Source organism: Alligator mississippiensis, chromosome 4 (assembly GCF_030867095.1).
Source record: "Alligator mississippiensis isolate rAllMis1 chromosome 4, rAllMis1, whole genome shotgun sequence".
Taxonomy (NCBI): domain Eukaryota; kingdom Metazoa; phylum Chordata; order Crocodylia; family Alligatoridae; genus Alligator; species Alligator mississippiensis.
In genome coordinates, this window is record NC_081827.1 from 99,149,626 (window position 1) to 99,208,142 (window position 58,517).

At 47.0% G+C, this 58,517-nt stretch overlaps 1 protein-coding gene across 1 annotated transcript; it reads left to right on the top strand.

Annotated features, from left to right (window-relative positions):
* Window positions 1-16,604: 16,604 nt before the first annotated feature.
* PDGFB (platelet derived growth factor subunit B) lies at window positions 16,605-38,794 on the top strand. Its single transcript, XM_019489688.2, has 7 exons — window positions 16,605-17,602; window positions 27,077-27,173; window positions 30,023-30,115; window positions 31,035-31,240; window positions 33,197-33,338; window positions 33,723-33,890; window positions 35,665-38,794. Exons 1-6 carry the CDS (start codon window positions 17,447-17,449, stop codon window positions 33,857-33,859), a joined length of 831 nt encoding a protein of 276 aa, XP_019345233.1. The 5' UTR covers window positions 16,605-17,446; the 3' UTR covers window positions 33,860-33,890; window positions 35,665-38,794.
* Window positions 38,795-58,517: the final 19,723 nt, after the last annotated feature.

Consider the following 58,517-nt stretch of genomic DNA (forward strand, 5'->3'; position numbering starts at 1 on the left):
AAAGTCAGTTAAGTCATCACTGAGGCCCACCCTGATAGCAGAATCTGCCTCCTGTCATCTATAAGTAGGAGCAAGCTGGGGGCACCCTGAACCATCTACCATGCCTTCATCTATTCCATCACCTCAGCTGTCTTTGCCCTTTGCTCTTCTCTCCCACTTCCTTCCCATTGCTGAATTGTCTCAACAGTATAATCCATATTCACAGCTTCTGCATATCTAAGCCCAGTAGCGTGTCTGGCTTTGGTGACCTTTCCCCAGGACAATGGCTGCTATTGAAATCAATGAGGAATGCCAATTATGACTTGCAAAAGCAAAGGCGTTGGTCTCTTCCATACAGAGAGGGTTCCGCTTAGCACCAGCACAGCTGGGAGCGGGGGAGGTTGCCCTGGGAAAAGATGTAAACCATGAGCTTGTCTTTCATTCGCACCCAATTTCTCATGCTTTGCCCTATGGTGCCAACCCTTTGGGGGTCACACAGATGCCTCCCTGCTTAGCTATGCTTTTTAGCAAATTTAATACCAGTGCAAGGTGCCAGATGAATGGCTCTGAAGATTGAAGCCCTCTGTTTTCCCATAGCATGACCTGCTTACTGCACAGTTAAAAGCTTCCCACATCCACCACGCATCACCAGTGTACGTCAGCCCTGCTAGACAGGGACCACCTCTAGGGTTCAGAGGAGAGGTCAGTTTGCATGGCTCACTGAGTCCTTGGTCCTTTTACTGAGACTGTCAACAAGCGGCAAATTAATGCCTGGCAACTGTGACTAGTATGTTCTATCTTTCTATAGATAAATACCTGTGTGACTGGGAACAGGGGAGGGAGTACAGAGTAGCCTCCTAAACACGGGACTAAGAGATCATCTGAACTCTGACAATGAACTTTTGGTAACTTTGGATGTCTGCTCCTGTTTCCCTATGTATAAAATGCGGATAATAATACTTCCTTACCTTACAGGTCTGTGAAGTGGAAATAGCCTATGTATGTACAACACGTTGAGGATAGAAAGAGCTACATACATTATAATTACATTGTTATAGATTCTAAATATGCCTACAAATTTATTTCACCAGAGTACAGTCTACCTTAGTGACTTTCAGCCAGGTGCCATGGCACCCTAGGGTGCTGTGAGATCCTTTTAAAAGGTGATGCACAATATCAGCACAGCTAGGTGTGCAAACATCTACACAATTCACAAGATAAACCCAGAGATTTCAAACAGGAATCCAGTGTCAAAAACATTCTGAGCTGCTGCTGGCTTTCTGAGTCCTTTCCCCAAAAGAATGGCTCTGTTAGTTTTTGTAATAAAAAAACAAAGAGTGAAAACTAAGAACTGGCTTTTTCTGATGAGGTCCTTTGAGTCCAACAAGGTTGAGAACCACTGGTCTAAGCAAACTTCCCCAGATCTTGATCCCTCTGAATTTTAAATTTGCATCCAGTTCTGAAATTTCCATCCACCCTTCTCTCTCTGAGCCAGAAATTGCAGATTTGAATTGCCCCACACAAGGAAAAGATCCTTGCAAGGGAGACCCATCTTTGTATCCCATCTTCTAAACACCCACTTGATTGTAACTAAACTGAGATAGGATTTTAAAAAGCACAGTGAATGCCCAGAGGTGAACAGTTCCCATCTCCATTCCCAGGCCCATGAAATTCAGTGCCCATGGAAAATGTTGCCCTCACAGATTCAGATTTCAGGTGCTATGGCAGTGAAAGGAGGTGTAAATGTGTTGCTTATCAATGAAGATGAAACCTGCTCCTCTAGGACACTAGTTAGAAAACAACAGTCAGAAAGGAGAAGGTTCCCAGGCCTCTGGGAGCTACACTGAAAACAGTGAGCTCAAAAACTCAATCAGCAAAACAAATAAATGGTATTAACTAGTACATTCTTTAGCTCAGGCATTCCCATCAGCCCAGAAGGCAAAAGGGAGGTCATAGAACTGAAAAGTCTTTGGAAACTTGTAGGGTCAGGAATCTTAAGGCTGTCTATACTGAGAGAAAGCATTGTGTTAGAAAATGTGTTAATTAGCACATGTTAACTAAGACTATTAGTAAGTGAAACTATAATAGTTAAACTATTTCTGCCTTTAGTGTAGGCAAGGACATTTGTGTTTAACAAACATGTTCTCAGGTCATAGTCAACCCTGGGGACCATAATGTCGCTGGGATAATTTTTCCCCAGCATAGGTGAGTCCTCAGAAGATGGAGAAGCTTCTTTCCAGAATTCAGAAAGAGAGAGAAACTCCAAAGCAGACAGAGAGACCACCCTAGAGAACATTAGTGAACCATAGAGTATGGACAGTCTGAGGTTACAAAGCCAGGGATTCTGGAAATGTCTTTTTGATGTACAGAACTGTGCGAAACCCATCACCGATTTACCAGTCATTGCCCCATCTGTTACCTCTTTGCTCCCTGAGGGGTCCATTGCTTTATCCTGGGCAAGAAAATATGGGTTACACAATCCTACACTCCTTCCCAGTGTTCCAGGAATGTGTGTATGCATGCGTGCGTAGGTGGGCGGTCATACACCCCCTGCTATTAGGTCCAAAGGTTGTTTAACAACAGACATGTATGCCCCTCCCTCACAGAAAGGCACAGACACACAGAATTTAGTCTTCCTGCTGGGAAGGCCATCCAGAGAGAGTTTGATTCAGGGTCTGACAGCCGATTGCAACTGAAAACATGTGCATCTCCAACATGGTAATCACTTTGAGAGCTGGACCAAAGATGAGGAAAAGGCAGTGAGTTATGTATAAAGCTACTGCTGCTTCCAAAGCCCTGCAGTTCAATCAATGTACAGAATAGGAAAGGAATAACTTGTATGCGTTAGTTTTCTAGTTTTGGACTGGAAAGAAAAGGACAATGTAGACTCAGTGATTTGCGAGGCATCCACTCCTTGATGACCAAGATTAGTAGCAAAGGTGTCTTGTGGTACACAGGCATCCATGTATGTGCATACATAGAGAAACACGGGTGACTTCCCAGATGCACATACAAATACAGAGAGGCATTCATGCATACACACATTCATACATACAAGGTGTTCTGGACTCTCATTTGCATGGAGACATCTGCTTACATGATCATACTCATATGCACAGAGACTTTCTTGTCTTCCCACAGAGACCCATATAAAGACATGTTCCTGTATACCTGTCCACATATCTGTAATGATACACACTTGCTTCATAATGTGTATGTACAAAGAGTCAGAATATTTCAGTTGAGTCACAGACAGATGGACATAAGCACTCTCTTGGTTCACAAGCACAGACACACAACTTACCAGAACACATCTACCCACCCATTCACAAGTCATATAATCAGGTACGCAACAGACCTCACGCCAAACAGCCACCTGGGGGGTAAAGGAGGAATTTTGCTCAGGGCATTTTGGAACCAAATCTCACCGTTGCAGTCCCAGTGGCAGGTCTCAGGCTCAAGGGGAGCATTGTCACCGACTAGTTATTTGTCCTGCTGGCATTGCTCACATTCCAGTGGCTGTGACAGCATGGTGCTCCCACAGGGCAGAGTGACCTCAGAGAGAACTGAGTAGGGGAGAGTGAGAAAGGAAAGCTGGACAGGTTGACAACAGAGTCCAGGGACCAGGCTATGAGTGGAGCTGTGAGCTGTGTTTTCTTGAGATAAGTGTGACCTATTCACACACCCCAGAGCTGAGGTGGGAGCCATGTCTTTACGTCTAACTTGACCTTCTATTGTGACTCACAAACATTGTGGGAGATACACCTCCCACAACCTACTGGAACTGGTAATCGAACAGTTTCTGAACCCCTTGTGCCCACACCCTCACAAATGCACATGCATATTTTTAATTATTATTTAATTTGTATCCAAGGCCAAATTAGTCAAAACTGATTCCAAATCCAAGAGTCCAGAACCAGAAGTGGCCCTATATGGCAAGCATCCTCCACCTGCACCTGGGGCTTCAGATGTTTCCAAAACCTTTGGCGGGCATCCTACTTGCAGGCCCGAGCCTGAAGGCTTGGGGTTTGGATACCCCTGAGTTTTGCTTGCCCTTAGCCATAAGGCCCTCGGAGCAAGCAAGGGAGGAAACTCCCATTTCTGTAATCTGGGCTTAAAGCTGCTGCACCTCAGTGGGTACTGAACCATGCCAGAAGAGCAGCTCTCCTACAATGTGGTTCAAGAAAACTCACTTCTTGGACACAGATACATGGTATTTCCCCTGCCAAGTTAAAAAGACACTACGCTTGTCCTGAGCTTTCAAGAGGCCGGAGTGGGATTGGGGCCACTCAGGGAAGCCTTGACCTTGGAGTCGGTTTCAAGGTCCAAAGGTAAACGCATCTCCAAGACATGTCCAGTGAGCCATTTTGTTTTGGTAGAAACCAAGTGCAGTGTAGGGGCATTCAGAATTTGGGAGGGAGGAGAAAGGAAGAAAGTTTTTGTCCTTTTGAAGGTTTTGAATGCCCTTTTTCCTCTTTCTACCCTGTCTCACAGGCTCAGCCAGTCTGCAGAAAGCCCCTCTGCATATGTGGAGAGAGGAAGATAGGAAGAAGGGGATCAAGCATGGCACTTGTGTGTTACCAGCTCCAGTCCAGCTTGTGGTACATAATGTGGCCAGTCTCTCTCCCCTGACATTTGGCCTGTGCCTGCCCCACTTTTGTGCTGTCTGTGAGGACCGCTGTCAAATGTTTCAGCCACCTGTGTCCCATGTCCCAGCAGTGAGGCAGAGTAGCCCCATGGATCAGTGCCAATTGCATATCAGTAGGCATGCTGGAGACAGCGAGCTTGAAGGTAGTGCTGGACATGTCCTCAGGGATGCTTCAAGGTGCCTCATTGTGGGAAGCTGCTGTATATGGAATGGGAGTGAGTGGGCAGAGCATGTGCCATGGTAGCACTCTTGGGCATGGCACAGATAGTGTAGACATGGAGCCTCAGTGCATTTCCTAGTGGGACAGCACTAAAATCCACCCCCAGCATTAGCCTGTGTTGGCTCTCTCAGCAGAAGGTCACTGGGTGGTCATGTCTTAGAGGAGAAAACATCAGTCTTTCTAGCCCAGAGCAGAGGGGTTGGACCCGATGATCTCACAAGGTCCCCTACAGGTCTAAACCTCCGTGAATCTGTAAACCCCTTTCTCAAGCCTTCAAATAGTGCTACCTTGTTTTCACTGCTTTGCCTAAGTAATTAAAGAAACACATGCTCTTGGAAGATGAGAGGGCTCATGCTACTGCATCACATTGAAACTCCCACCTGGAGTGCCCAGGACTCATCAGTCCAGCACTTTTCACCAGCATCTAATTTATATAGCACTAACAATATTGGTTTAGAAAAAGAAAGAAATACTTTCTTTCAATATTGGTTTAGAAAAAGAAAGAAATGAGGGGAATTATTACGAGGTAAACAGAGGAGAAGAACAAAAGGTGCTGCATTTATAGCTTGTAAACCTTCTATTTACTGATTTTCATGGTGCAATGAAGAATCGAGCAGGCTAGCTCAGATATAGCAGCATGTTCCCCAGCCTTGTTCACCCTCAGTGATGTCAACAGGGGAGTGGTTCTCAACCTTTTTAAAGTCAGGGCACTCCTCAGAAAACACCGGCTCCAAACTTTTATTAATTTCTTAACTACAGAAAAAGAATACAGCAAATCTTCTGTTGTAAATAATTCGGAAAGACCATAACCCAGCAAGATGGTCTTGATACCCATCTTGCTGGGACCATCTGATCCCAACACTCTTTGCTGCTCAAGTGCAGGGGGGCTGGACCCGATGATCTGTAGGGTCCCTTCCAGCCCCTAACAACTATGAAACTATGAAACAGCTCAGAATGTTTTTGATACTGTGGACTCCTATTGGAAATCTCTGGATTTATCTTGTGAATCATGTATAGATGTTTTCACACCCAACAATGTTAGCATTGCATGGTACCCCAGAGCATCCTTGAAAGAATCTCAAGGAATCCCAGGGTGCTGCAGCACCCTGGTTGAGAATCACTGAACTATGAACTAGAGTGTATTGGATCTAGTACTAATCTCTGGAAAACAGTGAAAAGTGTTCAAAGAAGGGAACTGGGTCAGACCCTAGTCCTGGTGAAGACTTGAGGTACTTGAAAATTTTTGACTTTACAATGACAAAATGTTGGACATTCTGGGCTATTCTTTTGTGAATATTTGTTGCTATAGTTTAAGAGCATATAGAGTGGTTGTTTAAAAAAAAAAAGCTGTTTTACATGGTGATTGTTTATGTGTTTTTCTCTTTTGATCAACTCCAATGAAAGCACATGAGCTTTGCCATTGACTTTAATAGTACTGGCACTCAGCCTTTTGTCTTTCCATTTTGCCTGTAAATCCCCAGATCTTCTGGGACCCTATGCCTAGTAAATATAACATCTTAAATTGTTACCACTAATGAGAAGAAGAGAAAACCACAGAATTGAACCACTAATGAGAAGAAGAGAAAGCAAGGTGGAAAAAGGGAAAATTACATTTCTGAAATTAGGAATAAACATAAATGACCCCTTGGTAGGGATTGTCAGGGGTCATCTTGGTACCTGCCTTTAATGTTGAATGATGGGAAAGGAAATATAGCTCAAATGAGCTAATTAAATGTATATTATTTCCACTGGTTTACAAAAAACCCCCAACAGTCTTGGAGCAGCTGCTGGGTCATTGTTTGTGAATTTAAAAATAAAGATTCCTTGGCACTGATTGCAGAGACCATGGCAGCCTCCTTGTCCCTCTGCCTCATATTTATTCTAGGGTTGTGGTTTCCAGCCTTTTTAAGTAGGAGATCACCTTTGGCATTTAAAAGCAACCCAAGATCTACCGTGTGCTGCCACCACCCCGCCCCTTCTCCCCCAACCAGCAGGTAGATCTGTAGGGAAGGAAGGTGGGGGGCAGATCGAGGCACAGGGAGAAAAAATTATTTGGGGGTGCACCCCCCAGCAAGTAAGTCCCACCCGGCCAGGGCCCCACTCAATTTACTCCTGCTCCTGCCTCTGCAGCACTGTCCCTCACCACGGGGGCCTTGATCTAGCCTCCTCCCCTTCCCTTCCCTTCCCCACAGACTAACCTGCTGGGCTGGGCTGCATGCGTGAATGCACGCAGGCACTCAGCCCCCCACCCCAGCCTTGGATCAACTCCAAGAGGCTCTGAGATCTACTGGTGGATTGAGATCCACTGGTTGGTGACCACTGTTTTAGGGAGAGAGATGCAGAGGAGGTTGAGAAAGGTTGGCTGAAGCAACGTATTGCTCAGGTGTGTCTTGGCTTTCACACCTCTTTCCCCTCTGGCTGCTCCAGGAGCCAAGATCTGCTCCAGTTGGTGGTGAGGTGTAGATGGGCCCCACACCTTAGAGAGGTGAGGATATCCTGCCACAGAGACGGCTAATGGTGGCAGTCCAGATCATCTGAGGAGGTTTGATTTCCGGTGGCCCTGACACCTGTTTTTCCCTTTCCTCCCTACGCTCATTAGCATGATGCTTTCTGGCAGCTACACCCAAACCTGGAGACTTTGAGATGAACATTTCTGTTCCCAGTCTCTTATTCCCTGAGCCTCCAGTCCTCCCAGCCAGGAACAGGAGCTGAATTCATAACCTAGAAGTAAAAGGCTCCATATTCCTTCCCCCATCTCCTGAATTTTTCATCACCCATGTCTAATTTATAAGTTGGACAGGAGCAGCAGTGCCATTCCCTTAGCCCCCTGTGTTCTTGTCCTTTTCTTCCCTCCCCTGCTCCTTGTGGGGCTACAGTGCTTTCCCCCCACACTTCTACCACGTTTGGCATGCCGTCGTTGGCACATGAAAGTGACATTCCAAAGAGCCGGCCCCCAGATTCTTGGTAAAAAGAAAAAATAAGACCACCCCTTGCCAAATTATGCAGCCAAAGAGTGCAAGGCGTGGGAGGGTCTGCCTGCATTTGAAGTCATGCTCCACCTGCTCACCGCCTTAGAAATAAAATCAAGGATGGAGACAAAACCAAGGATAGGCTGGAGGGAGCTCCTGCTATGGTTTTCCAAAGTAAAGGAAGGGCTGAGGTGATTTCTCTGCCTGTAATCAAGCTTGCCCCCTACCTGGGTACTGCTGCAGCAGTTGGCTTTACCCCCCAGGAGCTCACACAAATGCTGGGGCAGAGCTAATGTGCTGGTATGCATCTGGTGGCTTCAAGCACCAGAGGTTTTTGAAAACATTTCCTGGAGAGGATATTGCTGATTCCCCCTGCTCCCATTTCAAATGGCACCAAGCAATCCTGTCAATGCACTTGCGCTGGGGGGTTTTTTTTTTGTTTTTTTTTTCAGGAACAAGATATAAACTCTTCCCATGTGTGCATTTAAGACACGTATTTGTTAGGAGGTGTTGGCTCCCTCCTTGGTTGTGGTTCTGGGAAAGCATTTGTATTTAAAGAGGAAAACAAATGACTAGATTCCCCAGATACTTGCATACACCCTTGCTACGCCTATGCTTATCACCAGCTAAAGGGGAAAAGCTCAGTGGGAGTCCCTTGTTAAAACAGTCAGCAAATCATTTGGTGCCCACCTTCCCACCCCCACCAGCTTTTTCTACCACTGCTTGTTCTGAGATATGTTCTTCTTTTCTGACCCACTTTGCTTTCAAGAGACAAGAGGGAGTGGGAGAATGAAAACTGATGTGTGTGAGCAGTACTATATATAGGGACCCTGAACTGCAATAGCAAGAGGTGCTGCAGGTAAGAAGGCAGCCAGGAAGGCAGAGTGGTGTAGGAGCCTGGGACTGGAACAGTAGGGAGTGCTAGAGCCAGGCTGAGGTGTGCTGGTGGTGCTGTGTGGGTGGCCCAGGGCCAGAATGGTAGTGGGTGCAGGAAGAAATTGTGATATTGAAAAGAAAGACTCTCTCTCTCTAAAAGAGCTCTCAAGCTGGTGCACAAAAATGTTATTTTCTGACATTTACCTCTTTCCCTGCCCTGTCACTGGGAGAGGATAGAGTCAACTTGGAAATCCCCTCTGTCTCATCATTGGGGAGACAGGGTCTTAGAGTGATCTCACCCAATCTGAAACGTCCATGTGGTGTGTGAGATTAGCATGAGTGAGTGAGAAGCAGTGACTAGGGAGGCAGAGGGAGGAGGGGACGGGAGGGTAGTCATGGGCAGGAAACCAAGAACACATCAGACACTCTATATTTAGATCTTTTCATTCAGCTCAGGACAATATTCCTTGATTTCTTATTGTTCAGGAGAGGGCAGAGGGCAGGAGATCTATTGAAATGCTTTGTCCTGAGAGATGCCACTTTGTCTGGGCACACTAGGGGTGGAGGAGGAGTGTATTAGACCAGTCAAGTGTGTGCGTATGGGTGGTGGGTGTCTTGTTAGTCAGAGTCCTGGGTCGGTTAGGTTGCAGTCTTTGTAGGTAACCCTGTCCCTGAGCAACCATGACAGGGGGAGCCCATTTTATGGAATTGGGAGGCTCCTCCCTAGCTTGCTCCCGTGGCCATATGGCTGAGGGCAGTCGAAACTTGGGGGCATCCGAACCCCAAGCCTCCAGGCTTGGGCCTGCATATAGGATGCCTGCCAAAAGACTTTGAAAATATCTGAAGCCCCTCATGGGGGTGGAGGACGTTTGCCAGTTGTAGGGCCACTTATGGATGTAGACTGATTCACAGATTTGGACTTGATTTATCTTGGAACACGAAAAATTTCTTAAAATAAAAGAAAAAGGTTCTGGACCTGGCACACTTCTCTGTTTCATCTCTCTGGGCATGGTGTGTTCTAGGTGGGTGACTGTGAATTGTTACCTGCTGTGAGAAATGGGTAAGGGGAGTGGGGATTAATTTCAGGGATTCACGGGAGCTAACAGATTGGAGGTGGCAGGGAATGGAGGAAACCTGTGGGTGCCTATTTATTTTGGCAGAAATGTTAAGGAAAATATCAATTCAGAAAAGGATTTCAGGGATAGCCCCAAGAGGAGGGGAAGAACCTGATCTGGATCCCTGTGCCCCTGGTGTGGACTCTGGATACAGTCCTGATATGCTGCAGTGTAAAGCTTCCTACTTCATTGGCATTCTTCCCTCTTATCATGTTCTGGAGGTAAAAGGTCTGATTGTATCTTGCTGGTGAGCTCCCTGCTTACTGCAGACCAGGCGCTCCACTGCCTTCCGCTTCGCCTTATGTGAGTGAGTGGAGAAATCTGATCCAATAGCACTCTACACCCACTTTGCATAGGTACAAATAAATGACACCAGTGGTGGATCCAAACATGCGTTTGTAGGACAAATATCCTGGTCCCTCAGTACAGTGCTCTTTTTCCTGCACTTCAGCTCAAAGCCTAGTTTTACTCCTTATTCCATATGCCACAAGTGAGCACCCCCACCCCTTCTCTTGCATCCTGCCATCCATACTCCTACTAGCCCTTGGGGGTGTCCATCCAGTTGGGGTTTGTCCAGCAGTCAGGGTGAAATGGGCTGTGGAAAGAGAGGGCAAGTGTTTGCCTTGCAACTAATAGCACAACAGGTGCTTACCTGGTCTCTTGTTGGCAGCCTCAACTGAGTAGCTGAGGACTAAACAGGCTGTAGAAGGTAACCCACTGCCCTCTCAGTGCTGGAGAGCTTTCCTCTAGAGTAGTTTTGAGGCACACGGGCAGGGCACGGGATTTGGGGAGAGCTTGTGTTGCCAATGCCTATGCTCTGCTTCTCCTGCTGGTAAAGGTGGAAAGAGAACTTTTGGGCCCTTGATTTGATCTCAGCAACCCCCTGTAAATCCAAAGGCAGATCCCAAGGAATTTAGTGTCAAGGTTTTACCATAGCTCTTTTGCAGTTAGGGGAGTGCCTGCAGATTTAAATTAATGTAAATGAGATTAGGCCTGGAGGAGGACTGATTTCTCCTTACCTCACACAGGTGTAAATGAGAATCAAAATCAACAGAGTGACTAATCAGACCCTTGGGACAGAATTTCTATCTCTGCTGTAGCGCCAGTGGCTTCACTGGCATTATGCCAGAGAGGAGCCTGGCATTCAACCTTCAGGGCTATTAGCCATTTCCTTTGGCCCTATATGTATATCCATTGTATCCATAGTGCTCTATTTAGCTCTGTGAAACCAGGATGGGTTAGAGGGGAGAAGGTGAGAAGGGTGCTTGTTTTTAATTTAATTTTCAACCCTCATCTTTATTTCTCATCATGAATCATGTTATGTTCTCAGGAGCTGAGTAACTGCCAGGGCTATTTTTACTCTTACTCAGCAGGCTTCCTTGTCCCTGCTGCTGCTAGATGGGAGAAGGACAGGAGTCTGGTGAGTTGGGGGAAGGGGAACCAGGGCTGGGGTTGGGATCATTGGAAGAAGCAAAGGTAAATGCTCTCTCCCTCCCCCTCCTCCATCCCCTCCCCCCTCCTCCACATCACCCAATTTGGAAATAAAAATAATATGCTTCTCTCCAACAACAACAGGATGAGTTGGGATGTATGTCGTGTATATAGGTAATTATTAGTATTTATTGTATTTTTTGGGGGGGGGGGAGGAGAAATTCCTTTCCAGTGCTATTCATCAGTCTGGAAAAATAAAGAAGGAAAGCAGAACAGTTTTTCCTTCCATCAAAACAGGAAAGAGATGGGGAATGGACTGGGGAGGGGACACAGACACACAGCAAGCTATTGCCAGGGTGAGGAGAGGGCCCCCTTCTACCCTAATCCTGGGGCTGAGGGGTGCTGGCATGTGCAGGGAGGACTACACTCTCCCTGTCTCCTGCGCAAATATACATGCACACAGAGGAAGCAGGTATACATTGGCCCTCACACTTCCCCTTACTCTGAGTTTCTCTTTCATTCATGCACTCAGGGGTAGGCCCCCATCTTCTTGCTCCAGAATGTGTGGAGTGGGGGCGAAGGGTGGATGTGAAAGCGCCTTTGTTATCCCCTCTGTATCAAGATGTGTACATTGCCCCCTGGTTCTGTTGTATGCTTTCCCTTTTTTCACCCTCTCTCCTTCGTTTAGTCTCTATCAGAGATACCTTAAGGCAAGGGAGAAGGAGGTTAATCAGCCCACAAGGGGCAGAGGAAATCCTGGCTTAAGTGGGTGATAGGCAAAGTGGGGATTCCCTGAGGAAGCCTGGCAGTTCATCACAGGCACAGACTCCGTAAGCGGCATCCCTCTCTCTCTCTGCATGCTGTTGTTCTGTGAGGGTTTTATTTAATACCTGAGACCCCAGACACCCCTTCGTTCTCTTAGTTCCTGGAGTTCAGCACAGAGATAGAAGATGCAAATCCTGAACACCTTTTGTTCTGTCCTTCAGTAATGTATTTATAAATGACAATGCTCCCCACCCTGTCTCTGTCTCCTTCCTTCATTTTCTCTTCCCCTTTCCTCGTTTCTTTCTCCTTTAGACTAAATTCAGCCTTCAGGAAGTGGGTGCAACTCCCATGGAAGTCTCTGGGCCAAATTACATAAATAGCAGCGTAAATCACATATTTGGGACCTGATTCTAGGCTCACTTGTATTACGGTAAACCCGAAGCCAGCAGAGTTTAATGGGTATAACACTGATGTGAACTTGGACTTGGCCTCTGGCCTAAACTAATCATAAAACATTATTTGAGACCAAATTCATTCTTAGCTGTGGTTTGACTGAAGTCAGGGGAGTTACACCAGAGGCGAATCTGCCCATGTGCAATAGTAGTATATGACTACCTGCTGTTTCCGTCCTAGTGACTCTTAACAAACCAAACTTTGCTAAGGTATCTTGAACCTGAATTAGGCTGTTTGTGCCCTTTGTTCCCCACCCACCATGTTCCAGTTTTGCCAGTGTCCTCACCTGCACCATTGCTAATGAGTACTGCTCCCCTGCAACAGCCTCTGCTTTCCCAGGCTGTGCTCCTCAGACAACTCTACCAACGCACCAAAGGCCTGGTCCTGCAGTCTTTGCAGTCCCGCTCAGCTCTACTGGGGCACCCCCCATCCTGACTTTCAGGCTCTGCTAATACTGTTGTTATTCAGTGATTGATTCTACCATTCAGACTCAGTATTGCTCTTCTTTCTCAGCTGAATTTTGCTTTCATTCCTAAAAACTGCTTGAAAAAGTTATTAGTACTCCTACTTTGCACATGTGGGCTAGGTACAGACATTAAAAAAGCCCAAGGCAGAATCAATCTAAGGCATGCAGTTTTCTGCAAGCAGTGTAGTTTAGATCAGTAGTGACCAGGACACACATCTGCCCTTTGTGGTGGGGATGCAAATCTTAGATCAGGTTCTGCTATTTTTAAACCAGTCTACACATGGGCGACTGGTGCCTCCTGAGTCTGGGGGGGCAGCAGATCACTGACGGGGGCCCCCCCAGCAGCCAATCGCCAAGCCAGCAGCAAAACCAGAAGTGCACTTCTGGTTTTGCGGCTGGCACTTCCAGGGGGTGCACAGCCCATCTCAGGGGGTGCACATGCACCCATGTGCACCCCCTATGCACCGCCAATGAGTCTACGTGTGCTGAACTTCTGTTACCGGTTTCCGATCACTTATACCGGTAAACGTGTAATGTCTGCATCTGGCCTCGGTCTCTGGCTAGCGGAGGGGTTTTTTTTGGACAGTGTTTAAGTTGAAGGGTGAAAAGCCAAGTGATAGGGAATATAGATTGTCTGCAGACATTTATTCACCTGTTAACCCAGCTCCCAATAATAAGACAATGAATGCCATGAGGATAATATAATTATTCACTGGTTAAAGGCAGGGAAAAACTTTTCTAATCAATCCTTCATTATTAAGATTCCAAGCTAGGAAACCCCAAGGGGCTCCTATCCCTTCAGGTTTGTGGTCTGTGTAATGGGATCCCTTGAGCCATTCTGAGGCTATGACATTGCCTCATCAAGCCATGATGCTGTATGATGATGTTTTGGCTCGCTATCATTATAGCACAACCAAACCTCGTCCCTGCTGCCATACAATAAGCAATGACAGTGCAGCAGCAAAACACTGTGAGGTGATGATACAGCAAAATGACATTACTACAGACCTGAAGACCCCATTTCAGAGAGGCACTGAAAGAAAGGACACAGAACCAGCCATATGCATAGCTAGCTTAAGCTTAAGCATAAGCAGCTCTGTGGAGCTGAATAATATTGAGTTCAGTGGAGTGGTACCCATTTGCGTTGAATCTGAATTTGCTCTAATACTTTTAAAAGATTTTTTTCATAAGAGAGAAAAATCTCTTCCTGTTTCAAAAACAGAAAGAGTAAAGGAAAAGTGTCTGAAATCCTACTCACTCTAAATCCTGCTTTGCTCTTTCCAGCTGGGGTCATAGGTAGATGAGTAGTCAAGTTACAAACATCCTCTTCCTTGTCCACAGGCTTCAATGGGGACTAGCTATGTTTTTTTCTGAAGCTGAGCTTCTAAAAATTGCCCAGCATCATCCACATCAAAATAAATAACTGTATTTCCATCCAAGCACATACATAATTGAGCCGGAAATAGAAAAGCAGACTCTAACCTCATCCGGCATTTTCCACTGTCACCCAGCAAAACTGCAGGACCCTCTGCTACAATAGTTCTGATCCCCACTCACCTTGACTGATGCATCTCATTTCTGACCAGCTAAAATAACCCTCCCGTACATGTACTGCTCCAGTCCTAAGCAAATAAAGACTGCCAGCAGGGTTTATGGGCTAGGTCCCCAGCTGGGGTAATTCAGCCTAACTTGGTTGATGTCAGTGGAGCTAGTTTAGCATAGTTGCAGATCTGACTCTATATGGACATGTTGTGATGATGGTTGATGTGGTGTGGCCCAGGCTAAGATGGATCGTGCCCAAAGAATGAAGGAATCAGAAATGCCAAGTGTCTCTGTGTATGTGAGGATGTGTAACTAAAGCAATTGGAGGGATTAAGGGGAAGGTTCTTCAAGATCTGTGACAGTTTGGGGAGGTGGAAATACATGGGAGACTAACATCAAATAACTGCTTCCCAACGCTTCTGTTCAGCAGTTAGAACAGAATCTGCCATCTCAGTTTTGGGGGTGGAGGAGGTGGTTCTTAAACCAATGTCAAGCCTTTTCCCTCCTCCTCCATGCCTGGGGATGGTTCCCCAGTGGTTGTAACTGCATAGCTCTGCTGACTTTAAACCAGAGAGAGACTGGCTTCTTGATTCAGAATTAAAGCAGCAAAAGCACCTCCCTTCGTCTAGCCTGCCTATGTGACTGTCAGATTTTCTGTGAGTTGCATTTTTATCTGCTGCAGGGAGCAGAGGAGGTGGTTGGGTGATTATTAGAGAGGTGAGCACTGTAGAAATGAGCCTGGTTCTGTTTTTATGTACCCCAGTGTAGCATGAAGGGGATCCAAATCAGGCCCATTGGGTACAAAAAAGCTAAGCTGGGAGGTGTTGTGATGACCACTGAGTCATACTGCATAAGGGTCATACTGGGCTGGCTGCTGCTTGGAGAGAAGATCCCAGGACACATCAGGAATTGCATTCTAATTCAGTGAATTGAGTTTTAACAATTACAGTTATGTGCATACCATCACTGAAGAAAGCAGGGGCGGTGCCTGTGAGCTTTCACTGCACCACCAGGGTCCTGCTCTCTGCTATGTGAAGTGCCTGCACATCCCTTGGGTATTAAAACTGAAATAATGTTTCTGCTGGAGAAATTCCAGCAGAAACAGGCACTTGGCTCAAAACAGGTGCATCTCTGATTTTGTGTCAGAGAGAAAAGAGCATGGGGTAGTGTGGGCAGGTCTGTGGGTGATGGACTGTGTATAGCATATGGAAACATATGAGGGTTGTATGAGAAGAGGTGACCGTGTATGTCAGTGACAAAACATAGGTGTCTGTGGTTATATGAGTGCAATGAGTTTGCTTATCATTGTGGAGGTGTGTGATCTTTGCATCAGATTAGGTTAATTGAAGGAAAGAGCAAACTTGTGTATATGAAGGCAAGTCAGTATCTATGGTTATATGCACAGGAGAGTGCATGGGGGTGTGTGTGTGTGAAGTGCAAAAAACACCCTATGACTGTGCATGATGTGTCTGTTGTCAACAGCATGTTGTTATGTGCATGAAGAGAACACCTCTGTGGACATGAGAAGGCATGTGCAGGTACATTCTCTGGTAAGAGATGACTCTGTCTTGAGCTCACCTGTTAGCTAGTCCTCCTACTTGACCCCCTTTTTCTCAGCAAATATCTGCTTGCTTCATTTCCCCTTGGATGTTTATGACATTGGGGAGATAACTGTGTGGCAAAATACATTTTAGTGCCTGGAGCAACACAAATTCTGTTCTAACAACTCCTGAATGTTTCTTTTTGTGCATGTAAAGAGATCAAAGGTATTACAACCATATCTCCCTCCAGAGAAAGCAGGGTGGGGAAAATCACAAGTTAAGCTTAAAAAAGTGCTCAGGCAGCAGTGAAAGTCTTAGTCATGGGCCAAACATGACTTTGCTGGAATACCTCTCTCCTTATTTCTCACCCCACCAATCCTGAAGGATTTTCTCTCTCCATTTCTTATTTGATATTAATTCTGTCTCTACATTCACATTCCCTGTGTTTCTTACTGAGGGTCTTTTTCATTTCGGTGAGTTCTGAATTGACTCACTAGAATATTTTTTTTTCTTGCTCTTTGATACACAGCCAAGAGAGGAGTTGCTAACAGTCTCCACCCCTTCTCTTTCTTCTCCTTTAAAAGAAGGAACAGCTGAAAGGGTGGCACCTTATTCTCTCTCTCTCTCTTGCAGACTAAAATAAAGACCCACCAGCTCTTTCCCGGCAGCTCACTCTCCTCCCATTTGATTTTACCTTTTTTTTCTTGTTGCAACAGGGAGCAAGAGACAGCAGCAGCAGTCACTCAGAGCTTGAGACTTATCGAGACTCAACACACACCCAGAGTCCAGCAAAAACATTTGCTCACCTGTTTGCAAAACCAAACCAGAGCTCACATTCAACCAAACTGCCAACAATATTTTGAAAGAAAAGGCACCAAAGACCAGAAGTTCAAACTTAGACAGAAAAAACAATCAACAACAGCATTTCTTTAAAAATAAATATACCAGAAGAAGAAAAAGATTATAGGGAAAAAAGTACAAATTTAGGAAGAAGACTTTGTTACCTGATTTTGTATAAAACTTTGGAAAAGTTTTCTGTTGGGAGAGGAACTAGTGAATTTGTTTTTGATATTTGGAAAATATGGCAAATAATTTTTACCTTCTTGTTTAAGACTTTTTTTTTTTTTTTAAAGAAAAAGGAAATTGAGAAGGAAAAAGCAAGCTGGTGGACCACCTGAGAAAAAGAAATGCAGAAAGATTTCTTTCACTAAGAGGGGATACAGACTGGATGCATACATTTTTGGGGGTCTGCATTCATTTTTTATTTATGCTCTGCTCCTATACTCCTTCTGGTTTATGAGACAGAAAAAAGGACAGACAACTCATACAGAATTATTTTTTTTAGAGGAAAAAGGGGGGTTTCTTTTTAACCCTTTCCTCCCCACTTCAAGATTGTGGAAAATAACTCGGAGTGTAGAAATGAGAGTGTGCAGAGCCTTCTATGCATGAGGCAAGGCTGGAACTAGATTGTCAGCGGAGACTGATTTCTTGTCAAGTCTCCCCTTCAATGTGTCTGGAACTCTTGGGGATAGGAGTAGGTATGAATTTCGGGGTGCTCTTCGTGTGTCTCTGGTACCTGCCTCTCATCAGCACTGAGGTGAGTAAAGACCCGTTTTCTTTTACGAGGGAGACAAATCCATATCTTGTAAACTTTAGACCCAGCATTAAGACTACAGAGAGGAGAGAGAAGGAGAACTCCTTTTAGCTTGTTTCTCTGACAGGTTTCAGTGTGTCTCTGAACACTTGTGCGTTTATGGTTATTTTAATTAACTTCTCTTAGCTTTTAGGAGGCAAGCAAACAAATAAGGGGGAATTCATATTTTGAATAAGCAACACCCTGACAGGTAAAGGGCAATGGGAGGGGGTGGAAGAACTGTGTTGACTCCAGGGTATATTCCCCATCCCCACCCATTGTGGACAAGTGGGGCAGTTGCGGCTTTTCAATCTCTCTGGCATTTATGAGTTTTGCTCTTTAAACTAAATGAACCTGAGTCAGATTGTTTTTCTCTGCAGTGCTTCACCACTGCCCCTTGCCCTTGTAGCTAATGAATTGCCACCTTGAGGCTTAGGGCTACCTGCTTGTACCTTCCCACAGTATCTCCTCCCACCACACCCCAACCAAAAAAATGCAATCCAAGGGAATCTCAGGGTGTATCTGTGCATGCAAGTAGCAGGGAGAAGAATCGCAGAGCCTGGGTTTTGCCAGAATTAAAGCAAGGCTGAACCTATCTGGTAGTTTAAGAGGGGACCTCAACAACCTGTTGCGTGGAGGGAGGGGTACTGAAGGCTGAATGAAAGGAGCCTGCAGTATGTCTTGGGAGCTGCTGGAGATGGAGTGAATGGAAGAGCTCTGGTAGCTCAAGATTGATGGTTTTCCCCATGATGGGAGGTCAGGCTGAATGGAAGCTGGGAGCTCCAGGAGTCCTTGCAGTGCAATGCCAGCCCTGGCTGCAGCAGTGTGCTCTCCAGCTGGTCTGGGCCATGAGCTGCAGCAACCTCCTCATATCAGTTCTGAACAAATGCCCAAGAGGGAAGCAGAAGGGAAGATTGCAGGGATTTGCAGAGACTGGAGAGAGATTTTTTTTTTTTTTGAAGGTGGGGTTCTTAAAGGGCCAAAGTCCTTTCTTTTGCTTTCCTAGTTCTATTTTTTTCCAAGAGGTTTGTGTATATAACCTTGCCCTGCATACCTGTGGGAGCTGGACTCTGATCTCACTTGTACCAGTTTTACCCCAGTCTAACTCAGTTGGGACAGACCCTTAACTCTATCTCATAGGAGCAGGGGAAGGGGGCCATCTTCATTCATTTTAACAGCACTAAGTTGACTTACATGAGCTGAGGGTCTGGCTTATTGCCTGTGGTGGAGTTAGTTCTGTCCAGTGTCAGTATAAGAGGGAAATCAGACCATGTGCATGTCACTGTGTGGGTGGCTCGTGTGTGTTTGTGCTGTGCGAGAAAGACAGCACCTCCGAAGGGGCAGGACGAAGGGAGAAAGGTGGGAGAAAGGCAGCAGGGTGGCTGGAAATGTATAGCTGCAGGGGAGGATCATTAGAAAGGGTCTGTAGGAATCAAGCCGGATCTGTGGTGCCCTTTCCTTCATTCGGGTGAGCTGGCAGCAGCAAAGCATTTCAGTCTGGGAGAGGCAGGGAAAGGAGGAGGAGCAGGGCTGGAGGAGGACTGCCATTCTGTTCCCAGCATTTATTTCCCAGACAACTCAGAACAAGATCCATCTGAGTACAGACACACGCAGCATGCTAAAGTACAACCCTCCTAGTATATCAAAGAGGGTAGAGGCAGAGTGGCAAAGGGTGAGAGCTAGGAGGGAGTTAATCTAGAGGTGAGCCTGGCAGAGAGGGAAAGCTGGGAGCTGGGCTGCAGCCAACACAGGTTGTTTTGACCAGGAACCTGTGGAAAGAATTCTTCTTTTGTTCTCCCTGCTCTTATGAGTTATCCTGCAGATTTCACTGCCCTGCCAGTGGAGGGACACCCCCTGTTCCCTCCACTCCAGTGCCTCACCTACCTAGGAGGAAGGGCTGGCACACTTCGGGCCCCACCCTTTCAACAGCTGCAATCTCTCTCCTTGCAGCCAAGCCAAAATAAAACCAAGGGAGAGGAAGGGCTTCCCCAGGGGATGATCATCCTGGGAAAAAAATATCAGCAATCCATCCAAGATCTCTGCCAGAAGCTTCCTATCCACCTTCTCTCCCTCCCTGAACCGCTGCAGGATTTCCCACCACAGCACTTTCTTTCCCTTTAATGATGGGAATTCAGCCTTACATGCCTGGTACCTCCCGCACAGAACTGATACAGCTGGAATGGGGGAGAGGTGACACCCATCAGGCTGGGCATTTACATAGCACTTCACATTTTTTAGGAGAATTGCACAAGGCTCAACCAGATAATCCTCATTGCTCCTGGATGAGGTATGGCAAGTGCTGACCTCAATCTAGCAAAGGAACCAAAGTGCCCAAAGATAAAGGACAAAACCCTGGGTGTTACAAATTCCTACCTGGGCACCTCAGTCAAAGCGGCCAGATGTTTAGAGTCAGGGACACCAGAGACCTTCATGGGAGCCGTGGCACAGTCTGCTGTTGGAAACAAGTCCGCTTGTTAAAGTAACTGTGTAAAGCTTTAGGCGCAATTCAGTTTGAAAAAATTGGCACGTGATTTGCCCAAAAGCTACAGGGAGTCCAAATTAGGAACAGGTGTTTCCTGCATAGACCTCTCAGCACCAACTTTCTCTAGCAGCACTCAGGAGAAATCCCTTATTCCTTCAAGAAACATTAAGAATTTGCATCTTTGGGCTATGAGAAGCAAACTTTGCAGCTCCTCTTCCTCTAACCTCACCAAAAAGAAAAATCCATGACGGAGAATCAGTGGGGGGTTTCAGAGGAAGTGGAGACCTAGCTAAAGCTGTCTTGGTTAACACTTGGAAAGGGAGGAGTTTGCCTCTGTCACTGTACTAGAGCATCCTGAGAAGGAACAAGATCTTTAGACCATGTCCCTGTCCTGCTGACAGCCGCCATGCAAGCACCCACATTCATGCAGGAATTACAAGCACCCACTAAGCAAGCTTCTCTCTATGTAACCATGCAGGCACCAGGCAGATACTCACCTGTATAAATCAACATATAAATAACACATGCATGCACCACATGTGTAATTACTACTATATTTGATTTCAGAGAGAATGCCAGGTGAGCCACTTTGCAGAAACGAATCAAGGCAGCCAGTCTTGCCCTGAAAAACATATAAACCAGATTCAGATGTGACACAACCAGGAGGGGCCTTCAATACAATAGAAAATAGAAACAGAAGGGGCAGGGGAATGGAAAGGAAGAACCAGTGTAACAGCACTGAAATTGTGCAGTTACGCAGCAAGGCCCATGCACATCTGGATGGATCTACTGAGTCAGGCTAGACTCCCCATGCTCCGTTTAGATACATTCAGGCAAACACGTCACCTGGCTCCTGGAGCATGTGCACCCCCACAGAGACACACATAAAGCAAACCCCTCCTAACCCTGAAACCACCCACACAGACAGCTTTGGAGGGAACCGCTCTCAGAAACAGGGTTAGGTGACCAGTTTGGCCACTGTGTGCATATGGTGAGTGCATCTGTGGAGACCAAACCCTCCTTCCCATTCCAAACCTGGAGCTGTTTTTCCTGCCACCTTCCCCTGCACATATAAGATATGGTCCCTGTGTGGGCCTAAGGGGTGTGGTGAGGAAGCGAAAGGCCCCTCACATCTTCCACAGGAGCTGCACCCTGGCCCTCCTTGCACCTATGTGCACCCAGTGGGAGGCTCAGAAGGGTGAATCCTTGGTAGGAAGCAGGGAAATGTGCCTCCCCTAAACATTCCCTCCCTTCTGCATCATCTTTCTCCCTTCTTCATTTCAGGCTCTCTCTGCCTGGGTGCAAGGAAGGGGATGGAGGCAAAGCAGCACAGGTCTTCTATCTTGTGGCTGTTTTTTCTTGCACAGGCCACAAAAGGAAGCAGTCGATGCTGTGGGCTGCTCAGCGGCTGTGTTTGTTTGGGCGGGGGAGAGTATTTCCTTTGTGGGTGTCAAATGCCTTTTTCACCCCCTGAACATGAAGCATTGTCTCTGCTAGGGGAGGGAGAGAACAGGAGTCAAGTGCCCACTTCCAACAGTCAGTGCCACACACTGCAAGAGTGGTGTTCACACATACACATACATGTATGTACACGTGTGCCTGTGTGCATGTGCACACACAAACACACATGCTTGGGTGCTGCTTGGCCAACTGTGCAGTTACAACTTATGTATTCCAGCCCCTTTGGGACTGCCTCAGGACACCCTCCCCACCCCTGCTCCAGCCAGCCCCCCTGACAGAACTGGCCTACGCAAACTCATATTCAGGGCAGTCTCCTTGCTCCTTGCTCTTCTCATTGGCTACAGAGATCCCTGGTACTACCCCGACTGACTGGTTGACAGTAGGCATCGTCAGAGCAGGATGCGGGACTCCTCATTGCCTTTAGACACAAGATCTATTTGATCCACATACCTCCTTCTCTATGCTGTTTGGGGAAGGACCCCACAAACACAGGGCTGCACCTAAGCTCTAAGAGATCTGAGCTGTAAAGCAGGATCTTGTGGGGCCCTCTGCCTTTCTAATAAGCATGCTTATTGACAAAACCTGGAGCCCTTTCAGCAGCAGTGAGCACACCATTTAAGCAGGAAGGTAGTTGCCAGTTGGGACAGAAAGATGCTAAACAATTTCCATTTGTGCTGTGGGTCATTATAGTTGCCTTGCAACATAAAGAGGGGTGGGCTAAAGCAGGCATGGCTTTGCTTTTAAAAGATTCTGCTGCCAGGACATTTTGGATTCAAAGAGCTTAGGAATGGGGTGGGGCAAATTGGTAGTTCTCCTGCTGGCCTTTCTCTAGTTCCTATCTCCAAGACCAGAAGGCCCAAGCCTCTCTGACGGACCCATGCCAGTGCTTCACAGGCTGCATGACTGTTTGGGACAAACTCGTGGAAAGGGCAAGGCGATGCATGCGTATGTCTATCTTTTGCCATCAGCTGATGCATGGGCGCAGGAGAGAATGACTGTGGCTCTTACGCTGTTTCCAACACTATTGATTCTCATTGGGCTGATGGGAAAGTCATTTTTTGACTTTGTCCAGAGGCTGGTAATCGTTGGGAGGGGTGGGGACTGTCTGGTTCCTCTTCATTTTGGGGGATGGGTGGGTGTGGCTGGCACTGGTGGTTAGAACTGCACAAAGATCTGATGGGAGGTTGTAGGGAACAGGACCTATATTTCTGCCCCCACGTGGTACGGACTCTGAGGAAGAAGGGAAAGGTTTCCCCTGACACCTGAGGAGGCAGGAATGGTTGCTGGGAGCTGAGCAGCAGGATTCTTAATATGTCTGCCATAACTGGGTCTGGCAGTGGAGGAGCTGAATGCACTTACTCAGACAGGGGAGCAACGGGCTCTGGGGTTAATTCAGCACACAAGGCTCCTGACAGGCACTGCTGGGGCTCCAGCCTTACTCAGAGTGTCTCCCCTCCATGTCCCACTGGGAACTTGAGAGGGAAGGAGGAAACTCATGTTGTACCTTGCTTGCTCCACCCTTCACAGGCTCACAGCAGCCCAGTGGCTAATACCCCGCCCCTGATCCTCTCAGCAATGAGATGCCCAGGAGTGATCCTGTTCAACAGTGAGATGCCCAGGAGTGTCACAACCTGCCCACCTTCCCAGGAAGAAGCACGTGAACTTGGTGCCTTCCTGTACATTCCTATCCCAAACCACCTTTTCCCCCTGTTCCTGGCACTGGCATGGTACTAGCAGGATACAAAGAACCACAAGCCAAAGAGGAGTGGAGCAACCCTTATCCTGGGAGTGTCCTTGGCTCCCTTCTCTGAGCCCCCAGGGCCCTTCTCTTTCCCTCCCAGTTTCACAATCTCCACTCCCTTGTGCCATGTGTTTTGCTACCAGCTTGGAAGGAATGAGCCAGACTCTGTGCTGAGATTCAGCAACACTTGTCTGCACAGTGCTCATGGTTACAGGGGATCACTGCACAGTGGTGCAGCATGCTCCTTTCTCTGCCCTTCCAGAGAGGGAGCACAGTGGTTTTTGGCACTCCCAGCTCCTGATGGCCCAGGGAAAAACCCTGGGAAAGGAGCCTGAGTTTTCTACACGGTAACGCGTATATCTAACCCTAGGGCAGTGAACTGGCTTCTGTAGCATTCCCTTTTCCCTCCACACCCCTATATGAGCTGGCTGTATGCTAGATTACCCAATTTCTATGGACAGGCTTACACATACAGTGGAAAGAGAGAGTCACAGCAACTTGATGCATTCAGCTTTTACAGAGGTATTTTGATGTTTTAGTCTTAAGGACAGAAATAGAGAGGGGGCTGCAGGTCAGGATGAAAGGGACTGTGTGGGGATCTGATGCTGCAATAACAGGGTGGGAAAGTAGGGCAACACTGATCTGATCTGTATATAGGACATTGAGAGAGCTGCTTGTGGATTAGTTTGCACAGCCAAGGCTGCTGATATTTGAAAGCAGGGAGGCAAAACTGACACACACGCATACACACACACACACAGACGTGCTCAGAATCTACCAGCACGTAATGATCATGCTGTAGCTGACTCAAAATAGGGCCAGCAAAGCCTCTGTGGCGGACTGCCTTGAGCACGCACTTCCTGAAGACTGAGATCATGGGAAGGTGTTAAGCCACCAAAAGAATTTGCGCACATTGTGTGTGTATGGGTGAATGTGTGCAATACCTGTGTGTGCCCGCCTGCATGTATCTAGGGCAGGTGGCTATGCAAGCAATGCAGAATGTGGGGAAGGCAGGACCTTGGCGTGAGGGCAGAGGGAGGGACAAACTTGCTGTGCTAGGAATCATGCCTCGTGATGGCATGAGGCCAGGCCTCAGGCACTTGTCAGGCAACCAGGACTCCATCAAGGCAAGAGTCTCCTTTGATCTACCGCACAGTTAACCTGCTCTAGACGAATAACCTGACCCCAACAGGAACGGCATATCAGGAAAGGCCCCTGCTGCTCTGGTTGGCTGGCAGGGAGGTCCCACCCCTGCAGTGGCACTCCACCCTTCTCCCAGCTATATCATGGGATCAGGTGGATGTGTTTACTGCTAGCTCTTGCACTGCACACCTTTCCAGGTGAGCCTCCAAGCATGTCCCTCTGTAACTCGTGTGTGTGATTCCCCATGTTCTGCATTGCTTGCATAGCCACCTGCTTTAGATACATACAGATGGGCTCACACAGGCATTGCACACATTTGCCCATGTACACTGATGACCCTGAACTTCCCCAGACCTGGCCCTGGGGACCAAGGAACCCTTGCACAGCTGCTGAGGTGAGATTCTTCATCTCACAAGACCAGTTTAGCTCTCTGGCAAAGCTAACGAGCTCCCCAGTCCAGGTGTACAGTCTTTCAGAGCCCAGAGTCTGTGAATGTCACAGTCCAGGCATGTTGTCCTCACTGATTTAATGGCCTCAGAGACACAGGGAGAGAATAATGAGCTTTGCAGCCTCAGCACACTGACATGTTTCAGTCAAACTGATAGCATCTGCAACAGGAAAAGCTTGGCACCTAAAATTCCTTCTGTGAGCAGGGAGTGGAGCTAATTCCTATTATATGAGGCTGCTTTTGCAACCTTGCTGCAGAGCACTGATTCATAAATGATCCTACAGCTTTCTCTCTTCCTCCTTCCCAGCTATCTAGGTCATATCTCTCCTCTCTCCATTAGTTCCACCAAAGTCGCCTAGTCTGGTAACACCTGCCTGCTCACCCCAGCAACTGCCAGAGTTTAAAATAAAGCTCCGTTTCCTACATGTATTAAGTGTCAGGAAGGACCAGGGTCTTCTGTACTGTGCAGCGTTCATACAGAAGTGCATTTCTTGACAGGTGCAAACATTAAAAAAGGTCTTGTTCCATTTATCAGGTCTGATCTCAGTGCAGAGCTACGTGGACTTGTAAACATTTTCCAGTATAAACTCCCCTGCATGTGATAAAAGGGATGCAGGGATGCTGGAGGAGGGTGACAGAGCCTGCCATCTCCGGGTCACTGCTTCTGATCCAGCCCCAGCTTGGTAGTTGTCAGAAGTCATCCTCCTTCAGTGGTCCTTGAGTCACAGGAGTTTAGGGCCATTCAGTTATGCTTCGAGTGAGTTAGAGAGTCAGATCTGAGGCCCATGGATAATAGAAAAGTGGATGCCAGAGGAGAGGAATATTGCATTGCCATCGCCTAGGCTGTTTCTGCTTGGTGGATAAACAGAGGACTCAGTGTCTAAGGCTATCATTCCCAGCACTAAATTGAAGTGAAACATTACACCCTGAAAGCAGCTGTGAAAAGCATAACCTTACTAAGTGAGTGTTCACCACAGACCAGTCACATGCATCTTACTGATGACCCATAAAACACTGCATTAAAAAACCCTATGTTTCAGAAATGCATGAGCCTAATGCCCCTCTCAGTTACAGCAATTCAGCCTCTGGGATGTCTCCCAGGGCTGGGGCTGGGGCTGAGATGCCACCCACTGCATAGCAGCCTGATTAACCCAGCTGAAAGAGCAACTTTTCCACACATGAGTAAACTTGAAAAAAGACAGATTGGAGCTAAGCAAACAGGTGGCTAGTACTTTTCTCTGTTTCTTTTCCTATTACTTCCAGATTGTCTTTTACTAAGGGCTTGCTCTCCTGCACCTCTCCTTTGTGCAGTCACAGGATAACGCCAGACCTGGTGTGAGTAGATGAGATTTCATTGAGATCAATGGAGCTGTATTCATCCACAGCCAGTCTGAATTTGATCTGTAATGTAGGGTTTGTAACATCAGTATTCAAAGTCTCTGGTATTGGTATTCAATACTTATGATACAGTCTTGTGTATTCATCAGAATAATTTGTTTATGACATCACAACTCCATGCCTATGCCATGATATGGAATTTGCAACTTCATTGAAGGTTCAAGTAGAAATAGGAAGTTGGGACGAAAAGGAAGAAACAATTTTTCTTTCCTCTGTGGGTTTTTTTTTAACAATACACAAATTGCATATGTAATTGGCCAATATGATTAAAAAATAACACACCCGCAGACCATCTGATAGCTCCTGTGAGTGAGTTTCATAACAGAGAGGAATACTGGGAAAGTTTCCTCTGACAGCAGAAGGAGATCTTTTAAAATGCTGGTACTGCATGTACCAGGGCTGCCAGCCACCTGGGGAAGCCATATAATCTCTGTCTTTATAGTGAAACTTTTCTGACTTGTTTGCAAAGTATATAGGGTTCCCTGGGGTGTAATCCTACAGCTCAGCAGTTCTCATACTTTTTCATTCTGTAGGTCAGTCTGCATGCATGTATGTCTGCTTGTGTGAGGGAGAAACATGGAGAGTTTGTTTCAGACTATCCCACCTCTTGGATTTCAAGTCCCACACTTTCACAGTAGCATTTCTCTCTCTCACACAGGCTCCCTCCCACCTTCCCCTTCACCCTTATAACTAGAGTTGTTTGTACAACACTAGCAGGTTGGACCTGTATAACCCTTGTTTCCTGTTTTATATGTTGTCTGATAGGGGGACCCCATTCCTGAAGAACTTTACAAGATGCTGAGTGACAGGTCGGTGCGTACCATCAGTGACCTCCAACATGCCCTGCAGATAGACTCCGTAGGTAAATCTCCTCTACACCAAACACTCCTTTTGTGACACCCACAATGTGGGGGTATGCCTTCTTTTTCTGGCACAAACAATAGAAAGGCTCCCAGTGTGGGAAACTTTTAATCTCCAGGTGCTTGATCTATTGAAGTGCGCTGCAAAATTCATTCATAATAAGTCTGGGGAAGTTTAAATAGATCTGGGCAAGGAACGTGGTGCTGGAGAACAACCCAGATAAGCTCCCAAGCTAAGAGATACACAGAGAGGTGGTTCAACAGCAACAGGCTTAGATTAGGAAACAGAGAAGCAGTTGAGCAAATGAGTAGTACATGGATGGATGCAAAGAGGAGCAGGTGAATGAATGAAGTGGCTCATGGTGAGATGTGCAAGCAGATGGACAGGCTAGTCCACAGGTAGAAAGATGCTCAAGGGAATGGATGGGAGGTTACCAGGTGAGTGGCTAGGATTTGTCTATGATGTAATGGGGTTATGGGTTGGGCATAAGCGACCTGGTCCGTAGGTACAGTATGTAAGGTGGGAACAGGCAGGTGCTTGCACCAGTTCAGAGAGAGCCTCTTTTCAGGGTCCACAGAGAGGGGACAAAGAATGCTAGGTTGTCAGGGGCACTGGGGTGCCAGTGGTTGATGGCACTTCTTTATAGCATGCCCTGGGCCACAGCCTGGACGTGGTGGTGCCTGTGGGACACTCAGCCAGGGCCGGAGTCACCCTGCAGTAGCAGAAGAGAGTAGAGAGACCGGCACGTGTGGGAATGGGAGCACGTGCCACCGCCGCCGGGCTAGGTCAGGAATTTATTTATAAACGGTCTCTTCAGAGTGAATTCCATTCTATTCTAACCTCTGCTCCCGCCCGTCCTCCCCCCGCCCCCCTCGCCTTCTTTCTGGTGTTTTGTCTGTTTGTAGCTTTGTAATCCTTGCCGAGACACTATCTATGAGGGAACAGAATTTCCTGCTTTTGTTTCCTATGCCAGTCGCACCACTGGCGTGTTCTCAAAAGCATTCCCGCTCCCTTTCAAAATGGGCTGGGAGGGGAGGGGGGGACGCTAGAGGGAGGGCACCAGCTGTGTTCTGCTATTGTTTCCCTTAGAAAGAGGCGACGAGGTCCCCCCCCCCAGTTCTCCTCTGAGTCCACGAGCCACACAATGGTGAGGCTTCCAAAATTAGCAGTGCTGGCTTTTCCAAGGCTGGGTCCCCTACCCCCGTCAGCAAAAGTTGAATTGGCCTATCAAGGAGAAGGACACCCTGGAGGGAGAAGCAGGGGGAGGAGGGGGACAAGGAGGGGGGAACTCACTTTTCAATAGAAGATTTGTTTCAAGTCAACAGTGTTGCTATTTCTTTTTTTCTCATCAACTTAACCTTTACGCAAAAGGCAGCCCCCACCCAGGCCCGATAACATTCCAGAGTGTGCGGCATGGTGGGGTGGGGGCAGAGGGACAGAAAAGACACGTGCAGTCTGTCATGCCACGAAGCGTAAGGAAGAGGCACAGCTCTATCCCAGTGGCTGCAGGCTCTCCTGGCAAAGTGACACAGGATTCTCTCCAGGGACCGGGCTGGCTTGGGAGCAGGCTGTGGAGCCTGCCAAAGCCAGGTCACTGGTTTGATCCCAGTTAGGAAAAAGTGGATGATACAGGGAATCCTGTAAGGCTACAAGCTGATCCCCAGTAAGTAGTGACCCACTGTTGTCAGCATTCATGGGCCTGGTGACATCAGCTTGATTGAGGTGCCATTAGAGCAGTGGCAAGATGGTCACCACTGGTGCCCTCCTTCTTGACTGTCCCCACAGAGCGGCTATGAGCTGAATAGGAACCAAATCTCCCCTCTTGCCCTTCTACAATGACTTTTTCAGGGGCCACAGAAAGGATCCTGGAGGAGGTGTGATGGGCCTGTCTTGCTTTGCTGTTGCATCTGTCACTTCAGTCAATCTTGCACTTTCACTGGCCCTAAACTCCCTTTAATAAAATAGCTCCCTTGATGCTGACGTCCGTTCTGCTTCCTACTACAGCTAAACCGGGTCACAGAAGGAAAGGGCTGCAGCTGGGCGGGAGTTGTCTCTGAGCACAACCATTGTCCAGGGCTCAGGAGAGGCTGCGGACCCACGTGCTCCACGGGATTATGGGAATGTCTCTGTTCAGGCACTTCCTGTGGGAAAAGCAGCAGGGTGGGGGTGCAAGGAGCTGGGCTAAATGCTATCAGCCCTCCTCTCCCATCGTCTGCCAAACTGTCCCCAATGCCCTGTGGTTTAACTTACAGTAGCAAAAGGGAAGAGTTATTTTTAACTCTGCTTCTTTTTCTCTTCTCCTGCCAAAAAGTTGACTGTGGCTCAGATTGAGGCTAGTGGGGTGGGAGTGAGAAAGCAAACCACCACCTGCAGCTCACTCCAAGCACCAGGGCCCTGCGGCCCCGGACAAACATCTACCCCTGTCCATGGGCCTCGGTCCAGACCTGCAATCCTTCCTGCGGGTCCATGACATCAGCCAATTCACCCAGAGCCTTCCTCACAACATCCCTCCACTCCTGCAGCCCTATTCCAAACAGCTCTCTGCTAAAGCCCATCTCTTAACCCAGGTTAGCTTCTGCTTCTCCAGGCCTCATCTCTCTTTAACAAGATGGGCCTGTTGTTTTGAATGGCTTGGAATTAAGTTATGAATAAAGTTAGAGCCTCCTGCCCTTTGTTGCACTTGTGACTGGAGGTGGGGGTTGACCCTTAACTTCCAGGTGTGATGTGCTAGTAGACTGAATGGACCAATGAATTGTCTGACTCCTCTGCCCCTGTGCTGGTGGGTCCCTGAGCCACTGCTTCCCCTTTTATCTCTACCTTGCATTACTTGGCTTTGTCTTTCTCTTGCAGAACAGGAGAATGGTCCTAGCTTGGACCTGAACTCAACCCAAACCCACCTTGGTCATGACCCTGTTCCCCTGTCCCGAGGGAGACGAAGTGTGGGTGAGTGTAACTTCTGTGCAGGAGTTTCCAGCATGAGTCAGAGATAATCTGCACGATGCATGTTGTAGGGGCGGATGTTTGTGGGCTTATTTTTGCTTGACCATGACAGAATGCCTGTGAGGCTAGATGCATGTACACTGAGTTTAGCAAATGTAGGGTCCTTTGGTGCAGCTAGACTGTTGCAAGTGAGAGGGCAGACAACAGGGGGCAGGCATTTGCAGCCTGCTTCCTAATGCCCTCCTTTGTTTCAGGCCTCATGACCCAGTGCTGGAAATGCCCAAGCCCTTTTTTCATGACTGCAAGAAAGCAGACACTGGATTTGCCAGGGTAGATGTAGCCTTATGTCTAACTCTGTGTCTCTGATGGGTGTGACATTGTCCTAAGCACAATGAGAGGTGGTTCTGCCTTGTCAAATCTTCAGATTGGCTGAAATCCTTCAACAGAATAGAAGGAAAATGGACCTGGGCTGGTGTCCTCACAATTGGCCTTTTGCACTTTGGGATTCCCAGAGCTGTCCTCTGACTCCATCTGGGTCCAGCGGGGAGTGCTGTGGAGGCAGGGTCTTCAGTCTTAGGAGTGGAGGAGGAGGTAGTCAGAAGCATCACACATCATTCTGTAGGTCTGGCTCACAAAGCAGTGACATCAGCTATCTCCAGAGAAGTGCCTGGTCCCATCCTTGCTAAGCCAAGATGTTAGCTGAAGAAAGCATTACTTGTTGTGTACTCTCAGCATGCTTGACTCTATATTATCCACAGGGGGAAATAGTGCAGGGCACTGAATGGGTGGATGGTGGGAAAAGAAGAAACATCTCTGTAGCTGTGGGACAGTGAGAGCCTTTCTCTTACCACCTAGAGGGGCTGCACTGGGTCTCTGGTTGCTACAAAACCTATTTCATTGTTTTTCACTTGGGTTGCTCTAGATGCCCTAGCCGCTGCTGAGCCAGCTGTCCTTGCTGAGTGCAAGACGCGAACAGCGGTCTTTGAGATCTCCCGGAGCATGGTGGATTCCACCAATGCCAACTTTGTGGTGTGGCCACCCTGTGTGGAGGTGCAGCGGTGCTCGGGGTGCTGCAACAACCGCAATGTGCAGTGCCGCCCCACGCGGGTCCGTGTGCGACACATCCAGGTACGTCCCCAGCCCTCTGCCTGCTCCCTTATCTTGGCTTGCTCTTCTACTAAATACACCGCACATCTAAGGGGACTGCCTGTTACCATGAAAATGCATTGTCCATGGTGCTGGCCTCACCATCCCTCACTCAGCTTGTGCCTCAATCCTGACACATGCACTGAAACAGCCCCTCCTCTTGTAGCCCCTCTGTGATCCTCCTCTCCGGTCCTGCTACAGTCACCTACTGGCTGACCTCTTGCTATAATCCTGCTAGCTTTTCAGTTCATAGCAAGCTCCTCCACGCTTCCTCCCCAGACAGCTAGTTTAAAAATATAATCACTCCCATGCAAATCCTCTGCCTGGTGTGTGAGAACCTCCCCCAGGCCCCAGGCAGGCAGCAGGTGGGGGGGGCAGAAGAGGGGGGGGCATTCATACAGTCAGCTGTAGCAGGAAATGCCTCTCTCAGGAAAGCCTCACTGAATAAGAGACATGAGAGAGTGGAGGCAAAAGTGGGACTTGTTTTTGTGGAAAAAACAAATGGGAGGTCAGTTGTCAGCCAGAAAAAGTGACCTGGAAATAGTTCCTTTGAGGACAGAGGTCTTTGTATTGTTTGGCTGGAAATGTTTGTCTAGTGAGCAGCGTGTGGTCTGAAGCGTGTGGAGTGGGCTTTCAAAGAAAGATAAACAGTCAAGAGATTTGATCGCTGGTTGAGTGATGTTGCTGGGGGCAGTGGGTTTAAAGGAATTCAGTCTCAGACTTGAAGCAGCGATAGCATTTATAACCAGTGGACAGCCCTCCACAGGCAATGTGATCTTGTAAGATAAGCTAAGCAGCAACAGGACTGGTCAGTACTTGAATAAAAGACCACCAAGGAAAACATAGGGACTGTACTAGGACATGATGGCAGTGATGCAAGAAGAGGCTCTCCCCTCTGAGTCAGGACTGAAAGTTGCCTCTCAGGAGTGTTGTGCTGCCAAAATGCTGTCTTTCACATGAGAGGTAATTCTGAGGTCCCTACCATGGTTAATCATCAAAGATCCTGAGTCAAATTCAGCCATGGTGCTATCAAAGTCACTAGAGTTGCATCTGGTTGTACCAGGTCTGAAGTCCTCCTTTCTTTGTGTGAGGGAATTATCCTCCCAGAATCACATTTTAGTTCATGGCATTCTGCTACCCCTACAACTTACTTTGTCAAAGCTAACAGACACAGGCTTAGTCTGAATTTCTTATCCAAGTTGTATGGTGGCTCTGTGCACTACTAACAAGTGGTCATGTCCAACACTAGAAGCCGCTGTAGGTTAGGTAAAATGTATGCAGTGATTTTCTATGCATGAGGCCAAATTCAGACCTCCCTGATTTAAGTTCACAGCACACTGCTGGTATCAATGGAAGCTGCATCAAACTGTATCGAGTCTGAATTCAGTACATTGCCAGTAAAGCATTTGTGAACCCTGTAGGAAGAGATCTAAAGACAGGTTAGACAAACATTGGTTTGGGATGATTTAGATGAGCCCTTGAGCAGGGGGCTGAACTTGATTTGTGGAGCTCAGCCCTTTAGAGCAGGAGGCCAGGTGCTTGCAACCCAGCTACACTTCTGGCTACCACTCTTCTGGAAAGAGAGTGAGGTAGGAGGTGGCTGCCAATGTCAGGGGAAGGGGAGGGAGAATGGGGGCTGGGGAGGAAGAAAGGAAAAGAACAGAGCAGGGAGGGTTGTGAAGGGGATCAACAGCATGGTGAAGTTCAGGGAAGGGGACACATTGGGCTTTCCACTGATCCCCTGTGTCACAGACCAGATTCAGTCACTGTAAGGATGGATCTGGCCCGTGAGCCCTAGGTTGAGCACCACTGGACTAGATCATCTCCTGCGGTCCCTTCCAGCCCTGTTTTCCTGTGATGCTAAGAATGTCAATAGAAATGCAAGATATTATTCATATGTACAGCGTGCATGAGTGTCTTTGTATTCTCTCCCAATAGGTAAACAAGATTGAATTTGTCCAGAAGAAGCCAAACTTTAAAAAAGTCATTGTGCCTTTGGAGGACCATGTGGACTGTCGCTGTGAGGCACTGTCATCCCGGCCCTCCAGTCACAGTTGGCCCAATCTACCCAAATACAAACGTAAGGGGGGAATGAAGAGAGGCTAGGAAGAGGGGGCCCCTCAGCTCCAATGAACTGACTCAGATCAACTGAAAGCCTTGGCCAGAGCATGTGCCTGGGTGTTATGGGCAAAAATGGAGGGAAGTGGAAGAGTGGCCAGGGGAGAGAAACATACAGAGAGGGGAGGGAAAAGAAAACACTGGGGAAGAAGGAAAGAACAGAGGGATGGGGCTGCGGAGGAGTGAGAAAATCTGGTGAAGAGAAGGAAGAACAGAGAGAGAGGAAAAAAAGGGTCTTCAATTCTCCCATGGTAAAGTTAGCTATTGATGATGGCTGGGGGAAAAGTATTTCCAACAGACACAGCTGCCACTCATGGCCTGTCCACTCTGACCTCTGATTTGGCAGATGGATTATTGACAATCACTACAGCTCCTGTGTCAGCAAGGCAACGAGCGCGCCGGCTGCAAGCACAAAAGAGGAAACATCGGAAGTTCAAGCATGTCCCTGATAAGAAAGTGCTGAAAGAAATCCTTACAGCATAGAGGTGCTGGCAGAGGAGAGAGTGCAAAGCAGGTGAGAGCAACAGCTATTGCCAGTGAAAGCTTGCAAGGTGATCCCAGACAGTGGCGACACGCAGGGGGCGCACGGGGGTGCACGTGCATCCCTAAGAGCGCTGGTGCACCCCCTGACCAGCTTCACTCGCTGCTTAGATGATGGGCAAGGAGGGGGAGGTGGGAGCGCCGGTGCCCCCCCTGCGAGCACCAGCCGATTGTTGAAGCCGCTTCCCGGAGTGGCTGCGGCCACTTCTGGGAGTGGCTGCAGCGATCGGCTGGCGCTTGCTTCCAGAAGTGGATGCAGCCACTCCCGGAAGTGGCTGCAGCGATCGCAGTGATCAGCCGTTGTGGGATTGCCCACAGGGGACCTCCGGCCCCCTCCCCACCCGGTCGGCAGTTTAGTGGTTCTCAACCTTTTTAGATGTAAGGTACCCCTCACTAGACTGAAGGCACCCCACCATCACTCTTGTGAACTGAGTGGCAACCCATTTCAAAAGCTAATTGCTTTATTACAGTGGTTTCCTCCTTGCAGAGGGACCAGGTAGTGGGGCAGGAGGAGCAGTTAGGCAGGGAGAGCCTGAGCCTACTCTTATCTACTTACCTACTCACACCTCATTTATCCCCTCACACTTTTTGAGGCCCCCCCCCTTCAAAGGATCTTAAGGCACCCCAGGGTGCCCTGGCACCTTGGTTGAGAATCACTTGTGTAGTCTGACAAAATAACAGGGCTAGGCTAAAACAAAGCAAATTTATCCTATGGCCTGTTTACCATGCTTGAACTCTAGCAGGCAGGGGTGAAAAGCCGCACTTTGCCCTGGAGTCCCTGCTTCACACCATCACCTTGCTTCCAGCCTGACAACCAGACTGTGTCACCTGTATGATCCCCCTCCTTGGAGATCACATTACTTGTTTCTCTTGTGGAGCTAGCTCTGATTACCTTTGCATACTGAGCCTGCACTGATGGTGAAGAACTAGCATCCATTTTGTGCCCTGTACTGAGGGCTTCCTTTTTTTTCCTAGATTTATTTTTTATTTTTTGGTTAAAATGGCAGAAGGACATGCGCACAGCAGTGTTCTGGCCTGCATCACCATCTTAGTGGGAAGTCTGAGAGCGTAACAAAGGTCAAAGAACATGGAAAGGAGAACTGGCATCTCTGTAAATTTGATTGACATCCTCTCAGTTTTAGGGGCCTCATTCTTCTTCTGCTGGCCTCAGGTCCTCACCAGAGAGCCTGGGCCCTCTCACAGGTCTCTCACAGAATTGGGGTGTAGGACTGAGCACAGGACTGGGGCCAGGAGCTTTCTAATCTAAAAGGAAGTTGTGTTTCCTAGTGGATAGAGCCCCGAGTCTGGGACTCAGGAGACTTGTTTTCTATTTCCAGCTTTGATATGAGCCTGCTGAGCAACCTTGATTAAGTCAGTTCTCGCAATGCCTCAATGTCCTTATGTATAAAATGGGTTGGATAATGATCCTGCCTTCTTCTGTAAATTGCTTTGAGATCTTTTGGTGAAAAATGATGGCAAATACCTAGGTAGCATTATTATTTCTGCTTTCAGCACTAAGACTGCCCTGGTCTATGCCAGAAACCCCTCTGGACTCTAGGCAGACACAAATCCAAAAGCAAAAGTGGTGTAAAGCTATTTTTGCTCTAGTGCCAACCTTGCTGTGGCTGTGTTTGTGCTGGAGAAAAGCAGAGGATGTCAGTGGATTAGTCTCTAGGGCTTTTAGGGGACTAGGAGATGGAGATGGATGCTTTAGTCTTATACAATGTCTGGTTTTGTTTCATTTCCAGGTTTATTTAATATATTTGCTGTATTGCCCCCATGGGGTCCTCAGAGCGATAACTTTTCCTCTTCGTCCATCTGCCTCGGTGCCTGACTTGGACAACAAATGGTGCTTGCCTTTTCTTCTTGGACCTTCTCCCACCAAAGTCTCCCCTCAGTTTTCCTTTTTTCATATATTAACAATGTTTTAAAATTTTCCAAGAAAGAAAACAAAACATTAAAAAAAACCCACAAGAAGCCACAAGCAACTGGGATAAGACAAGGCCTTCCCTGCTGCAGAAGACAGGATGGGAAATAGGAAAGAGAAAAATGGGTCCAATTTCCTTTTTTGGGGGGGAAGGGATCAGTTGGGGGGTGAGAAAGTGAGGAGAATTGTCCTCCTTTTCCTTCTCAATTCTGTTACGGGCAAAGGGCTTGGACTGAGGTCAGTCATTGCAATGGATGTGTTTCAGAGCAGATGGATCTCAGATGAAGAGCAATCACCAATGATGGAAAATGCACTAAGAACTTTTACTGGCACATCTGGACAGATTTCTTTCTTTTTTGTTTGTTTGTTTGTTTGTTTTTTTACATATGTGTGTGTATATATTTTATTTTAAAAAACCACTAAAACATACAACATCTCGGGGAACAGAACAAATGAATGCAGAGCGCAGTTACCACACTCACCCCAGCCACTGCAGACTGGAGGGTGTTTGGATCAGTGAAAAGATGAGGACAGCAGGCCAGAACCATTCTCCAATGCTCCCCCCTAGCCCTGACAAAGACTGTCATTTTGGCACACAGCTATTGGCTATTGAGGGTTGACCTTCCAGTCTTGGACTTGGGTTATTGTTTTTTAATTAATTTGGTATGTGTGTGTATATATGTGCGTATAGATACCTATATATTCATATATACATTCATACATATCTATACGTGTGGGTTTTTAAATGGGTTTGTTCCACAGTGGGAGGAGCCTGCAGGCAAGCTTGTACATGTGTTGGTATGTCTGTGTTGGTCTGTCTCTGTGTGTATGTCTGTGTGTGTGTGTGAGCAGTGATCTAATTCCTCTGCTATCCCCAGTTCAGTCTTTTTTCCCCTTTGCTTTTCCCTCTGGTTAACAACTGCCCTCCAGGATGCAGAGTGACAACATCATTGACCAATGCACATGTGAGCTTGCAAGCATTACTTCATCTGGATAAACTATGGTTGGCTGATCCAGGATCCTGAGGGCAGCATTATAATACCGAAGATGGTTCTGGGAGCAGTTTAACCCTTTTGTGGATGCACTGTCCTTCAGTTGCTTTCTCCCATTTCACCCATTCCCCGCCCACACATCTATTGCAAACACATGCAACAGAGGGGTTTTTTTCACATGTATTCAAGCCCTGCCCAGTTTTTAAATAACTGTAGAACCAAGGAACTTCTTGGGAAACTAGAAGTCATGGGGGAGAGGAGGGCAAATGGGAGAGAGTAAACCTCTAAATTTGCAAAAGTGATTAAAAACATAATTCCCTTATTGGAAGACTGAAAGAGAATGGCTGTTTGGTATCCCTAGTTCCTGGCCATCATAGAAATGCTTAGGATTTGAGGGTGTAGAGGGCAGAATGATTCTCCTATGAGAATGCACATGCAGTCACGTAGAAGTGTGTCCAGCTCTAGGCTTCCCACTACAGAAAGGATGTGGAAAAATTGTCCAGCAGAGAGTAATGAAAATGGTTAGAGGGCTGGGGCACATGACGTATGAAGAGAGGCTGAGGGAATTGGGTTTATCTAGTCTGGAGAAGAGAAGACTTGGGGGGGGGGGGGGAGGATTTAATAGCAGCCTTCATCTACCTGAAGGGGGGATCCAAAGAGGATGGAGCTGGGCTGTTCTCAGTGGTGGCAGATGACAGAACAAGGAAGGGTCTCAAGTTGCAGCAAAGGAAGTTTAGGTTAGTAGGAAGAACTCTATCATGAGGAGGGAAGTAAAGCACTGGAACAGGTTACCCAGGGAGATGGTTGAATCTCTATCCTTGGAGGTTTTTAAGACCTGGCTAGACAAAGCCTTGGCTGGGATGATCTAGTTGGGGCTGGTCCTGCTTTGAGCAAGGGGTTGGACTAGATGACTTCCTGAGGTCCCTTCCAACCTTCATTTTCTATGATTCTATGAATTGTTCAGGATGTTAATAACATTATTGATATCATTATTTATGTATATTGCAATAACCCTTACAAGCTCCAATCACTGACCCATGGTGCCACCTAGTGCCATAGCAAGAGGGGTGGGGGTGAGTGGGGCAACCACCCTGGGCACTGAAGCGAAGGGCACCAACAGGTGTTGCCCAGCCAGGGCATGACGTGGGACAGAGCTGTGAGCAGCTTGTTTGGGGGGATATGGGGACAGGGGGAGGTTGGCTTCTGCTGCTGTGTGCACTCCTGGGCAAGCATGGGGGGCGTGTAGCCCCCAGATCTATGCACGGGGCAAAGGCAGGCTGCCACTATAGGCTTTGCCTCAGGCACCAAACTTGCTTGCTGTGGCACTGGTGCGACCCTGCTCTGTCTTCTGTCTGACTTCAGGCTAATATGACTAACTACCTGTCTACACAGAGGAGAGGGGAAGTGAGGCAGAAGAATGGGAGTAGGGAGCACTTCCTTTCCAAGGAACAGCCTCTGGGTCACTCAACATAGCTTATACATTGGTGCAGAGGAACCAAGGAGGAGCATGGTGTTAACTCTACTAACTGCTCTCAAGACTGTTGCAAACTGATGGCCCCATTCACCACCCCTGCTCCTTACTTCAAACTGTAGTTGCCTGGGGAGATGAGCTGGAGGAAGGTGATGAAGCAGCAAGATGGGAATTAGCAGAGAGATATAGATTTCCCATCATCTCAGATTCAGAGCTCCCTTCCTGATGCCAACTATCACCACCTTTTTCTGCCTTCTCTTCCTTCTCCCTTCAACCTGTAACCTCGCAAGTCTTAAGACACTTTGTTCTCCTGCTCCAAAATCGGCTTCCTTCAGTTTGTAAAGTTGGTGAGGTTTTATTTTATTTTATTTTATTTTTTGGCTTTTTTAATGTAAGGTTAATTTATACTCAGTACTGTATTTAAAGTTGTAAAAAAAAAAACAAAACCAAAAAAACCCCAACAAAACAAAACAAAAACTCTCAACAAAGTTTGATATTTGTGTGTATGTTCTACAGTGGGCAATATTAAAAAGGGGGTGGGAAATCCAAGGCCAGCCAGGGAATCTCTTTCATTTCTAGGACATTGTAACTGAGATTACAGAATTAGAGCAGCCAGCATTGGAAAAGTCCTTGTTTTTCACATGCACACACATACACACATGCATACCTTTGTCAGTAGCCAGGGCAAGGTTGTTCCCTACAGCATTATTCCCCACTGGACTGGGCTATCTGGTTTTAAGTGACTCAGGTGTTGGGGTTTTCCCGTTCTTTAAAGTTCCACTGTTGGCAGACACATTCCAGCACCCAGCCAGAACACTCCTTTGTTCACTTCCATCTTGTTAATTCACGTTTTATTCCTTTGAACAATTCACAACAATTCATTTCCCTCCATGGAGTTTACTCTCTTCAAAGACTTGCAAACAGCATATCCCTCCTGTTAGTCAATGTCTAGACAGCTTCAGCTCTTTTTCTCTTTCCTCTCAAGGGTTCAGAAGGCCAATGTGTTTCCCCTTCCTCTGAGTAAGGGAGGTGTTGCGCATTCTGGCACCCATATGTAAGACAGCTGTCCCATGCCTCTGTGCAGTTAGCATATAGGTGGGTATAAACAGCCTCCTCCCTCTGGGCCAGTCCACAAGCAGCTACTGGAATCTCCTGTAAAATGAGCAAACTCCTAGGCTACAAAAATACTTTGCATTTGTCCCAGGATAAACCATTTTATCCAGGAACAAAGTGCAGTCGTTCAGATACTAATGTTTGTTGCCTCGGGATAAAACCTAAAAAGGCTCACAGTATAAGAAGTACTAACAGTTTATCCCAGGACACAGTAAAGTGTGTCTGAATGGTCATCCTGGGATTACATCATTAAATCAATGGCAGAAAAGCAGAAGTGCATTCAGCCATGTACTAAACCCCGATTAGAAGGGTAATGTGTGTATATACCAGTCTCAGCATTTTCTGTTATGGGACAAACACAGGCACAACTTGTCCAAGGACAAATGCAATGCATGTTCCCATCCCTAGATCCACTCCCCCTATGTCTTCATTCCCTGATTCCACTGCCTTGCTCATTGTCCCTGTTATGCATTGTTTTTCTAACTAGGAAAGTAGCTCTGAAGCTTGGAGAAGTAGCACATAAGACTCTGCAGGCAGCAGTTTGAGTTCAGTTGTATCAGGCTACCCCAGAATTTCCCCTGCAGTTTTGCTCGGAGACATTATTCCCTTTCCTTCCTGAAGTACTCAATTCTCTGTGCTCTGTGATAGAGGGAGCTGAACAACAGCCACCAAAATACTGAGCGGAGAGGATAGGCCTAAAGAGGAACTCATTCTGCTCCATAGGTGGCAAATCCATTGAGCTCCATGTCTTGCTTAATCCTCAGTTAAGAGGCTACCTCCAAATGCAGCGCCTAGGGCCTGGGGTTCCAAGGATCCTGTCATACTCCACTAATCTTCTTTTAAATTACAGAGGCCAAAGGGGAGTGTTGCCTGCAGCCTGCACAGCACAGTGGGATTAGCAGGGCAATGGTACTAAGGAAATCTAAGACAGATGATAATGCTGCTGCCTTTGATCTAGAAATTGGGACTATAATGCCTGTGAGAACAGGTGTTTTCTCCTCAAACTCTTCCAGGATGGTATTGTGATTTGAGGGGCTTCAGGGAGGTTGGGACAAGGGACATTGGATGTAAGGCAGTGGAGAAACGGGTCCCTGCAAGAAATTGTACTTCCACTTGTGAAGAAAAAGGAAGAGCTGCGTTCCTACTCCATAAACCTAGGATAGGACATGTTCCCTGTCTGCCCTTTACACATATATGGCCCCTGCTGCAGCCATTCAAAAAGCCAAGTGCAAAGCCATCTGCAAGACTGGTAACAAGCAGGTATGTATCTAGGTTCAAACTATGCTAAGGTGAGTAAGCGTGTTGCAAGAAACCATTGCTCAGAAAACCTTGACTTTACAACAAGCATCTTGCTTCCCTATGTAACCACTGCCTCAGCTGATTATAATACCTAACTGCAGTATCTTGGAGTACTCTTAGAGTAATCAATAATGTTTTATCTACAGCAAAACCAAGAAATTACAGCAATGCAACTGCACAGGTACAGTCAGGCCTCCAAAGTCTATCTCATAAACCAGTGCCTTGCATTTAGAAATTACTTCTGCTCCCAGAAATTGTGCTGGACCCTACTGAGTAAATTCTTCAAGTTGTGCAGTGTGCTGCCCATAGAAGTGCCAAAGTGTTTCTGAACATTCAGGACAGTGAGGCCAACTCTTATGATTTTGTTCTGTATCTTAAGAGAACTGATGTTTTTACTTAATGCCCCAGGTTTTGAGGACAAGGGACTACGTGGAAAGTTCATCTTTCATTAAAAAAATGTTTCTAACCCTTGGGGCTGGTGTAAAACACTTGCCTGCCTGTACACAAATGCCAGGAGCTTGGGGAATAAGCAGGAGGAGCTCATCCTCCTGCTCAATGCAAATAATTATGATGTCATAGGGATAACGGAGACCTGGTGGGACTCCACCCATGACTGGACCACAGGGATAGATGGCTATACCCTGTACAGGAGGGATCGTGTAGAGAAAAGGGGCGGGGGTGTAGCTCTCTATGTTAAGGAAAGCTACACGTCCCTGCAAGTCAATATTGGCGACCAGGGTGGACGGCTGGAGACCCTCTGGGTTAAAATCCGTGGGGAACACGGCGCAGGGGACACAATGGTGGGAGTCTACTACAGACCTCCCACCCAAAGTCCTGAGCTTGACCAGGAGTTTGCCCAGGAACTGGCTGAGGCTGCATGCTCCAGGACCATGGTTGTCATGGGTGACTTCAATTACCCGGACATCTCGTGGGAGAATTGCTCAGCAAAATCTGAGCGGTTGCAAAGCTTCCTCTCGTGCGTGGATGACCTCTACCTGACTCAAGAAGCCTATGGGCCAACGAGAGGCAAAGCGCTGCTTGACCTGGTACTGGTTACTGGGGATGACCTAGTCGGCAACCTAGTGATCGATGGGAAGCTGGGTGACAGCGACCACGAGCTGATCACCTTCACCATCTGCCAAAAAGCTGGCAAGTCAGTCAGCAACACGCAAGTCCTTGACTTCAGGAAAGCCGACTTTGACAAGCTCAGGAGGCTTGTCAGTGAGGCCCTAAGGGACCATGACCCCAGGGAGAGGGGAGTTCAAGAAGAGTGGTTGCTCCTCAAGGGAGCGATCCTCAACGCACAAACTAAGTCTATTCCATCTCGGAAGAAAGGCAGCAAGAGGGCACAGCAGCCCCCCTGGCTCTCCAGGGACCTAGCAGACCTCCTGAGGCTAAAAAGAAAGGCCTACAAAGGATGGAGGATGGGAGTCACCTCCAAGGAGGATTATTCTGCACTGGTCCGGTCCTGTAGGGAGCAGACCAGGAAAGCCAAGGCTGCAACTGAACTCCAACTAGCTTTGAGCATCAAGGACAATAAAAAGTCCTTTTTCAGATATGTGGGGAGCCGGAGGAAAAGCAGGGGCAATATTGGACCCCTGCTGAACCAGATCGGGCAACTGACAACTGACACCCAGGAAAAAAACCAACCTATTAAATAGGTACTTTGCATCGGTCTTTCATCAGTCCCATGGGACGCCCATGCCCGCTATGGGACAGGAAGTCTGGGTGAGGGTGATCCCCTGCCCTCCATTAATGCTGACTTCGTGAAAGAACATCTTGAGAAGCTGGATACCTTCAAGTCAGCCAGCCCTGACAATCTTCACCCCAGGGTACTCAAGGAGCTGGCGAGCATCATAGCCCAGCCTCCAGCACGGATCTTTGAAAACTCTTGGCGCTCTGGTGTAGTGCCCGAAGACTGGAAGAAGGCCAATGTGGTGTCTATCTTCAAGAAAGGGAGGAAAGTGGATCCGGCTAACTATAGGCCCATCAGCCTGACTTCTATCCCGGGGAAGATCTTAGAAAAGTTTATTAAAGAGGCCATCCTTAATGGACTGGCCGATGCCAACATCTTAAGGGATAGCCAGCACGGGTTTGTTGCGGGTAGGTCTTGCTTGACCAATCTCATTTCCTTCTACGACCAGGTGACCTATCACCTGGACAAGGGAGAAGAGATTGATGTCATATATCTTGACTTCAAAAAAGCCTTTGATCTGGTTTCCCATGATCACCTCTTGGAGAAACTGGCCAATTGTTGCCTTGGGTCCTCCACGATCCACTGGCTGAAAAACTGGCTCCGTGGTCAGACCCAGAGGGTAGTAATTGATGGAAGTCACTTATCATGGTGTCCTGTGACCAGTGGGGTCCCCCAAGGCTCTGTCCTTGGACCCATACTGTTCAACATCTTCATTAATGATGTGGACACTGGAGTCAGAAGCGGACTGGCCAAGTTCACCGATGACACCAAACTTTGGGGCAAAGCATCCACACCAGAAGACAGGCGGGTGATCCAGGCTGACCTGGACAGGCTCAGCAAGTGGGCGGACGAGAATCTGATGGTGTTCAACGCCGATAAATGCAAGGTTCTCCACCTTGGGAAGAAAAACCCGCAGCATCCTTATAGGCTCGGCAGTGCTATGTTGGCTAGCACTATGGAAGAAAGAGACTTGGGGGTCATCGTTCACCACAAGATGAACATGAGCCTGCAGTGCGATGCTGCGGCTAGTAAAGCGACCAAAACGCTGGCTTGCATCCATAGATGCTTCTCAAGCAAATCCCGGGACGTCATTCTCCTCTCGTACTCGGCCTTGGTGAGGCCGCAGCTGGAGTACTGCGTCCAGTTTTGGGCTCCACAATTCAAAAAGGATGTGGAGAAGCTTGAGAGAGTCCAGAGAAGAGCCACGCTCATGATCAGAGGTCAGGGAAGCAGGCCCTACGATGACAGGCTGAGAGCCCTGGGGCTCTGTAGCCTGGAAAAGCGCAGGCTCAGGGGTGATCTGATGGCCACCTACAAGTTTATCAGGGGTGACCACCAGTATCTGGGGGAACGTTTGTTCACCAGAGCGCCCCAAGGGACGACTAGGTCGAATGGTCATAAACTACTGCAAGACCGTTTCAGGCTGGACATAAGGAAGAATTTCTTTACTGTCTGAGCCCCCAAGGTCTGGAACAGCCTGCCACCGGAGGTGGTTCAAGCGCCTACATTGAACACCTTCAAGAGCAAACTGGATGCTTATCTTGCTGGGATCCCATGACCCCAGCTGACTTCCTGCCCTTTGGGCTTGAGGCTGGACTCAATGATCTTCCGAGGTCCCTTCCAGCCCTAATGTCTATGAAATCTATGAAATCTATAAAAAGCTTCAGAATTTGACACAAGGGCACATGACATTAATGACTAAAAAACCTGAGCAGGCAAATAAAAATAACTGCATTTGTTTGTTTATTTTTTCTGTCATGAGTTTTCAATAGTCAGGGTTAGGATTAGCAATACTGAAAGCATTTCAAACAACCAGTTAGATATACTGGGCATGTCTACACATGCAATTAATGTTATTTGGCTTTCCTGCACAGTAAATTGCACAGTACGTACCTGCTAATTTACTGCCCAGTAGATACCTGCACGTGTAGATTGTGACGCTTTACTGTGAAGTAGATTAGTCTACTGTGCAGTAAAGCATCTTTTGCAGACACAGCCACTGTATCCTCACTTAGGGAGTAACTCAAGAAAATGATGTAAAATCTTAAATCTTAAATTTTGTCCAGTAAGGGCTGAATCCTGAGGACTCATTATTGGGACTGAAACACATGCTTAAAGTTATGCTTTTGCTTGAGTGCTGCCCTGAGTGGGGAAGCTTTTCTGAATCAGACCTTTCAAAAGCCAGCCTGTGACCATCACACTGCTGAACATAGGACTGGCGCTAGTGACTTCAATGAGCCCACTGGTGTGAGTAACTACACATCAATGTCAGCTAAGGAGGTGGGTCACAATGAAGCCTTTGCTGTAACCAGGGCCTCCGTGTTGTGTGTATGTTTGTACATGCCTCAGAATATGTCCATGTCTTTCTATGAGAGTATGTGTGGGGGTGAACTGTGTGTGGGGCACAGCAAGGGGAAAAAACAGAACACAAAGGAGGAGGAAAATATGAGGAATTAGAAACGAAAAGGCCCCAAATCCAACTGTGCAGCTGTTTATCACTTATCTTCTCATCTCCTGTGACCAAATTCTGTTGCTCCCTGAATACTATAATCTCTCCGTGACCAAGTGAGCGTGGCAAGGCCTTGGGCACTTGCTGGCTTGAAAGGCTTTGTGTGTAAATTGTTACAGACTCCAGAAGTTTGTGGATTTCATCTCCGGGTGTAGAAAGCAGGCCCACCCCAACAAAAAGGGGTGGGAAGTGGAACGCCCTCAGTGTGGGCACAATAGGGTGGTGTGTTGGAGCTTTGCCTGGGCCTCCATCCAAGACAGCTGCAGACCACAGGTTAAATGGAAGAACCACTGAGTGTGGTGAGGAGGTCAGTATGGGAGCACTGGTAGTGCCTCGGTACCGAAGGAAATAGACCAAGTCCTGCTGGTCAAATACATGTATTACCTCTAGGACTTACTACTTGACTCCACTCTGGGGACAAATTCCCAGGGTCTTCCCAGCCTTGGTTGCACATACTGGAGAGCGCCACTGTCCAGAGGAGAACAGGACCAAAGAAAGAATCTCTTCCCCCACTCCCCTAATAACCCACATTCTCATTTCAAGATCAGTAACAGAAAGAATTTGAAGGCAATTACGCTCAAGTCTACATGTTGCAGGGAACCTGGCAGCAGGAAGGTTTGTGGTCTGACAGTCAATATTCATTTAAAAATGTTTGGTGTGAGTTTTCTGAATGCTTGTGAAAACAAAGGACCAACAGAGATGGGGAAAGGCTGCTTAGCGTGTACCTGTGGAAGTGCTACGGGAGCTGCTCTCATGTCACTCTGTCAGTCCTGTCAACTGTTGAAACAAACCCTAGTTATCCAGTCCTTGAATCCTTACAGGCTTCTGCCAATGCACCTCCATCCTGACTGGAAGCAGCCTCTGCTCACCCAATCCAGGGCCTCACACACATCCTCCCTCATGCATTTTTGAGCAGTGTGGCTGTGCCAATGCTACCAGTCATTAAAATGTCCGTTCCACTCCTCACAGAATAAGATTGGATGATGTGATGGTAAAAATGTCTGCACCACGTTTGCATTCTTCAACCTACAGCATTGCTAAACCATAGGCATGACATGTCTGATGGCTGCTAATACACCTCTTCCTCTTTAATTTAGTAGCAAAGTCACAACACTGAGTTAGTTATTGCACACTCACCCTTCTGGCTGTGAGCTCTGATGTTACAAACACAGTATGATGAGATCAGCACAGGGTCAAGCAGGAGAAGCAGTGAACTTAAACATGCTTGGTGAGAAAAGCTCTTACTCAGACATGCCTCTCATAGCAAAGGCTGCATGGGAAACAACCAGCCAAAAAGAGCCATCTTTCATATGTATGTTTGCTTAGTTTGCTGCTGCAGGAAAGTCTCCCTTTTTAGGGCAGCCTATCTGGGCCCAGGTGTGTAGATGCAGTTACCCCCTTACTCAAGCCTTCAAGTTTTGTACTATTGAACCATATACAAAGTCATATCCATTATCCACATAGGCTTGCTCAGACTGGTTTTATAGTCACTTGTATCAGGCACCATGTCCTGAAGTACTTAGCGATACACTGAACTGAGCTGCTCTAGGACTTGTTTCACAGTTTTTTGCAGGAGAACTTGCCTTGTCCTTCCTGGACCCCTGAGTGAAAGTGTTCTCAGCCTGCCAACATGGTGAACAAACACATTTCTAAATCCACATGCTCTTCATGCCTGCCCATTCTAGGTGGCACAGAGGCATTGATACAGATCAGGATGATGACATGCTTCTGCTTTTGGCATTAATGCTGCAGAATGCAGGGTAAGGGCCCAAGGCACAGTAGAGGCATCCTAGCAATGCAGGGGGACCCATGGAGGGCAGAGGTTGGGCCTGACAGGGAGATTGCGCAAGCTGTATGCTCATGTGGCTGCGTGAAGGCAGCTGATAGATCCTGTGACAGTTGTGAAGTCTCTCTATGTAACCTGGCAGTTCCAGTTCAGGACTGCAAGCAAAGCATGGTGAGATGACAGTCATGTAGATCTGGGGCAGGCAGCAGGAGTGCAGCTATTCCACACAAAGAAAACTTGACCCAGGATACACGAAGGAGGGAGTTGATAGCAGTCCAAAAGCTGGGATTGATTGTCATCTGGAAGCCGCCACAGGTCCATGGCTAACCAGCTTGGCCTTAGTAAGTCAACAATTGCTAATATGGTAATAGGTATCTCTGAGGTGTTTATTGTTATGATTGACCCACAGGCAGTGGTTGCTGCTAATGTGCCTTCAATAATACCTGTCTTAGAGAGAATGTGGGCTGCGAATTGCACCAGGACCTTTGGTGTTACCCTTAATGACACCCTCTGTCCATAATCTACCCATCAACTGCAAAGGCTACTGCTTAATTGTTTGGCAGGCATTGGGTGAGCATAAACAGAGATTCATAAACACCAGTGAGATGTTCACAAGATGTCATGTTGGCCTGTTTTGGACAAGAAGGGTCATAAGTCTTTCTCAATAATGTGGATCTGTATAGCGTGGTTGTGACATGTTTTTTTCTGGAAACTCATCTTATCGTTTATTGTTCTCCCTCAAGAGGTTGTGCCTGACATTAGAGCCCCTGGCAGAAGAAGGTTTGAGGATAAGCTGATCAGTGGCAGGGTGGTACTAACATGTGCATTTGGCTGGCTGAGGGCCAGAGGGTGCAGCAGATGTCAGCCTTTTCAGATGCATCTGTGTCCAATGGCATCTGTATTCCTGGGAGGTTCTGCACACTGAATAATATTCGTGAGGTCCAGGGGGAGAATTTTCACCAAGACTGAGGTCAAGATGCTACTGATTTACAGGCCCAGACCAGAGAACCAGACAGTTCACTGCTGATTACTGGAGCTGGAAGAGCAAGGGAAGCTGGAGATGCCTGTGTGCCCCCATCCATAGGGGAAGATGTGAAACCCTGGCAGAGGACTATGATATAGTGCTGTGCAGTATTATGCCTATCGGATACCCATTCATCACATGGCATTGTGCAATTATAGTGGTTTAAGAGACTACACTGCAAACTCTGGATACAACCTTCTGCTGCCACCTCCTTTCCCACCTGGCTATGAATTCACATTCACACAGGGCATTCATATCCACAGACACCAATATTGTGTACAACTAAATATGTTATTAAAACAATCCAAAGCAAATACAAGCAGCCCTAGCAACTACTATGTAAAGTGTGCAAGCATTAATAATAGTGCAATGCACTATGAAAACCAGTGGAGATACCCATCAGTGCAGTCACAGAGGTCATGGAGCTGTACATCACCAGTTGCTTGTCCTCCTTTCCTCGGGGTTGTGTGGGGATAGAGAGAACAGGGTATGTCTACCCATGAATACTGCCATTCTAAAAAGTTGCTCCTGCTGAAAAGGGGACCAGGAAAGCTGCCTCTTTTAGGGGGCAGGGATAATGGAAAAGTGTGCTGTAACTTTAAAGGGTACAGAGGTGTTATTTACGTGGAAAAAGTGTTTCATTGTAATGATGGAATGTGTTTGTGTTTCACTAATTGTCGGAGGAGAGAGAAAGAGAGAGAGAGAAAAGACCTTCCTTCCCCATGACATATTCAGGAATTTTTCCGCTAATCAAGAAGGAAAACAAAATGCTGCGCTATGAGGGGGAGGGCAAAGGGGGAGGGGGGGAAGTCCCAGGCATCCCATAAACCTGACGCCCATGGACAAAACATTTCAATCCGAGTGTACCCTGGACTGGAAAGTCTGAGGCAGTTCTGGCAAAAGCCATGAACAGGGCTACCTCTTGACAGCAATGAATACCTTTGCAAGGCTATGTCTGCTGTCTTGCTCAGTTCCAGACATAGCAGACAGAGGCAAAGGACACAGAGTGCAGGAGTCTGCATGACGTTATCCTAGTGGGCAGGGAAATCTAGAGCATGCCTCCTCCATTTGAGAGCTGTACCCTCAGCCCATTCCTGGTAGGAATAAAAATCCAGGTTAAAAGGTTAAACTCTTTTCCATTACGGGGGAACTCTTCCCCTCACCCAGTCCATTCTACTGGAATTCAATGCAGATTCCTCCCTTCCCATCGGACTACCCTGCAAATGTCATTAGCCAGTCACTTTTACCTGGAGGCATTCACAGGTAAGTACTGGATTAGATATTTTCAGAGAGTCTGAAATTAGAAATGGCTCTTCCCACTCAGTTTGGCACGAAAACTTTGTCTCCTGGCTCAGCTACGGCTGGTGTGAATGGCACAGTAATCTAATAAAGCATTTTCCCAGTCTAGCTGCCTTCCATTGTATTAAATAAAACAGAAAGGAGCAGCTGAAAAGGATCTACAGATTTTCCCCTGATCTATATTTTCCTCTTTCCATGGATAATTCCACAAGGCAGGAAGCAGCCCATTGTTTTATTTATTTATTTAGGTTTTGTACATGAATTTAAAACTTGTGAAAATGATGGATAAATCTGTGGCAGCTATGAGGCAGGCGAGCAGCATTTGGCAAGCTTCCCTCTAAACAGGCACATGCAGACAGGTGTGCCAGTGTGCCTCAGGAGTGACTGACTGCACCTGCCATCCTCTTTCTCATGTCTAGCACTGTCATTCAGTCCTGATCTGCAGTTCCCTCTATTAACAGTGCATTCCAAACTGCAGCACACATTCTCTAAAGCAAGGGAGTAGCTTCTGTTGAGGTCTGTGCTACACAAATGCCTGGAGAGGAAAGCAGGGCGTGCATCTATGAAATGAATTAACCTTGCAGTATGTGATTCTCCACAAAACAACAGCAGACTCTCCCAATGCCTAAAGAATGGGGTTTGAACCCAAAAGCTTGCAAAGAACAATTTTCCAACTATTTAGTTGGTCTAATAAAAGATATCACATTTACCCAAAGCACCTTGTCTGCCCATGATTCTCCGTAATGCATGTTGATTTATGAATGTGGATGATAAAATCAGTATGTGTGTGAACATCTGTAGAGAAAGTGGGAACATTCAGACAGAAAAAAATAGGGGACTTAACTAATATGCCTTCTGCAGTCTGAAGATTTGGTATTTTACAAACACAGCTGGATGAAATCTACTCTTCTAGTCTTCTACCCTTACCTGCCACTGAGCCAATGTATCTCAATCTGTCTGCCATATGCTCTGCAGTTCATGTCCTGGAATCTCCCTACATCTACTCCAAAGCACTGCAGCATTGACTGACAGCTCCTCTTCACAGCCTAACCCTGGGACTTTTGGACAAAGAGCCAAGTGGATTTAACAGGATGGAGACAACCATTGTGGGGTGTGATTTGTAATGTGCCAAAACAGGAATTTGTATGAGGGCTAAGAAAATCGTGTTGCATGCTTCTGAATTAGCAGCCAAACTTACAATACCAGAGGTGAAAGAAAACAGCAAAGTACTACCCCAAAAGCCCTCCCACCAGAGCCCTCCACAGCAATGCAATCATTTCATGAAACAGAGGAGACTTTGTAGATGGACAGCCTAGGCCCAGAGGGGAATGATGCAGTACTCACGTATTTGGAGGATCACCTTGAAAACTTCACCATTGGAATATTGTGCCTAAAGGTCTTGAAAAATATTAATCTGGGCTCATGGTAGAGGTGATATCTTTCATTAAGTCAACAAGAATTTGCAAAAAGAAATTCTTTAATTGCAAGCTTTCAGGCACAAACACCCTTCATCAGGCGTTGGAGAAAAGATTGTAAAATTTTACTATCTTTTCTCCAATGCCTGATGAAAGGTGTTTGTGCCCGAAAGCTTGCAATTAAAGAATTTCTTTTTGCAAAAATCTTGTTGGTCTAATAAAAGATATCACCTCTACCATGAGCCCAGACTGCTTTTTGCTCTACACCAATATGGCTACAACCTGGATACCTTGAAAAATATTGGCATTTTTACAGCATCCAAAATTATATTGGAGCCCCAAAAGTCTCCTTGGATATGTCCCAGAACCTCAAGGTATTGAGATACCTACTAGAATCAATAGGTATGAGGCGCCTACGTATCAGTGAGGATCTGGGCATTAGGCCACATCTCCATGGCAGACTTACCAGGCCCAGTAGCACTCACTGCCTTCAAACAGGACCTAAACCAGAAGCAATGAAGCTGTACCCACATAACACCATGAGTGGACATGGGCTAGTTGGAAATGTCATTCAACATGGCTACTTATCCTGCCCAAAGTGCTGCACAGACTCCCTGGCTGGAGCGGTGTGGAGTATTTGAGGGTCTTGCTGCTAGGCAAAGTGAGTTTACTACTACGGGGATGATAGCAATGTTCTAACATGTGGGTATGTGAATTGCTCAGGCATGAAGGTAATGGGAGCCATATAGGTACCATAGATAAATAAACTGGATTTGCTCAGGAAAGGGAGTTATTTTACAAAGTGTCAGCAGTAGTGATAGTCCTGACGGTGACTATCACCCCCTTCTCTCTGCTTGCCAATAAAACTATTTGGTACGACAGGCTTTGCGATCTGGCTCATGCATGTTCCAGTTGAAGAAATAATTCTGCAAATCAAAGAGGAAATCTCTATATTGCAGGCTATTTCCATCCTCAGTTGTTTGTTACTCAACTCAAAAGTTACAGAGACAAATAGTAAAGTGGGGAGATTGCAACACTGGCTATGTATGACATACACTTTTTAACATTTAATTTTAGTAGCGTGAGAAGGACAGGCAATATAGGGAGAATCTAGTTCTGAAGAAAGAGGAAACCTGTGATACTGGAAATGTATTTTTACCATAAAAGGAAACATCAGCCCAGTGACCCTGCAGGTTTAGTGATATGTGCTGCTATGCATTGGATTCCAAGTCCCACTATCTCATTTCTCCACATCCCATAGGGTCTGTGAACCTCTGGAGGGCTGATTTTTCAGTGATTTGGTAGATATGCTTTGTGCTGCCAGCCAAGAATCCCAGGTTTGAATCTTAGTCCTGGGGGTTTTGCTCTGGCGTGGTCAAAAGCCATACTCCCCCCTTCTAAAGGAATCCCAGATTGGAACATTCTTTTGGCTGTTGATAAAGATCTACTTGGGAACCCCAGATCATTAGGGGTTCAGCTACAGCTACAGCAATTCTCCTCCAGCACTTGCACTCTTTTTATTTTCTTGTGTGAAAGGGTATTTGGAAAGTGGACAAGTGGGTTATGAATAAAATGACCTAAACATGAAAGACCCTACAGACTTGTCTGCATGGAGAAGCTGTTTTCAAATACGATAGGATGCAAATTTAAGGTATAGTCCTATTCCTTCTTAATCACCTCCCTGCTTCCTGTGGACACTCTAAGAGTGTCCAGGTGTGGTTTAGCAGAATCTACTTCCATACAGCACCAAAATGACATTTGGGGGCAGAAGTAAGGTGTGCATGGGAGGATCTAGAATTTTGAAAAGGGGGGTGCAGAACATGAGGTATATCATCACATATAAAACAATACATATTTTCTCCTATAAAAATAAACTATAATCTTTACCAATATGTTAGTGGTCTAGGGCTATATTATTCAGTTTAACAAATATAAATTTCAGCAAAATATACATTCAGCAAAAACAAATATAATTTCATTCGAATAAGTACAAACAATCTGCAGGGCTGTGAAACAGCAGCTTTATTACCTAGAGCAACTAACAGACAACAGAATTGCAGAACAAAGGATAGCCTGATTGGTGGACAGAGAGTCCTTCACACAGGTGGAATAAAGAGTTTAGAAGAGATCAGGTCTATCATAATGAGCTATGAAGTCAATTGACTTCCTCAACACTGCCTGACTAGAAATGCTTCTGCCACTGCAAGGCAGTTGGTTTTAAACTTTGGGTGGACCAGAAATCAGAGGGGTACAAGTGCACGTGTGCACCCCCCTGAGCCCTACCTGGAGGTGTGCACAGAGGAAGCTAATGCATGACAACAAGTGCAGAATAGCTATTTGTGGTACAGAGAAACCCTAAGCCTGAGAAGGACCTGATCCCAGCTCAATCCAGACAGGAACTTGTAGTGCTGAGCAAGAATAGTCCATCTAGTTTTAATGGCCTTCATGAAACCCAGTGCGAAAGATGATCCTAGAAGTACACTAACTGTAGATATTTGTGGGCTTTATATTTCAGAAACGTGACTCTAAGGTACTTACCAGAAAAATACTGATCTAAAGCTAAGCCCCTGTATGAACACAATTTTTCCCCATGACCCTAATTTGATAAAGGCCCCATTAGCTGAAACTGTAAAATTCAAAGAATCATAGGTTGGAAGGACCTCAAAGGCCACCCCCAATACCCATGTCTCCTGTTTTTGGTGTACATGGCCAGTAATCAGTTACAAATCAGTGAGTGTGACTGTTTTACTGTAGTTACCTAATCAGCTCCACAGTAAATATCTCAATGTCTACATGTGAGTTAGTACTTGTAAATGCAAGTACTATCCTTCTGTGAAATTTTTTTGTATGCAGCAATGCATGTGTCAACACTGACAAGGCTGGCCAGGGCATGAGGGTGCTTCAGTGCAGGGGGCCGCCTACTGGCTAGTCCTGCACTGGAGCACCCTTGGGCCTTGGTCAGCCCCTCCTCAAGATGTTGAGTCAAGTCCTAGCAGCCCAGGGCTGGCAGGCTGAACCCTGGGCCCCCTGCCAGCCAGGACTGATCAAAACCACTTTAACCTGTTGTGGTCTCTCAGTTCTTTGCAACAGAAGAATTGCTGTAACATTTTTCCATAGTCAAAAAACAAGTGCAAGCTCAGAGCTGGCATTTTCCAAGGGGTGTCTTGACTCTAACAAGGGGTCCCTAGAGGCTAAAAAAGTTGAGAACCACTGGGTTAGAAAGGTGGTTAATTTGCTCTACCAAGTGGGCATCTGTGACTCAATCAGTTTTAAATCCCACTTACGTGTCTGGGAATCAGGGGCATGCACGCAGCACAAGAATCAAAGCTTGTAGCATTAGTTGCCCCATCCTCACCAACCTCCCTTAACAACCATAAGTCATGATAGTCCTTCCTCACAAACACCAATATATGAATTTATTTACTCCTCCTTAAAACATGGAAGTTTGGTTTGTTAAAACTTTGCAGATACAGCATGCTTTCAATTCCTCAAAAACGGTGTTTTCATGTGACTACAGGACCGCCCCCCCCGCTTTCCTCCCTGTCTCTTCCCCTTCTAAGAACACACACGTGTGCAACTGGTGCTCAGAAAAGAGTCTGTCTCTTGTTCTTTTTTAAAAATAGTAAGACAATGATGTGTGCTTGTTTCATTGAGAAAGTTACCAACCACAGGATATTCTGAAAGGGGAAAAAGACAAGATCCAGAAAACACATGGAACACAGAGATATATTAGTTTTTTCTCCCATGGCAAATACACTGCTTAGCACGACTGCAGTAACCCGGGTCACTTGAATTCACCAGGCAAGACATAATTATCATGTACTATTACTGGTGTGCTGTGTTGCAATCTTGCTGTTATGTCAGAGAGACCAAAAGATGCTGTAACTACTATCTTTTTGAGAGCCTCTGACCACTGCCTTGGCTCATTTCCACCACCCGCAGCAATGGAAAAAGTCTGTAAACAACCAGGCAGCTTGGGGATCCACTGGGCAGGGGGGATCTTTCTTCAACATACCTCCAGTCCAGACTGTAAGCTGGAGGCATGGCCCGACTACTCTGTACTCTGGCATCCCTGGCTGCTGCAACCACTCCTTGGGGATTGTCACCATTTGTGCATCTTAAAGCAGCCTTAGGGCTTCTCTAACTTTACCTGGGAGCTATATTGAGCTGTCTGCCTGAAGGCCTGGAAAGGCCTGGATTTAAGATTCAAGACAGTGACTCTACAGGTATAAAATAAGGAGAGAAAAGGGTGTTTATTTAAGAACAAGAGATCCAACAGTCCAAGCGGGACAATTTATATTCTGGTTTATTCCACTGCTCAAATCACACTTATTCCCAGAAGGAACTAGAGTGATGACAGGCTCAGCCAATGAAACTCCAGATCACAAGATCCAAGCATTTTGTATCATCAGAACAAACTCTTATTGGCTGCTCAGAGAGCCTGAAGGCAGGGCACTGTTTCCTTAGCAATAACTGAGAGCCTTTAACCCTTTGATGGGTGATAGCTCAACCACATGAATGCATGTCGCAATGCAGGGTGGCGATATTCAAAATTAATGTGGAGGGCTCTGATTGCCATGCAAAGCCATAGGCTCAAAGGACGGGTCATGGGAAGCTGGGAACATATGGCGTGTGAATCTGGGGACAGGTGAATGCAGAAAGCAGCTGAGGAAACAGGGACAAACCCAAGGATGAAGAACCTAATTTGTGAGGAAAATCTCAAGGGAGCTGCACCGCCTCCAGCTAGGGAAGGAGAGACTTTTGAGGAGGTGAAGCAGAGGGTTGTTTTAAGTGAGTTTGGCGCTGATGAAAACTGCCAGATGAACAGCTCCTGGAGACTGAAGATTTTGACTTAGCCTGGGGACAGCCAGGACAGTAGCAGGGGGACTGCCCCTGTCCCCTGCCTCAAGCTTTGTCCTGGAAATGCCATCTCTGGGGACAAGAGCCTGGTTCATTTCCTTTGTCCCATTCAGTCCTTCACCTCCTTGCTAAGACTGTTATCAATTAGTTCTGTTTGTGAGGATCAGTATTTTTTCTGATGGGTTGAGGGCTGCTTTTGCTGGAACTGGGCTGAGACACCCTCCCCCCCTCCCTTCCCTGCCAAGGGCTACTGAACAGCCAGCAGATGGTGGTAACATTCAGATGGAAACAGTGATTTGTGTCCTCTCCAACAAGGGAAAGGGCAAATGAGCATTGCAGGTACATTTGGTTAAGGTTACAGCATACCACTGTGTCCCCCACTGAGCCATTATGCAGCGGCTGGGTCACTGCCAGGCTGCCAGGAATTCCAGGAATGTGAAATCACCGTGTGCTTCCCCCTTTTGCTCCAGCCTGTCTGCAAGAACAGGATATTCACCAGCAAGCGAGAGAGAGGCACATCTTGTTATCAGGAAAAAACACTCAGTCAGCGTCTGGAATATGCTTTGATTAACCATATGGCAACCAGGAAGGCAGGGCACATTCAGAAGGGGGAAAGGGCATCTGGGAGGCAGTGGGTTAGAGAAGTTTGCTCAGCTGGCACTGAATAGGACTGGAATAGAGTAGCAGGAATAATGACAACCCCTAGCCGAACTGTAATGTCAGCAAGGACTCACAATTGAATCAGAAATGTACACCCCCTGAGCCAGCTGAGATGGCTAGGAGCATTAGAGAGAATAATAGATGGGATCTACTAAGGCAAATGGGGAAACTTTCACCAAGGGGATCCACAGAAATGGTAAACTTCAAGACTGGGCTTTGAGTCATCTGAACCTCTCCATTATCCACTTGTGAGCTGCAGCCTCACTGTATGCATTCGTGGGAGTCAATCATTAAGACCTGCACATGGATTTTCTGTTCCACTCTGTGCTCCTTGTCCTCCTCCCTTCAGCTTTGATACAACTTCCCATTGGCACTAGGTGGATGGCGACTTCCTTGCTATGTGTAACCAGAGCTAGGGCATCAGTGTAACTCCCCCTGGAAGACAGCAGCTCTGGCAGCATAGGAGGTCTACAACTGCACTGCAGTACTGAAATTGCAGGTAGACCCACATTTTGCTTGTGTAGGATATATGAACCTGCAGCAGCTTGACACAGAGGTGAATAATCTTAGGCATGGAGCTGCACAAGGCTAACAGACAGTTTCCCCTAGATGTCTCCCCCTCCATGTCTGTTGCCCAAACTATATCAACATGTGTCATTTCCAGCATAGCCTCTGCAAACATGTCCTGTCTCAGGTAAACAGGATCTTGCTGTACGACTGACCTTGTTTACCTCTCCGAAAGAATTTGATTGGAATTTTTTCCTTGGAGCTGGTGACTCACTTCTTAGAAATGTGCTGGCTTTTCCATACTGAGTCACTGCTGTTATACTCCCCCAGCTCTCAGTTATCCCTCCTGCAACAGGGAGTCAAGGCCAACCGAGAACCCCCTGCTATCCTGATGATGTAAGCTGCCCTCTGTCAGCGCACCAGCGACAGCCCTTGTTATTGCTGTGGCAATTGTCTCTGCAACAGGAAATGAGGCCTAGTGACCAGGCATTCTCTGTGCCAAAACACAGGAAGCATGTTGAGAAATGACCAGAGGCTTTGCAACTCCAAAACACAACACAAAACAAAAAGACTTAAGGAGAACAATTACCAAAAGAGAGAGAGAGAAAAAAAAGAGGCCAACTGAACTGGAGCAAGGCCAAGGACCCAGTGTTTTCATTTCCCAACACAATACATATTAAATAATATTTCCTTCAGGCAAGAAGGCCCTTGTGGATTAGTTTTTGTTTTTTCTGCATTACTGGAAGGGAGTCCATCCATATCGGTCATTCTCAGCCCTGCCATGAGGTTAAGACAAAAGGCTTGTCAATGCTGATCCTCTTCACCCAAGCATATTCATGCTCCACTGTGGAGCAAAGAATCATAGAATCATAGAAGTAGGGTCGGACGGGACCTTGTAGATCTTAAAGTCCGACCCCCTGCCTGGGCAGGAGGAAAACCAGGCTCAAATGACCCCAGTCAGGTAGGTTTCAAGCTGCTTCTTAAAGACCCCCAGGGTAGGAGCCAGCACCACTTGCCTTGGAAGGTGGTTCCAGAGATTGAGGTTCCAGGAGGAGGAGGCCTGGAGCCAACCAATAATTAAAAACAAGCAAACAAACAAACAAGTTGCCAGGCCCTGGTGGTTGATTCCAAGGGTGGTGAAAGGAGCCTGCTAACCAAAACAGACGTGTAATTGGGCAGTTTTGGGCTCTAGGTGGCAATGATGCATGGGATAGTGGCTGCCTGGCAATGGCTGGGAGAGCAGTGGCAGCAGCTGCTATTTTTGTGCTCCCCGTAACTCAGTGTCCAGGGCTGGTGTCCTGGCCGCTTCACCCTTCATTACGCTACTGAACCAAAATATGCAATCTTTCATAAAAAGCATCTCCTGTTCTAAAGGCTAGAGTGGACCAGATGCTGGACCTCTGTATAAAAAGAAAAGACTCTTGTGATGATCTGTAGATCTCTAAGCCTTACTTCAGTACCTGGCAAAAGGGCTAAAATGAGAATTAAAAAGAAAAGTCAAAGACCTCTTGAAGATTGTGGATCTGACACAGCCTAATCAGCCCAGATGCTGGCAAGGAAAATCAGTTCTCCCTAATCACAGAGTGTTCTTTGAACATATCCCAATGAATTACTGGATAAAGGAAAACCAGTTGATAGAATTTAATTAGGTCTACAAAAGGTCTTTGGAAAGATCCCACAAAAGAGGCCAAGTGAGGAAGCTAAGTGTGTCTGTGAGAGGCAAATGGTGATGTAGATCAAAAGACAGACTGAGAGACGGAAAGCAAACAGGAGTAAAAATGGTAAAGTGTCTTCATGGCCACAGGTTAACATGGCCTCAGGGTTCTGTTCTACATACCAGGTCATTTAATACATTCATTAATGACCTGGAAAAGGGGGTGAACAGTGAAGCAGCAACATCTGCAGCTGATAGTGTTATTAGATTAGCTGGGACTGAAGAGGGCTGAGAGGAACTTCTAAGAAAGTAGTTCTCAACCTTTTCAGACTGCAGGCACCCCTGGATAGATTCAAGGCAGCCCTTGAAAAAATGCCAGCTCTTACTTT

Bases quoted from the DNA above. Each gene is read 5' to 3' on its own strand.
- PDGFB (XM_019489688.2), top strand. From the start codon at position 17,447: ATGCATGAGGCAAGGCTGGAACTAGATTGTCAGCGGAGACTGATTTCT. The intron at 17,603-27,076 runs GTGAGTAAAGAC...GTTGTCTGATAG, and splicing joins TGCCTCTCATCAGCACTGAG to GGGGACCCCATTCCTGAAGA. The intron at 27,174-30,022 runs GTAAATCTCCTC...TTTCTCTTGCAG, and splicing joins CCTGCAGATAGACTCCGTAG to AACAGGAGAATGGTCCTAGC.